This window comes from Lygodium microphyllum, unplaced genomic scaffold (genome assembly GCF_053477565.2).
Source record: "Lygodium microphyllum isolate KBCC unplaced genomic scaffold, Lygodium_microphyllum_v1.1.10 scaffold_31, whole genome shotgun sequence".
Classification (NCBI taxonomy): domain Eukaryota; kingdom Viridiplantae; phylum Streptophyta; class Polypodiopsida; order Schizaeales; family Lygodiaceae; genus Lygodium; species Lygodium microphyllum.
This window is the reverse complement of record NW_028229514.1, coordinates 13,102,098-13,174,186: the sequence shown is the minus strand read 5'-3', so window position 1 is coordinate 13,174,186 and position 72,089 is coordinate 13,102,098. Positions and strand designations below refer to the sequence as shown.

The following is a 72,089-nucleotide window of genomic DNA, read 5'->3' as shown; positions in this document are numbered from 1 at the left end:
TCATCCATTGGAGTGCTCCAACCAATTGGGCTTGCTTAATGGAGCAATTGGCATCATGGTCGATCATGCTCCAACTATCTTCCCCAAACACTAAAGAGGTATATCAATCTAATCTTAATCTCTCATCTTAATGCACTTGCTGAGCTTGATTCCTCTTGTTGGAGAGATTAAGGTTGCAAAGGTTTTATTAGTTCACTCCTTCCTTGTATGCATTTGCTTATTGAAATTAATATTCCGATTGCTTTTCGATGAATCATGATTAACCTTAGCTCAATTGCATTTGCTAACATTAACCCCCTCTTACTCTTGTGTGCTTGGATTAATCCCAAGTGAGTAATAAGCCTTTGTAAATGGGTAAGTAGTAGCCAGTGAGTCATTGGACTGCCAAGGTAATCCCTACCCTAGCTCTTGTTCATCCTTGCTGCATCTCATGAAAAGATCCAATGTCTCCTTATCAATGCATCTCATGCTGATTACTTAATAAAAATGTCTGGGGCTGAGGAAAAAGGTTGATGCCAAGCGAGGTGGTAAGCTAAAAGAGAGGTGACCCTCCCTTAACACTTAAGACCGTGAAGGGGTGTACAACTCGGGCTGCAGCGGAAACTTTCCCCATCTCCTGGGGTGATCTAGAGCCTGATACTTGTATGTAGGTGTAGATACTCTCCTATGGTCACCACCACTCCTGATGAAATAATCCCCTTTCGACACCCTTTCAATGCTTATAATACCCATGTATGACACTTGAGGTGTACGCGGTCAGAAGTGATATATGGCATTAAGCTCTACTTATGCAGTTGATGACAGAGCAAATGGACATGTAAATATGCTTGGTATTGTGATCAATATTTATGATCTTAGTGAGGCCCCTCAGCCTATGAACCATTCATGTAGCACATTTTCATCAAAGGGCAGACAATGTTTTTAGTCACAGTGAATCAGGACAATCATAAATATTGAATTACAAAAAAAAATTAATACAGTTGTTGGGAGTGAAACCCATAGCTTATCTCAAAGAGGACTTCATACCCTCCAACTTGAATAAAAAATCTCCCCAATAGGAGCTACGGTCTGAAAGTTATGGCCATTTTTGTGCACCGAGGTCAATGTGGACAGGGTGCATACCACTCTAGGTTAGACACAGAAATCCAATTGTATAACATTTTGATCATTTGCTATCACAAAGATTAATAGCTTATCTCAAAGAAGGCTTCATCCCCTTTGATTTGAATTAAAAAATCCCATCGATCGGAGTTTCCCACCAAAAGTTACACCCCATTTACTGACAATAGGTCCTATGGACTGCATCCAGATGACTGGCCACCAAAAAGGAAAAAGTAAGGCCCATGGAGAATTACAGAGGGAGATTAGAGTCTCCAGGACCTCCATGAATGATGAACCTATATTATCACAAGATTACCATGGTGATATACATGGTCACCAACCACTACCAAATAATGTCCAAGTTTGATGAAGAAATAAAAAAAATGGCCCTCTCGAATAGGGCTTAGCAAACCCTGGAGCAGCTCACCACTCTTGTAGCTTAGCTAACTACAACTTCATCCCAAAAGAAGGCAAATGAATCCAAGCGCAACTCTTGATGCCCTCCACCACTAGAGTCACTGCATAGTCTACATGGCATTCTTGGATCTAAGGGTATTCTCCCTTCTACATATGAAGTTGGTGAACCCTCTAATGCTCTTGACGAGCCTCTATTGAACTCCCTCGTCAACCATGTAGCCAACCCTCCAGTGAGGCCCTCTCCCACCATTGGTCGAAGCTCCCCCACTTTTCCTCAAACTCCCAATGGAACTTATATGAATCAGCCCCATCATGGACAGTATGGTATTAATGGCCACCATAGCAATCCAGCATGGGATAAATGAACAACACGGTATGTATGGGCAACAAGGTATGTATGGACATCATGGGATGTATGGACAATAAGGGTTTTCGGGGTAGCAAGGCCCTCGTGATCTACGTGACAAGATTCTTCTCACTAAGTACAATGGGCAATCTCTCTCACCATCAGACTTGGAGGAATGGACATCTAAGTTAGAGTCCGACTTCATTGATCTACCACGGCACTGATGATGAAAAAATTATCGTTGCTTCTCTCCACTTGGAAGGATTTTCCCACACATGGTGGCACTATATCAATCGAGAGAATCATCAGTTCATTGATTCGAAGGACTTTAAAATGCATATGGTTCAAGTATTTGTATCCCCCGTGGAAAAAGAGTGGTTGGCAAGATGATGGTACACTCTTGACCAATGTAATCTCATTATGTGCAAGTACACAAATCGGTTTATGAACTTGACTATGTATGTGGAGAGCATTAGCGATGATGCTGAATTGCATAAGTATATCTATGGGTTGGAACCGAGCCTATAAGCAAATGTCATGGCTCAAAAGCCTACCACACTACTTGATGCAATTGAATTGGCTGAAGGATATGTAAGGAAGTACCGTAAGAATGAAAATTTTTTGCAAGGTTATGGACAGCCTCGTATCCCTTTAAGATTAGCCTCGTGTGGAGGTGGTTTTAGAGGCAATTCCATGCTAAATGACAACCCCAAAATACCCACTTATCGCCCCTTCCATATTGAAAGAAAATAAGGCACTTTTGGAACAATATTTGGCTCTAATGCTGAGAGTAAGTATACTGAAAATAGACAATCCATTGGATCATCCTCCAAATGGCTCCAGTGGCCAACGGTTCCTCTCATTGAATGTTGTGAAGGAATGGAAGGGAAAAGACCTGTGTTTTAAATGTGGGATAAGTACACTGCCGACCATGCCTCCAAGTGCCCTTACAAGACAGCCAAGGTCAAGGTTCACAGCATGTATGTCATGGAAGATTGGCACAATGATGAGGATGACTTACCTGTTGAGCATGTTGAGGATGTGGATCACGAATAGCTCTATGATCTAGAGGATCCTTTTGACCCAAGTGGTTGTCCATCCCAGGCACTTGATCTAACATCCCAACCTGACTACCACCTCCCTTTGCTCCATCTCCTTGGATGCTTGGATGGGTTCTTGATGCCCCAACACCCTGCACATTCAAGGAAGTATTCATGGGAGGCATGTGTTTATCCTTGTGGACAGTGGTAGTACTCACAGTTTTATCAATAAATCAATCATTGAGCAATTGAAATGCACCACTACATAATTACAACACCCCCTGAAGGTTCAAGTAGCAAATGGAGAGGAAGAAATCAACACACATGTATGTCCCATAGTCCCCTATGCTTGGCTGAAAATTACATGGCATTGGTTGATCTAATTGCCTTAGATATGGGCCCCATTGATGTTGACTTGTGTTGTGATTGGCTGAAACAATTAGAAAAAATTGCTATGGACTTCTCTTAGCTTTACATGGAGTTTATGAATGCATAGATAGCTCATCCTCTTAGAGGAAATTCAAGATAATGCTGATTTTTAGCTCATTCCAACAAAGAAACTCAAATGGGAATTTAAGAAATGCTCACAAATCGTTGTCTTGTAATTGAATAAGGAAAATTTAGGTCAGCCCTCTAAAGTATTGAATGGTTCAGCCTTGCAAGCGCCCTACTAAAGGAGTATAGTGATTTATTCCAGATGCTTACAACCCTTCCCCCTAAGAGGCAAGTGGACCACCCACTTGATATAGAGCCCCATTCCAAGCTAGTGAACAAGCCACCTTATAGACTCTCCAAGTATAAATGTGAAGAGGTTGCAAAGTAAGTCAAGGAGTTGCTAGAGATGGGTTTCATTGAATCAAGTTCTTCCCCTTATGCATTCATTGTCATGTTAGTCAAAAAGAAAGATCGCTCTTTCAACATGTGCATCAACTACAGTGACTTGAACAAAATCACAGTGAAGAATTGCTACCCCATCCCACAGATTGATGACTTGCTGAATGAGTTAAAAGGGGCATGCTTTCACTAAGATTGATCTGTACTCTACTACCATCAGATCCGTATGAGGGAGGGTGATGAGGTCAAAACGGCTTTCAGAAGTGATCGTGGGCTTTATCATTTTCTAGTGATGTCTTTTGGGTTGACTAATGCCCCTACCACGTTTCAGAGCCTCATGAATAAAATTCGTCAACCCTTCCTATTCAAGTTTGTGCTCATTTTCTTTGATGGCATCCTCATTTACAGCAAGTCACAAGAGGAGCACTTGGCACATGTCAAAAGGGTGTTTGATATATTTAGAGAGCATCAACTCTTTGCTAAGGAAAGTAAATGCTTCTTCATGTAAACATTTGTGGAGTACTTGGGATACATTGTTAGCAAAAATGGCATATAGGCTGACCTTAAGAAGGTGCAATGTGTTAAAGGCTGGCCCACTTCATCCCACACTACTTCATTACGTGGTTTCCTTGGTCTCTCTTCATTTTATAAATGCTTCATTAAGCATTATGCCACCATTGCAATACCTTTGACCGATCGATAAAAAGGGAATAATTCCATTGTTAGCAAAAATGGCATATAGGCTGACCTTAAGAAGGTGCAATGTGTTAAAGGATGGCCCACTCCATCCAACACTACTTCATTACATGGTTTCCTTAGTCTCTCTTCATTTTATAAATGCTTCATTAAGCATTATGCCACCGTTGCAGTACCTTTGACTGATCGATAAAAAGGGAATAATTCTTTTGGGATGCCATTACTGATCATAGCTTCAAACAGTTGAAGGAAATGCTTACTTCTACCCCCATCCTCGTTTGCCTTGATTTCTCCAAGATGTTTACCATTCAATGTGATACCAATGGCAGGGGTACTAGTGCGGTATTGCTACAAGATCATGGTATGATTACATTTGAGAGCCACAAGTTTGATGACAAGAAGATGCAAATAAATGTGTATGACTAGGAGATATTGGCCATCCTCCATGCTATCAAGAAATGGCACCACTATTTGTATGGCAGCCACTTTCAAGTAAAAAGTGACCATCGAGTCCTCCAGTACTTCTTGACTTAGTCTATTTTGACTCCTAAGAAAAGGCGATAGCAGCATTGCAAAACTATGATTTTGACTCCTAAGAAAAGGCGATAGCAGCATTGCAAAACTATGATTTTGACATTTCTCACACTTGGGGCAAAGGTAATATAGTGGCCAATTCACTCTCTAAGAAATGGGCATGGAGAGCATCCTTCATTTCAAAGTTGCATAGTGACTGGATTGAAGATCTTCAAGAAACTTATTTGTTGGATGATGGCTTCAACCACAACTTCTAGAAATTACACCATGGGGTAGTGGCTTAAAACTCCAAATATAAGCTCAAGCATGGCCTCATTTGGTCCCATGGCAAGATTGTCATCTCACACACCTCTCCTTTCACACAAAAGATCATGGAAGAGATACATTCTTGCCCCACTATTGGTCATTTGAGTGTTTTCAAAACATATGATATGATTACCAAGAGCTTTTATTGGAAAGGCTTATGGAGGGATGTTAAGGATTTTGTGACCAAATGTATTCCATGCCAATAGAACAAGGACAACACACTTAGGCCCACTGGCCTCTTGCAGCCCCTTCCTATTCCTGAAGGGAAATGGACTCATATCATAATGGACTTCATCATGGGCCTCCCCGTTACCAAGAAAGGATGGAATAGTATATACGTGGTAGTTGACCATCTCACCAAAACTGCCCATTTTATCCCTACTAAGACACATTACACTGTATCTTAGGTGGCCACTCTGTTTATGGAATATGTCTTCAAGTTGCATGGCTTACCACAAGTCATAGTGCATGATCAAGATGCTAAGATTATAATCAACTTTTGGCAAAAAGTTTTTACATCTACCAAGCTTGCTCCGTCCATTGTATACCACCCCCAAACAAATGGCCAGACTGAAAGAGAACACAAATGGCTTGAGACATACTTGTGGCACTTTTGCCATGATGTACAACTTAGTTGGGATACATGGCTCCACTTGGCTAAGTTTTTCTATAATAACTCCACCCACTCTAGCATTGGGCTTTGCCCTTTTGATGCATTGTACAGGTGGGTATAAGGTTCCCCTTCCTACAGTCTTATTCAATGATAAGATCAATCCTCAAAGCAAAGCCGAGTTGGATCACATGCAGGCCCTGCTTGAGCAATGTAAAGTAAATCTTCAAAAGACAAAAACTCATATGAAACTCTATGTTGATGAGAAAAGAAGACATTTGGAATTCCAAAAAGAGGACTTGGTCCTCTTAAAAGTGCCTAAGTCCTATTACTCCACTCTCAAAGAGGCTAGTAGTAATAAGCTGGCCCATTATTTCTATGGCCCCTACTAGATCCTTAAGAGAGTTGATGACTTGGCCTACCAATTAGAGCTTTCCCCTACCACAAAGATTCACAATGTGTTTCATGTTAGCGAGCTAAAGCCCTTCATTGGCACCTCAGTGGACTATGTGAAAGAACTTCCCCCCATAGACGAAGAAGGTATCATTCAGTATATTCCTGAGGCAATCATTAGGCAATGAGATAAGCACTTAAGATCTCGATCCATCAAGGAGTATCTCATCAAATGAAAAGGCCTACCCCTAGAAGAAGCCTCCTAGTGCCTAGCCACTATTGTCAATGAATTTCTTCACCTCCAAGATGCCCAATAGTTTGAAGACTAGCCAATTATGCCCCCGTCTGACCACCTCTTGCCTACACACTGCACACTGTTTTAGAAAAAAAATATACTTTCCCAAATCTCAAGAATGTGCATCCTACATGGGCTGAAAGTACTGTCATAAGCTCCGTTTTGACATGTGGCGCACCCCATTTGGAGTAGCCTATCAAAAGATATGACAATTTTACCTCAGCAGGCCTGTCATGGACAACATATTGTCTTAGTCTTTATCCATTCATTTTCATTGTAATGTGGGTCAGAGTAGTACTGTGCACCCCACTCAAGGAGAATTGGCTAAAAGGAAGGAATTGGAAGGGGAAAGACAAAATTGCCGATACAGATCCACAGCTAGATAAAGCACAACTACTTATGGAAGAGTTGAAAGTGACAATTGTTGCTGACACAAGGCTTCTTCCTTGTCTTGGGCCCTTCAAAGTTCGGAAGAAGGGGCTTATCTCTATTGAAGGACTCTAAAAGCTACAGGTTTGGGTGAAATATTAACGTGCTATGCTGTATATGAAAAATCCCAGGCTTGTGGTATATGAATAGGGGATTTTGAAGACTTTGTACCCCAGTGCCCATACTACTTTTCTTCTTTTCTAATATTAGTATATTTTAGTGCAACCCCCCCCCCCCCCCCCCACTAAAACCGAATGAAAACAAAAGCACCATCAATTGACTCACATTGACACACTCTCTCTTGGTGTCGTCATCGTTTTTGAAGGGCTAGTCCATATTTTCTCTTCAAGGTCTCTCTATGATCTTGCCCTTCGACTTGAAGGTCACTTTTCAAAATATGGCCTTCAAATTATGTGTGCAATAAATATTGCCTTTCAAGATCTAAACTTTGAGCAAGGAAGCTTTTTAATCAAAATCACTTATCAACAATAAAATTATAATTCATGTGTAAGACAAATTTTCCATTTAATTTATATTATATATATTCGATTTAATCAACTATATTATGAATCATTGATATAGCCTTTACTATCTAGCCTTGATGAACTATATAATCAAACATATTTTCAAGTATCTTTGGCAAGAAACTTCAAAGTAATATATGAGACAAATCTTTGTATTCTTACATGCTTTAACAACAATGCTAATATCATTTTATTTGAATGTTATGCAAAATAACAATTTTCAAATCTCAAGTCAATAAAGAAAAGAAATTAGAATAGTCCATACAAGTGATAGCATAGTGAGAGGACAACTATCTAACTTGTGGTATGGATATCAACATCCCGATGAGCTTTCAAGCTATCCCAAGTAGCGTAGATCACATCCCAATCTACCTCTCTTGGATCTCGTGTGTCATTGTAAGAAAGAAACATAAGCTTGTTAACATTCTCCAAGCTCAATCGATTGCAGTCATTTGACTTGACACGGTTCATCTTGAAGAATCCACTTTCACAATTGATTGTGCTTGCAAGAATGACTAAGCAAGCATGCCAAAGCTTCTTCATCTCACCAAAAGATTAATCCCATTCAATATCATGTGCACCAAACTGCCATGCCATATGCATACTCTTTCTAGGACATGAACTCTTCATATTGCAATTTGCACATATTCACATTCAGTATATCACCAAACTTTTCCAACAAAAATGGCCTAATCCATATAGCACCCATATTGAAAATATCATGTACATCCTCTAGATAGTCTCTAGGGCTAAAGATTTTGGTAGCCTCAAAAAGCTCCAAGTCACGAAATCGAGCATGCAATGAAGTTATGACACTACAAAGAAACTATCTTCCAACATCAATACAAGCATCCCATGTGCTAAGATCCCTAGTTGTATCTTTATTTCCCAAGATATTGATATGCAATGCATGCTTATCTATCAATCGTGCACCATTTTGAAACACCATGTAACCATCTTTCACTTGCCGAAAAAACTGAGTAATATGCTTAGCACCTCTGCCAAACTCACCTGCAAGAAAACGAGCATGAAGAATATCCATCGTAGTCACAACCTTCGTGCCAATTGTGGTAATATCCACATGATCAACTTTGAACTTTTTGTTCAAAACATTCAAATGATAAAGTACATCTGTCAATAAATGAAGGAAAATTTGAACTTTAAAAGAGGTAAAGGAGGTATACAAATCACATTTCTCTCACTTCCAAATTCGCAAGAGCCTTGGCATCAAAGTTACCATCCTCTTTGTTACTTGCCCACGTGATAACCAACGAATGTCATGCATTCTCAAAGTCTCATGGGTTGAAAGATGAAACTCTAAAGTAAGGTCCTTTACCTCTTCATGTCTCTTATAAGAGCTATTCACCCATTTGTAAGCCTTCTTTACTACCATTTCCACAACATAAAAAATAGGAAACCCTCCCAATGCATCTTTTACTGCCAAAGCATCTCTATGTGCAATGCAATGAATTCCAACCAAATGAGCTATATCTCTAGCAAAACGTGCAACCAATCCATTCTCCATGCCCATCATAACACTGCATCCGTCAGTGGCAAACCCCATTAATTTTGATTTTGATAAACCATACATGCATAAGAACTCTGAAAGTGCATCATATAAAGCAGCTGTAGCTCCATTACTTGTATGAAGCAACCTAATGAAACGATTGCATACATAACCAGTTTTTGTCAAATATGTTATACACACAATCATATGATGGTCATTAGAGACATCTGTACTTTCATCTACCATCAAGGAGAAGAAAGGACTCTCAATAATTTCACTTTTAACCATCTCATAAAAGTGTGTATAACATGCCTCCAAGAAAAGCAAAGAAGATGTGTATGAAAGGTAGGATGCATAACAATTCTCAATAAGAACTTTTGGCATTCCAAGGAATGCCAATTCCTCGACATTCTTTTGAAAATCACACAAAGGCTTATCCCTAATGGAAATGAAATACAAAACTTTCAAAAGCAATTTTACACGAGACACCTTTTTATCTACTGCATTAGAGTCCATCTTATCAAGATGCAAGCTCATAGGTACCATAGATTTCCTTTCTTTTCAGTCCATAGAAATGCAACCTTCTCATGCTCCTTCGATTTCTCACGAGTATGTAATGATGGCCTTTGAAGTACTGTACTTCCAACAGTAGCAAAAGTATTACTCATTCGAAATTGTATGCAATAGCTACAAAAAATCCTTTCTTTACCATAAGCATTGTGCAATGAATAACTCCATGGATGATATGGTTTCCAATGCTCTTTGTAAGAGCATTGACCTTTCACTTTTTGAGGTGCACTACCCTCATAATCTAGGGTAGCATCTACATGAGCAACATATTTCTCTCTTACCCCATCAAGACTTCTCATAGCATCATCAAAAGAATCCACACTTTGACTTGCATCCCCTATAGGCATGTTAAGATCCAAAATCACATTTATGTGAGTAGATGCAGTAGGTGTGTTAGATGTGGATGGAGGTACAATTGATGAGGCACTTACAAGCATGGAATCTCCTTGAGCAACCCGTTTCTTTCGAGCAAGAGCTAGAGATAGAGTCAATTGACTCAAATCCCTCTGAGGACGACCCATATCTATAATATGGATGCAAAAAAGTTAAGGTATGCTAAAGTTAGACACTCCAAATGGTAGTGGCAAATACTAGCAATCTTTAAAACTTGAGCATTTAAAATGGTAGAATGTTGAACTCATACCTGCTCAAAGTTTCGATGAATAGGACTTGATTTAAAGTTAGATTGTATACTCTAATATCAATCTACCCTGCAAGGCAAAGATATATAAAAAAGTGAATCTCCATTTATGCTTGAAGACCACATGGATGATGGCACAACACTTCTTCCAAACTAATAATTACATTACTTTTGATTAGTTCTGACTCCTCAGAGTAAAAAAGAGAAATATCCATGGCAGTGTGGCACTCTAAGCATGCTCTCTTTCCAAAGAGAGACTCCACTTGGCCACCCTAGTTGAACATTGTTATATAACTACAAGTAGTTGGCCTATGTAAGATCATACATCTTTATGTGAAGGATTAAGAAAACAATCTAGCAAATGAATGGGTTATTGACATCATACATTTGGAAGGAGTAGGATATTAAAGGATTACTTATCTATCTAAGATTAATAGTCTTAGATTTTGAAAGTCTCTAAGCTCGTATCTACTCTAAAGTCTAGTCTCTTAGCTTCAAAAAAGAATTGGACAAATGACATAAGTTATAACTTATAACATGAATAGTAGTTACTAGTAACTTATAACTCTACAAGTACTCCTAATTGAGGCTAACTTGTATGCACTGCACAGCCTTGTAGGTCTACTATGTCTAAGCCTTGAGGTGAGTTGTGAGAGGACTTGGGACTCCGGAGTTAGGACTCGCGTGACTCTAGTCAAGCCTCTAGGTTCGTCCCAGAGGAGCCGTGGCTCGTGACTCATGAGGGGCCAGCCTGCCAAGGTGCTCGAGTTGCTACTCTCGCACTGTGTGGGCAATAGCTTTGAGGGGACAGGGCGGAATGATGAATCGTGCTGAGGGACCAGGGTGGAATCGTGCTGTGGCGGCAATTGAGAGGCCATGACGGAGGGTGGCTGCTATGTGCGGGTGGCAATTGGAGCGGCAAGCTTTAGGCGGTGACTCACGCCTCCACGGGAGACGGGGAGGACCAGTGGCAGTCACTGACGGTGACTCACGAGTCACGACTCACCAGTGACCACTGAGTCACCGACTCTTGCTGGAGCCTGGAACTTGGCAGCTACTCGTCGGCGATTGCGGTGCCACACTGCCACCGTGCCAATGGCCACTTACACTGACTCTTGACTCTCCAACGGCCAACCTTCAGCCTTCAAAGTTCAGATCCTAGGATGCCAATTCGTTGGTCAGCTACCACCTTGGGTTGGCGAGGGCTCATGCTCATAGGCAATGGTGAGTGGAGCAGTGAGTGAGGGCCGAGGCTGCAACGGCCAGTCGCGCAGGTCACGATTCATGAGTCACGAGTGCTGTTGCTTTCAAGAAGAAGATAAGGGCTCGAGAGGGTTTTGATTTTTGAGTTTAGAGCTTTAGAGCGTACTATAGATAATAGACTATAGTCTATACTTATTACTAACTTGATAGCAGTAAACTTCTGATTATAGTAAATTAGTAATCTCACTAATAAGTTGTAACTACTAAGTTCTAACTTAGTAACTAGGCATTGGGGCTTGCCGCCTGAGCAATTAGATTAATAAATTTATTTATAACATAATATATTAACCTTAAAAAAATGCCTTTCGAACGCAATGCTAAAAGAATTTTGCCATTCTCCAAGAAGGGCAAAATTTTTCTTTTGCCTTTCAGGTGCATTGCTTGCAATATTTTGGGATTCTCAAGCAGTTCAATAATGGCCTAGAAGGGCTGTGCAACCTTCAAAAATGAACACTCTTAGTTGGCGACGTTGTGAATTGGATGCACCGTCAGATGACTCACACTGACAGTCTCTCTCTTGGCGACGTTGTGAATTGGATGCATGGCCACGGTACTGGAATTAAGTGCATTTCTCAGACAGCGCCACCCTGACGAGCGGCAGAAGCATTCGAACGATCCCGCGCAGCAGCAAAGGGACAATCAGGTAAGGTAAGGACATCATTTCTTTTCACTACAGTCACGATCCCGTCTTGATGCATGCCTGTCGTTCTTCCATAACCACAGCCTCGGGTTAGAAAGGAGCTCCGTCAAGCAGGAGTGGTGACCTCAGCAGAAGTAAACAATGGAGTCAGGATCGACAAGGCGATCGTCAGGGTTGTGGCCTTGCTTAAGGCCTGTGTCAAGCACAAGGACCTCCGCAAAGGCGCTAGCCTACATTCCCGCATTAAGGGAAGTGGCCTGCTGGAAAGGAGCCTCTATGTAGCGAATGCCTTACTCAGTATGTATGCAAAGTGTGGTGCACTCCACAAAGCACAGCAAGTGCTTGATGAACTTCCTGTTCGTGATGTTGTGACCTGGTCTGCCCTCATTGCTGGGTATGTCCAGCATGAATGTGCAGCAGATGCACTCGACTGCTTCAAACAGATGCAGTGCGAGGGCTTTTTACCAGATGCAGTCACATTTGTTTGCATCTTGAAAGCATGTGCCCTTGCTGGAGCAGCTACCAAAGGTAGACAAATTCATGAGCAGATTGCCAGCCAAGGGTTGCTGGGATCAAGTCTCATGCTTGCCACTGCTTTGATAGATATGTATGCAAAATGTGGTGAGCTTCCAGAAGCACAACAAGTGCTCGATGAGCTTCCGGTTCGGAATGTGGTGACTTGGTCTGCATTAATTGCTGGATATACTCAACATGGGCATGGTGAGGAAGCACTCAAATGCTTTGAACGAATGCAATGTGAAGGATGTTTTCCAAATGTAGTCACCTTTAGTTGCAGCTTGAGAGCTTGTGCTATTGTTGGAGCTGTTACCAAAGGCAAACAAATTCATGATGAGATTGTTAGACGGGGATTGATGGGTACGAATCTTTTGCTTGACACTGCTTTAGTGGATATGTATGCAAAATGTGGTGCACTTCCAAAAGCACAAGAAGTGCTTGACGAGCTTCCCATTCATGATGTAGTATCTTGGAATGTACTAATAGCTGGATATGCCCAACACAGGCATGGTGAGGGAGCTCTCAACTGCTTTGAACGAATGCAACAGGAGGGCCTTTGCCCAGATTTGGTCACCTTTATTAGCATCTTGAAAGCTTGTGCTGTCTCAGGAGCAGTTGGCAAAGGCAAAGAAATTCATGATCAGATTGTCAGACAGGGAATGCTTGGAACAGACATCATGCTTGCCACTGCTTTGGTGGACATGTATGCCAAATGTGGTGAACTTCCAGAAGCACAACGAGTGTTTGATGAGCTACCAGATCGGAATGTAGCAACTTGGAATGCATTAATGACTGGATATGCCCAACACAGGCATAGTGAGGAAACACTCAACTGCTTCAAAGAAATGCAACGGGATGGCCTTTGCCCCAACGCAGTTACCATTAATTGTGTGCTTACTGCTTGCAGTCACTCAGGTCTTGTGGATCAGGCTCAGAAGTATTATGAAAGTATGAGCACAAATTATGGTATTATGCCAGACTTAGAGCACTATACTTGTATGGTTGACCTATTTGGTCGTGTAGGACAATTTGACAAGGCAATAGACATGTTGAAGAGGATGCCATATCCTGATTATCTTCCGGCCTGGGATTCTTTGTTAGGGGCTTGTCTCAAGTGGGGAAATGTAAAGCTTGGGAGGTTTGCCTTTGAACATGCAATCAGACTAGATAAAACTGATGAGTCGGCATATATCTGTATGCAAAACATTTATGCAGCTGCTGGTATGCAAGAGGAGGCAGACAAGATTGAAGCTTGGAGAGTGAAAAATGAAACATGGAAGAAGCCAGGATGATGCAAATGAAATATAAATTTGTTTGGTCTTGGGGATGCAAAGCATGCACAAAGCAAGTACATCGAATGTCTTTGCATGAACGTCACAAGAAGGATTCTCTCAATATTTGCAATGGGTTCACAAAGCATTTGCAATTATGTACATGTTGTGAAGAATGTGTGAACCTTTACTGATTGCCATGTGCCACTTGACATATTTAACATATGGAGAAGCGCAAACTTGTTGTCCTATCCCAGAAAAGGCACAAGCTTGAAAATGGGAGCCAGGAAGGTGTGGAGATGATGACAAAGTAGAGACGAGGTACTTTATTGTCTTCAGATGCTGAGAATACCAAGGATAGATACTTTTGAGAATATATGTAATGATTAACCAATATTACTTTGATGGAAGGATGCCTAGAGGACATAAACTAAGATGTTTGATTTGTAGAGCTTTCAATGCTCTTTCATGCACACTAGTTGTGATAGTCTACATAGAGCATCTGACCATTGCTCAAGAGATATGGTTGGAATAGGATCAATTGTACAAGGTATGGTATTGTTGGGTTTTCTCACTTATGCCTATGCTCACATGGGAGTGTCGGTGATCAGTAAGACATTGGGGCACTTTTTACTCTCGGTATAAGAGGTTTTCCCCCCAGACTTATTGTCTTATTTCGTATGTGTTTATGTCACACACTTACAGGTAGTTATCGTGTTCGGGTGTGAATACCCCCTACAACCCTAAGGTTTAAGGGTTGTACTTTGTACTTTCAGATTACACTCTTTCAATCTATTGCTTTGGGTGTCGTGCTTCGCTCTCATAGTGTCTATTGCACTCTAAGTTGAGCTTCGATCCTCTCTCCATCTCACATTTGATATCAGAGCATTGGCTCTGCTCAGCACAGCTCAGTTTCTGCCCAGGTTCAGCTCTGCTCCCAGCACCTGTAGAGTGCCACCCTGTGGTGCTTGTTTTGCAGTCTCCCAGCCAACGCCAGTCAGTAAGGGAGTCCGTCAGCCAGGTTATCTTGCACCCGCCGGCCACCGCCCACTACGTCAGCCCAGATTGTTTGCTCCGCCAGCAATAGCCAGCGCCAGTAGCAGCGCTGCCCGCAGCGTCCCTGCGTCAGCCTGGGAGCTCGCCTGACAGCCTACCTGTACCTGCAATGTGTCACCCTTGTAGCCACGCCTGCCCCTTGGCCCTGTCCCTATGCTCTGCCAGTTGTGATGCCTCTATAGCCTCTTGTTGTGTGCCATGCTGCCAGTTGCCTCCAGCGCCGCTAGCGCCTAAGCAAGCTCCCTCTAGGTCTCTGACACGTAGCCCGACACCCTTCTGACCCTGCGCTTATTTGGCCGACTACTTTCAGAGGTAAAATTTTTAAAATTTTTAATCTTTTTTATCATAGTGGCATATGGATACAATGATTGTAGATACAAAAAAGAGAGACCTATGAATCTATGATGAGGTATCACTATCATCATTATTAGAACTATCTGAGTGCTCATCAAGAGAATCTGAAGATGACTTCTCGGTATCGGATGATGAGACACTCTCATACTCATCCTCACTGATGAGGTTACCATTATCATCAAATGATGGCTTCCTAGGTGCCGGCTATGTAGGCAAGGGGGGAGTGTCATTATGAGGCATGGGATGTGAGTTACTAGAGCCTTGTCTTACGTATGTTTGCAAGCCGCTCAAACCGCCCCTCCTCGATGTCGGAGTGTGTCAAATGACCATGCCCTTATTACCACCTACTTGAACTCCTCTCTTACGAGTATGCCGATTGCAAGTGTCCTGAGTATCTGCTGCTATAAGCTCTCTATAGAGCTTCACAAAAATATCTCCTCCTCCTTGTCTACTTCTTGTAATTTGTAAAGTATAAACTTTAAAGTTTAAAATAACAATTTTAAATTTTATGGTTAAGTGTTTATCTGCTTTGGACTACCCATGCTTATCATAGCCCTCATCATGCGTAAGCTAGTGCAGCAATAGACTACCCGCTCTAACTGTCATGTGCTAAGCCGATTGCAAATCTTCGTGTGAATGAGAAAATAGGACTCCAATTTCTCTCGCATGCATCCGAAGAATAATTCTGAGCAAGGACTCTCATGGTTAAGGGTTAATGGGTCTGCAATGCGTATCCAAAGTTTTGCCATCAAAATTAAGTGACTCTCTCCTCTAAGAAGTGGGAGAAGCAAAAGCCACATTCCCTCTCTGATTCGCATAGGATTCTAGCTCCTCCAGCAGTGCATTGTGGTTATCCACAGGGATCACACAAGTCAAATAAGCAAGCTAGTTCAAACAAAGCTCTCTATTATTTATGACCACCGGCGACTTGTAGGTCGGATGTACCAATGCAATAAAACCATAGATGGGCTTATGCATCCATGTCCATCTCCTCTTTGCTATCTCTAGAACATGTGCATGTTGTGTCTCTGTGATCAACATGCAATCACGTGCCTTTACCAATGCCGCTCTAAAGAAGTGAATGAGAAGGTCCATGGTGGTGGACCCCTCGCAATCACTCATATGTAACACTCAAAAAAAGGGAGTCATGACAACGACAATGGCATGGACTTTTTGCCAAAATTGCTCATTAAGACATAAGAGCTTCATGGCTTTTGTCTCCTCTCTCATACTCATCCCACTCATTCCATAGAGTGGACACCACTATCAGTTGGTGCAAGGTAGACTGCATCTCATAAAGGCGCTTGAGCAACAACCACATGTAAGCAAACTGAGTTGAAGAAGGCTTCTTCAACTCGAGTGTGCTATACTCACGATACATCGCGAGCACCTTTACCTTTACCGTAAAGAAGGTGACAACTGATGTAGCTTTGTAGACCACCCTCTTTATCCACTTGAGCTTCCCAATGTCCTCCGTGAGTAGTAAGTCCAAACAATGACTTGCATATGGAGTTTACGCAATTGTGGGAAACTCGGTCTCAAGCAAATGGCCCATGCACCAACAATTCGATGCATTGTCTGTAACAACTTGTACCATATTCGAGAGACCCACCTACGACCACAAATTACAAGTAACAATACTTGGAGGTTAGAGAGAGAAAGAGAGAGTTGAGCCTTTCAAGTTTCAACTTTCAAGATTTAAAAATGAACAGAGATGGGGGTTGGGAGAAATAGAGAATTGAGATAGATATTAGAGAGAATAGTGAGATAGATAGTTATACATAAATTATAATGGAAGAAAGTGAAACAAATTTAAAAGGCAATGTATATCCGAATGATAGCTTGCCAAATGTGGTGGTAGATGAATGCCCCTATCGTTTTCCTTCTCCTCTTGCCAGTATCTACGGCTTGTAAAAAGTAAGTGTTGAGTGGACATGAGACGAGTATGTTGATTATGTCCCGTTTCTTATGATCATTCCATCCGTCAATGAGAATGGAGCAACTATATTTTATCCATGCGGCTTGACTAGGATTAAGGGCTCTATCAATCCTTTCATTCTCTTCATCAATCTTTTTCATCCTCGTATCATTGTATGTGACATTGGTCTATCCTTCACATGGACCCACATTAGCAATGGCTTTTACGGTCTTCTTCCATTGCTCTTGCTTTAGGACATTGAATGCAAGATTGCACTCAATCATCATGTGTGCAATTTCAATGTCCGCAAGTTATTGCCTTTCTCTAAGAAAGGCAACTAATCCACGCACATGATTGGGAGCTTGAGAGAGAGAGAGGATTGTCTCTTCAGTGCCACATAAGCCTCCACTCTTTGTCTTTTGCCAGAGTTGGATGCGGATGTGGAGCCCCCACCACCAATGGTAGAGGCCTCTCCCACATCGGTTAAAGATACGCCCACATTTGATGCTTCTTCATTAGTAGGCATAGGAGTTGGTGCCGATATGCCACTTTCTTCTCTTGTGGATCCCCCTCTCATCTTAGCAAGAATCTCATTCGTGATGTTTTGAGGGATTTCCTTGCATGCAGCAACTTGCCCCCCGTCTTGGAAAGATGTTGGAGAAACTAGATTGCATTACTTGTATAGTGCTTCCCACAATACTTGCATGTCCAATGGTGGGAGTTGGACTTCTTTGTGTCCCTCTCCACATGGATCGCGTGCAAATTGAAGGCCTCATGGCTCTCATGAGTATGGTGCCAATGACGGATGTAGAGGCCCAAGGGAGAGTGAGATGCTTGAGTCTTGACTCTTGAAACTTGAAAGAGAGGGAGAGGATTGGGGTAAAGTTGGAAGAGCAAGAAGAGAGGGCATGGGAGAGGCTTGAGCCTCGAGCCTTGATAGGGTGCGGGAAAGAGGAGAGAGTCAGAGGCTAGAGCTTCACGAATCACAAATCAATTCAAGATCCAAGAGAGGTAGATGAGAATGGCAAATGCCTGCTAAATTGGTGTGGAAGCATAGAGGAGAGGAGCACCTTTTTGTAGATGAGAGAAGGGTGAAATGGTCAAAGAGGGGTCAACAATCAAACAGGGCTGCTAGTTGGATGGAATCCAAGGGGGGCTGGGGGAGGAGTGCATAGCTGGAAAAGGGGGTGGGCTGAAGTATCCAAGGGTTCCCACCCCCCAAAAGTGTCACGTAGGAAGGCACGTGCAAGTGGAATGCACAGGCTGAATGTGTAGAATGCAAGGAGACATGGCACACACGGTGGCCAAGAAAGGCCCGTTCTTTCGTATGAAACTGTACGGATATGTACAGTACGGACAGTACTGTACAGCCCATGAGTGCAACTATGGTTGAACTCAATAAGGAATCTTTCTGAGTTCTTGATGGAGATTTGAGATAGGTTCTTTGTGCATGTCATGAGGAGAATGGAATCTACAATATGAGCACTTCACCGGCCTTTTTCTCACTTCTCTTCTTTCGTCACAGACATAGATTGAGCTATGGCATGTTCAATCTGGCCACCTCAACCATGAATATTTTAGGAAGGTGGCTCATGGTTAGCTTGTTCATGGATTGCTAAAGATCGGGGTGAGCCACCTGCTTTGCATGTCTTGCATTCGTGGCAAGCAACATAGATATGCAATTCGTAGCACAGCTTCATGAATGGCAAAGGAGCCCTTGGAGCTTGTTTCGATGGACTTATGTGGCCTAATGAAGAGGGAGTCCCTTTTTATGCTCATTGTTAATGATTTCAGTGGAATGACATGGGCATATTTCTTGGAGTTGAAGTCTAAAGCATTCTCAAATTTCAAGGATTGGTTGATCTTTCAGGAGAAGTGGTCTAGTTGGAAGCTAAAGACCTTGTGAGCCGATAAAGGAGGAGAGTTTGTCTCCAATGAGCTTGCTAAGTTTTGTGCAGATTGTGGCATTCACATAAGTTTGCCAACATGAACACATCTTAGAATGGTCTATTCGAGCAGAAGAATCGGAATGTGATCAAGATGGCATGGGCTACGAAGGAGCATCAAAGATACCATAGTGTCTATGGGCTTAGGTAGTGGCATTGTTGTCCATATCCTTAATGGGTCACCTGCCGTGGTTGGTATGACACCTTTGGAGGCTTACTTTGCAGTACCTTGGATGCATGCAGAATACATTCGAGATCCCACAACTGGCGGAGTGGAAGTGCTACCTTCCCCTTGAGCATCAGGCAATGCTCCAGACCCCTGCTTTGTTGAACTTGAATGAGCCTGAATTGAAGTTGGCTGTAACGGAAAGATTTCTAGGTAAAGTTGCAACAACAGAGGATGGTTTGCCAAGTTATCCTCTTCCATCCACTTTGCATCTATTGGTGAAACAATGTTGAAGCTTCACCAAGAAGCATATGGAAACTTTATCTCTAACTTTACTTGCCTCGAAACCTCCACTAGGTTGTAGGCCTTTCTTCCCCTTAAGCATTGAGATGCTTTATGCTTTCACATTGTTGCAATTCCAACTTTACTAGTATGCAACATTGCATCCAGTTGACTAGCCCCTCGTGTATCTGAGAAGCTAAGAGCATGAGTGCATTAAGAAATATTCTTGTTTGCATGCTTTGGACCATTGCAATGTGATTGTGCATGGGAATTTGCATACTACCAGCCATACCAAGATACATTTTCCCATACATTGCATGCATCACTAGCAGCATTTTTTCTCATGATCAACGCTATATGTAGCATTTGCATTAATACCATGAGTCCCAAACACAGTGGGCTGTATATATGTATTGCCAAACTTGCCACTTTGTGCCCCAACATCATGCCAATATTGCTATACATGGGGTTATGCATATTATCAACCATACTCGAATACACTAGGCCTTGCACACTACACATTGGTTGCTGCATACCATAAGGAGTTGTGCCATACATCCTTGTATGCAGTCCCAAGCCCACTATAGCATGGAAACTAGTGCCACTACCAAAATACCTTTGTTATCCCATCATAGTGTGCATGCCTTGCTATCCAAAAAACATTGGATTGGTACTTCCAAGTTGATCTTGCACATGCATCAATTGCTCCACTAGCATCATTTGCTTATGCTCACTACCCTCATTTAGAATATCATATTGCAGTATTGGCTCTTCCTTCGGTGCATCTTGCTGTCTTAAAGCTCTTGAAGACGATTTTCTCTTCTTGCCTTTACTACCCTCCTTTAAGGGATTCAAAAAGTGCATGAACTAAGGATAATTTGCCAATCATATAAATATTTTAGTTGCTGTCATCAGCTGATCTTTAAAATGATCATCAAATTCCTGTTGCTTTTGCTAGTCATCTTTCAGATTGAGAGGCATCATCCTTGCTTGATTCTATCTCACTATTTGAAGACATTCTTGGTGTAATGCTTAGCTGAATACAATTTCAGCACCAGAGCAAAGCTTCCGACCTTCAATCAAGTACCTTGGGCCCACCAAATTGAGGGAATTGATGGTATGTGGAGATGAAACCTTGAAACTAGTCTTCCTTATCGGATAGAGTGGTAAACAACCTGATTAAGCACTTTTACAGCAATTAACAAATTCATAAAACTGAAATGTACACTTTACCATACAATCTTGGAAAACCTTTGTAATGCAGTGCGGTAGTCTCCAAGAGTACTTATCGCCTTGTAAGGGTTTAGAGTCTCCGTATGCTTATGAGAACTTAGTACGTGTCAGATGCAGCTTATTGCCTTGAGTATAGAAATCTGAGAGCTAATGCAAAATGATCTCTGTGACCTAGAAAGGTGAGGTGCCACAAGGAGTGCGTGGTGGAAGATGCATGTGCTTTGGTGGGGTAGGCAGTGAAGGTCGAAGGCGATATCCTTTCAGTGGTATGATTGTTCTTGCCGTAGTAAGGGCACCCGGTGGATTGGCCATTAGGAGAAGCCATTGCACCACAGTGACAACTTGGAAAAAGGAGGGTGGGAGGGAGAAGAAGGATATCTCCCAATGATGTAGCCATAGTTGTCAGGTACGAAAAGTACGGTACAGTACGGTACGATAAAATATGGTACTAAATGGTATCTTAAGATTTTATAAGGTACAGTACGATATTAGTACGAAAAAAAAATTAACTTCATTATTTTGAACTATAGATGATAGAACAGATGTTTAAAGTCTAAATAGCAATGCTATTGGAGTATATAAGATGAATACTTGAGGGTAACACGCCAAAACCTCTATGGCATACGCCACATGCGCAACATGCGCTACAACTTACAAGTACATACATAGGAGTGGATACATCATATATGAATGATTATACAAATAAGAGGCATGTATGCGAGAGAGAGAGAGAGAGAGAGAGAGAGAGAGAGAGAGAGAGAGAGAGAGAACCCATTGCACCTTTCAAGCAATTTCTGGAGTGACTCCCTTTGCGTTTCAACTCGTCTTACTTGAAGCATGCAATCTTTCAGGGCTATATGTAGCAATTGATTGATAGATTCTTCTTGGACTTCTCTTCTCAGGGCACTGCGTCATTTGAAAGATTGCTCTCTAATGTGCAGCGGGTCGCTCGGCAACATGGGATCTATCATGCCTCTCTTTGTCGGCAGCGTCGCAAGGCAGCAGAGGACCTGCTGGCTTTGGTTCGTTCTCTGCTGGTGGACACTCCGGATGATGCATTTCTGCTCGCATTGGCCATGCGGGTGGCTGATCTTATTAAAGAATTCCAGTTGAAATCATATCAGCAGGCCAAATTGCAACATTTGACGGAGACTTTGCAAGATAGTGCATGTCAGACCCATAAGTTCTTTCGAGCTCTCCATGCCTCTCCTGCTCGAGAGAATATGACCAGACTCGAGGATGCAGAAGGCCACCTTATCCTGGATCCGTAGACTATTGTGCATATGTGCAGGAATTATTTCCGTGACCTTCTCGGTTCCACTTCTCCACCTTCGGCCCAAATTACTCAGGCCCGTTCGGTTTTTTATGACCTGGTCCGCAATCAGCTTCCGCAGGACATGCAAGCTACTATGGAGTCCGATATTTGTGAGGCAGAGGTTATGGACGTCTTGTTACACTTGCCCAAGGATAAAAGTCCAGGTTGGGATGGTCTCACCAATGAGTTCTTTGAAGCTTTTGCTACCCAACTGGCGACACCTTTGCAGGCTTTGTTTCAGCAGGTGTGGGAAACAGGGATCATGCCTTCCTCATGGAAAGAAGGCCTTATTAAACTGCTTCCAAAAGTCCCTTCGCCATCTAAGTTGACACAGTGGCGCCCAATTTCTTTGATGGGTTCAATGTACAAAATCTTTTCCAAAGTAATGGCGAATCGGCTCCATAAGCATCTCCCGGCCATTGTGCACCCTCTACAGTATGGTTTCATTAAGGGCTGAAATATTCTGCACAATGTATTGAATGCGCAACTGGCAATTGATTATGCAAGGCATTCTAATCAGGAGGTAGTACTGATTCAATTGGACCTGGAAAAGGCTTTTGACTATCTGGACTGGTCTTTCGTTGCTGAACTTATGTTTGCTATGGGCTTTGGTCCTCGGATGTCTCGTCTAATATACACCATTAGCGCTGCAGCGTCTTCACGAGTCATGCTGAACGGAGGTGTTACTGAGCCATTTGTCCTTGCCCACTCTGTCAGACAAGGGTGCCCTTTGAGCCCTCTATTCTTTGCCCTTGCGACACATCCAGTTCTTTCGATGTTATCTCATATGGCAGCCTCTTCTCAGTTGGCCGGACTGTTGCTTCCTACAGGACAACACTTCATTAGCAAATCCCTGGCGGATGATACTTTTATGATTTTGGGTGCGGACAAGGATAACCTTCGAAGAGCATTGGATGTTTGGGGCCTCTTTGGTCAGGCGTCCGGCCTTCGTATCAATGCGCTCAAATCAGCCATTCTCAGCTGCACGAAGTCGGATTTGCAGTCCTTGGACTGGCAGGGTCTGGTTGTTCCTCGTGGCTCCATTGTCAGGCACCTTGGGTACCCTTTGGGTGTTGATGTTCCCCCAAAGCAGCTTCTGCAGTGGATTTCTCAGAAAATGGTGACTAAGTTTATGTATTGGAAATCTCAAGCCTGGCCTTTCCATGTTCGCCTCAAAGTGGCCCAGACAATTATGTTGCCAATGCTCACATATTTCTTGCCATTGTTGCCCTGGACTACTACGACTCTGAATGCTCTTACTCAGTCTATTCGTTTCATGCTATGGAAGAAGGACTCATTGCATGCAGGTATTTCCTAAATCTCTTGGTCGCATGCGTGCACCCCCAAACGCATGGGTGGCGGAGCTATTTTAGATGCCCAAACTCACATGCAGGCACTCCGTTGGTCTCTTTTCCGCGCCATGTGCTCGGATCATCATCCATGGGTCGATATAGCCCGTTATTTCCTTGAGGGCCATGGGCTTCTGCATGGCAATACCCAAATCCGGAGTTCTTGGTGGCATGTTCTTAATGCTGATTTGTGGTTCTCCAGTTCTTCTTCGTCGTTGCTTACTCATTTGGTATGTTCCTGGAAACAAGTCCTTCAGAAGGCTCAGTGGCATCCAGCGGAGGATCGCTTAGCTACTAACTCTTTTCAATTGGAGTTGCTGGCAGTCTCGCGTTTACTTGCATGGGAAGGTAAACATGAGCTTAGACCACAATTCAACTGGATGGCCCGTTTGGGCTTGTCTTCAGTTGCGGATGCCACCCTTGCCAGTCGCAATGTGCTTATATCTTTTCGTATAGCTAGGAGGCTTTTCAGGATCCCTCGTGGATATAGGCCTTTATGGGAACAGCTTTTGAGGGTGCTCCAGAGCAGACAACCCTTTTCTGCCCTTGCTTCGGATCATCCCTGGCAGGATTGGAACCTACAAGGCCGGCTGACTTTAAGCAAAGCTTCTGCTAACCAAGTGTATCATATTCTGATTAAAGATCATCAATGGCTAGTTACCAAAGCGAATGCTTTATGGGGATTACGTAAATCCCGATCATGGTGGAGGGCAACTGTGATGGAGGGCTGGTTGAATAAGACATCCTTCAAATTCTTTGGAGAGTGATGATTGGTGGTCTTCCGCTTGCTTCTGCTCTTTCCAAGCGACGAATCTCCAATGGCAACTGTTTCTTTTGCACCACTGCTGTGGAATCCGCTCGCCACCGATTTATTTCTTGCCCCATTGCAAAGAAAGTCTGGTTATTTTTGTCGGCTGTTTGGCAAGGAGTGGTTGGTTTCACCCTACGCCCCTTTGATTGGGTTTTCGGGCAGCCCAAATACCCCACTCCTGCACAGCCACATATGAAGCTCGTGTATCATTTTCTTCGATATTGGGGCTGTTGGCATAACTGGACCATTCGGAATGAGAGAGATGAAATGACATGAGATGCTTTATTAACGTCTATAAGAGGCCAAAATGACGTGTGAGACCAACAGTTACCAAACAAACCATCAAAGGTTTTGGTAAAAGATTTATGAATTTTGTTATGGTTTTGTTTGGCATTGCTAAGGCTAAAGTAGCTACCGATGGTATATTCACTAATTCCTGTACTCTCAGAAGGTACATTAGGCCAAGCTATCCTCTGGCCTAGTTTTATTAGCAATGTGTACTAATGTTTTGGGTTGGGTGGTACAAAATGAGCTATGAACAAAGGTGAAATCAATAGGATTAAGCTACTTGATGATTCTCAAATGGTGCTGAATTTATTTATTGATGACACTAATATATTGTGAAAAATGATGGGACATCAATTAGAAACGTTTGGAACTGCTTGAATACCTTATGTATGGCTTTTGGCTCTAGGATAAATCATAACAAAACATGTATGAGGAGTCTAATCAAGCTTCCACCCCCTTTCTTGGTTGATCGATCAAGGCTACAAAATCACCACCACCACCAAAACAACAACAGTCAACAGTCCAAACCACCACCAACAACAACAACCACACAAAAAAAAAGAAAAAAGAAAAAGAAAAAAGTGTTTGTTTTTTGGTACGAATTCGTACAGTACGGTACGGTACGAACCGTATAGTACAAACCAGTTCGTACTACTTACGAGTGCAACTATGGATGTAGTAGAAGTAGAAGGATAATTCAGAAGTTGATGTTGATCTCGCAAGCTATCTCTAGCTCTGATACCATATCAAGAAATTGTGGAAGCAAACCAGAGAGATAGTAGGTTTTGCAAGGGGGGGACAGAGAGTGTGTACGGCAAACATTGAGAAGAGAAACTTAAGAAACACAAATAATGAAGCAATGAATCATATTAAGTGAAGTGAATCTGATACAATGGAACTGTAGCTCGAAAGATGCCTAGAGCAGGGAGAGTGTCGGAGGAGCCTATGAGTCTACAAACGTAGATTTGGGATTAACGCCAACTACTAGAGAGGGATGGTAGCTGATGTAGATGACGTCAGGTTTCCAAACACAAGGTTCAATGGCCACTAATGCTGATGCCAATTGGAGGTGGTCTCCAAATGCTAAAGAAGCCACCAAGATGCCAAATGCAAGATGTAGGGCTTGATGATGATGTCGGTGGATAAAGATGATCGCCTTGACATCCAAACACAAGAAGTTGAATGACGCTGGAGTAGGTGCACTGTCACTTGATGATAGAAGGGGCAGAAGCTGGCAAATGCAAGCTCCACCAGCCTCTAGAGATGATGATGCCAATTGAGGATGTGATGCCAGGTGGAGAAGCCGCTGCCTAGACAGTCAAACACAAGAAAGTGATGCTGCTTGGGGGTAGAGGAGCTGATGATAGGATGTGGATATTGATGTAAGGAGGTGGAGTGTTGTTGCTAAGTTGATGATGCCAGCTGGGAAGGAGGAGCTTGCTACCATAAACACAACTTTGTGGATGAAGGAGACTAGTGCAAGGTAGTAGGAGGGAAAGTAGATGATGGAAGGAGAGAAAAGAGACGAGCATCTCATGAATGAGTGAAAGAAGTGTATTGTGGTGTGGTGAATGAATGGGTGATGCCTTATATATAGGCACAAACAGTCTCGAGTCTGGCCCACTGAAGTCTCTTGAGTGGTGCTTTGACTCTCTTAGGAGATGCCTAGAAATCCCTTTTGGGGTTGGAAATGGAAACCAAAAATGGGAATGAAGAAGGGAACTAATTTGAATGATGTGGTTTCTCAACAAAGGCTCACCTGTGTGAAGGAGGCTTTGTAGTCAGAGCAATGGCAAAAGGCTATGAAGTAGGAGTTGGAGATTGTAGAGCAGAATGGCACTTGGGATCTTGTACTATGGCCTATTTATAAGAAGGCGATTAGAGTCAAGTGGGTCTTTAAGATTAAATACCACAGTGATGGCACTTTGGATAATCACAAGGCACAACTGGTTGCTAAGGATTCACGTAGCATCGAGGAGTGAATTTCCATGATACCTTTGTATCTGCAGCGCGAATGGCCACCATTAAAGCCGTTCTTACCTCAGCTAGCCATAGGAGATGTCGAGTTTGTTAGCTAGATGTAAAGTGTGCATTCCTTAATGGTAACTTGAAGGAGAAGATCAGTGTTCGGCAGCCTCTTGATTTTTCTTATCAAATTGCAAAGTTTATAGGTTGAAGAAGGTTTTCTACAGCCTTAAACATGCTCCAAATGCTTGGAGCGAGAAAATAGACTTGTTCCTCCAAGGGAAGCTAGGGTATCGGCATTCCACTGTTGATCCCTAGTTAATAGGGCGCGCTTTGTTCGTGCTTTACATGGATGATCTCATTCTGATAGGCTACCATGTTGAGAAGGTCAAGCTAACAAAGGAGGCATTACATGAGATGTTCGAGATGATGGACATGGGACTTCTCTAGTTATTTCTAGGTCATGAGATTTGGTAGACACGGAGGGGGACTTTCATCTCTCAGTAGTGGTATCTGCAAGAGCCTTTGACCATGTTTGAGATGGCGGGGCATCGGTCTATTTCTACTCCCATGGATTTGAATTGGAAGGCTATGGCCCATACAGATTCATCGGCGGCAAATGCTACCCGCTAGAGACAATTGATTGGATTGTTGATATGGCTCCTAAATACTTGGATTGATTTGTGCTTCGTTGTTGGTTTGCTTGTGTTGGATCTAACTAGCTAGGGAGGAGAGAGAAACATGAGACTGAGAGTAGATAGTGTGAGATGAAAGCAATAGATTGTACTTGCTGAATGAAAAGTAATACCCCTAACTTAACTCAAGTTAACTAACTCTAGAAGTGGTGACACTGCTTATAGATTGTACTTGCTGAATGAAAAGTAATACCCCTAACTTAACTCAAGTTAACTAACTCTAGAAGTGGTGACACTGCTTATTAACATGGTTGTGCTCATAGTGCAAACCAAGTAACTAAAACATTGGGCACTTCCCATAGAATTGGTAAATTCTAACACCCACGTGCAGTGCTAATGCGGTAGAAGTATAGGAAGATCAATCACTAAAGGGTAGCAAGTTCAAGGGCTTTCGGAAAGCCTCCAACTTCTCATGAGGAAGTGTTTTGGTGAAAATGTTTGCAACATTCTCCTATGTAGGGGCATACATTAAATTGATCTCTCCTACATAGCATCTCTCTTTGATATAATGGTAATGTACCTCAATATGTTTCATGCGAGCATAAAACATAGGATTTTGTGCGATTGCAATAGCACTTTGACTGTGAGAAAGAATGGGTGTAGAACCCTCCAAAGAAATCTATATATCAGCCAATAATCTACACAGCCATACACATTCCATTGTTATAGTGAAGGTTGCCCTATACGCAGTCTCAAAAGACAAGGTAGTCACTGTAGGTTTTTTCTTAGTAAGCCATGAAATGCATAAATGGCCTAGAAAGAAACAATGTCTACTAATAGACTGTCTAATGTCTGAATCACCAGCCTAATTTGAGATGATGTAAGTCTGTAAGTGCAAAGTTTCCCCCCTAGGAGATAATAAAGCATATGACTAAGTACCTTGCAAATAATTGAAGATTTGCTTGACAACTTGCCAGTGTACTGTCCATGGGCTGTGTATAAATCTACTCGCCTAAGATATGCATACTGTATGTCAAGAGGTGTGTTGCAAAGCTAAATAAGACAGCCAACAGCCTATAAATTGCAACATCAAACATTTGTTTACTATCATGTATGGACATGTTGAGTGTTGGCTCCATAGGAGTGCACATAGGCTTGCAATCTTGCATATTGAATCTATGTAAAAGCTTATCCATATATTGCGATTGAGATATGAGGATGCCATTTTGATTTTGAGTGAATCGAATCCCCAAATAGTAGTGTAAATAGCCCATATCTGACATAGCAAAAGTATGTTTTAGTTCAGCTTTGAAATCTGAAATTTTATGCTCTTTTGGTCTAGTGAGCAACGTAGCATCTACATATAGAATGACAATCAGTAGGTTCCCCCCTCCATTCTTAGTGTAGAGAGTAGGTGTAGTTCGATTATTTGTGAACCCAATGTTGGCCAAATAAACATCAATCTTAGCATACCATGCACAGGGAGCTTGTTTTAAGCCACAAAGAACCTTACGCATCTTACAAACCATGTGCTCTTTGCCTTTTACCAGAAACCTTGGAGGTTGTGACACAAATATATCCTCATGTAGGTCACCATTTAAGAATGTTGTCTTGATGTCCAATTGATGTACATTCCAACCATAATTTGTTGCCGTTGCAATAACACATTGAACCATACTCATATGGGATATTGGAGCAAATGTCTCCGCATAATCAATGGCCTTTTTTTGTGCATATCCCTTGGCTATCAAACATGTTTTGTACCTCTCTCTTCAGTTTGTAGACCCATTTGGTGCCAATGGCTTTCTTGCCATGGGACAACTCAACAAGATTCCATGTATGATTGCTAGCAGTAGAATCCAATTCTTCTTGCATGACCTACATCCAATGTATCTTACTGGGCTTCTTAAGCTCACAAGTGCATATTCATCACAAGAAGCTTCTACCTCTGAAACATTAGCCAAATGAGCCTGGGGCTGCATGATGTGCTGCATGTCTAGCAGCCTTTTAGTGTGTTGAGGTAAGGGAGCATCCATTTTACTTTCCTTGGGAGTCTGTAATAACCATCTTGGGACTGTTTTGGCTGCATTCACATCAGCCCTTTCTTCCTGTATTGCATGTTCCACTTTGAGAGGCAAACCATCATCAAAACCCTACTGTTTAGGAGCATATGGTGTAGCACTAGCTTGCTGTAATAAATCTGTCCAGCCATTTTCAGCATGCTCAATTGTATAAGCTTAATAACCATGGAAAATGTGTGGAAGGCATGCCATGTGTTTTTGGAGATTCGTAAACTATTTCAGATGCAAAACTTTGGCATATGTATTTTGGTGATTTGAATTTTACTAATTTGTTACGTTTGTGGAAATATAATATGGTGTTTTCATTCAGTATCTACTCTTGAGGCACTTGGAAAACACATTTGTGAAGGTTGCATGTTGGGTAAAATGCAACGTGCTTCATTTCCAAAAGATGGTTCATTGAGAGTTGTTTGCAAATTGTAGCTTGGATATAGTGATGTTTATGGTCCAATGCAAACATCTTTTGGCAACTACTTGTACTTTGTCACTTGCATTGATAACTACTCTAGGCATGTATGGATATATGGTTTAAAAGCAAAGTCCAAAGTGTTTTGTTGCTTTAAGTAGTTTGTTAGAATGACTGAAAATTTGTTAGGACTGGATTGGTTTGAGGCTATGATTGAGAAAGCAAATGCTATGGTGATGTTTGTATTGAACCACAAGTTTATGCGTGTTGAGTTTCACAAGAGATCCAAAGGTTCTCTTGAAGTACTCAGAAACAAGTTTTGCTTATAATTTTTTGATGCTTGGTCACTTAAGCACATGCACAATGGCCTTGAGACAGATCTTCATTAGTGATGAGTATCGTGCAAATGCATTGTCCTCCACTGTTGCAGGAATAAAATGTGTTGAATGTGTAGAAGATGCCTCATTTTGAGGTAATGCATGTCAGATTGATGCCATGGTGTAGCTAGTGATGCATTTGCTGAGACTTGTGGACAACATGCAACCATGTATTGAAAAAGTCTATGAGGCTATGGACAGAATGATTGAGAAGTTGCATACTTTATTTCCTTTTGATAATTATGATGAGGATTGTGAGATGACACAAATGTACGAGGAGTTATGTACATATGTGTCACACGGTGGAACAACTACTATTCTCCTCTACATGTAGCTGCATTTGTGTTGGATCGTGAGTTTCAAGAGAGTCATCAAAATAGGGATAATGGTATTGTAGTTGGTTGGATGATAGTCTTAAGGAAGATGGTCCCCAACTCTAATGACAGATGTAAAATTAGAGACAGTCTTGTAAGGTATAGATCTCGTTGTGGCATATATAGTAGCAAGGATGCACAGGATGACAGGCGTAGAGTTGGGCTTGCCTTATGGTGGGAGGACTATGGAGCCGAGGGGCCTAAGTTTGCAGGCATTGGCTATCCGTACTTTGAGTTTTGTTGTGAGCTCCTCTTGTTTGGAGTAGCTATGGAGCTCTTATTCACATATTGCTTCAAAGAAGTGGAATAGTTTAGGTGTGCAAAAGGAAAATGACTTGGTATTTGTGAGTGTCAATTTGCACGTGTTGGGAAAGAGTGTGATTGCACCTATAGACCCATTTGTGGTATGGGAGAAAGAACAGGAAGACAAGCAGGTGCAGCAAGTTGAGCATGCCTAACAAGGAGATCCCCATGAGGATGATTATGTTATACATGAGATGGAGCATTCTTCTTCTAATTGATGATTAGGATATAGATTTGTAGTTCTTAGTTCCTAATCATTTGAGTCTTGGCATTACTTAGTTTGTGTTGTTTCCACTTCCTTACAGTCTTTAGTGACTACTTTGAGCAGCGAGTACTCATAGCTGAGTGTCACTTCTAGTCATTATTGTTTCTTGTATTTGTTCAGAGTTTCAACTTCTCATGCTAAAGTCACCATTTGGCATTGGCACTTTCACACTTCAATTTGATTGTGATTATTTGAGTATTCATTGTTTATTTAATAATTGTTAAGTTTCAGCTTTCAAATCCTTGGAATTTAATATTTTGTGTTTTATGTGATATGTATGATTTTAAGAAGGTTCTTAGTTAAGGTATCATATTTGTTTAGTTTCATGATAAAGTGTCTCAATTATATCTAGAAAATATATAACTATTAGGTCTTTGTGCTAGTCTCTCATCCCTCATCCCCCGTCTCCTAGTTCCCTCATCCCCTTGTCCCGCCCCTCCTCATCCCTGTCCCGGTCCCCGGTCCCCGGTCCTTGGTGGCTATGGTATTTGATCATCGTGGTTTATGTTGATGACATGTTGCTTACTAGTCTTAATGAGACACATATTACAAAATTTAAGGTTGAGTTAGAATTCAACTCTTAACATGTCGGATTTGGGCATGTTGTATCATTATTTGGGCATTTGGTTTAAGTAGTGTGATAGAGGTATTGCTTTGTGTCAAACAAAGCATGTTGAGATATTATTGCAGAGATTTGGTCTTGAAGATTGCAAGCCTATTGCTACTCCTATGGAGACAGGTTTGAAGTTGAGCCTTAATGATGCTAGAGATAGTTTTGATATCTTTCTCTATCAATAGATTGTTGGATGCTTACTTTATGTATGCATTATAAGGCTTGACATTCAGTTTTTAGTATTATATATGAGCAAGTTTATGCATAGCCCAAGCGCTAAGCATTGGCAGGCAGGGCACAACTCTATGATTGGCTCCTTTTAACTGTGCATATTGGTATTGCGTAGATTGCAGAGGCGATATTGATGGGTCAAGGTATTTTCATATTATATCTCACTATGGCGAAGGTACCTTTGGAGCTTGTTGGTAGCTTCCCTCATACCTTCCACGAAGGGAGTCATCTACATGGTCCCATGGTACAATAACTTCATTGTTGATATCTTTGAGCTTCACAACAGAATCCCTCGGTATTTGGTCACCTTGCTTTTTCTTAGACTTGTAGTAGTCAAGTACCGACAGTTAGTAGAGGATTTTGGGTGCCTCTTTGACATGGTTAACCTCCTTTCTTTTGCTAATGCCATGATGGCCACAAGGGTATTGAAAGTATAAGTGGCAGTGGAAGATACCAAGAAAATATTGAAGTTTCTAGAGATTGAGGCTCGCACAGGCACACCTTTAGACAATAGGTCATTGTGACAAGGTAGCCTGGTGAGTGCTTGCAATGTCATGGCTTTGGATGCCAAGATGTGAAGTGTACTAGCTTTGATGTGAGGGCGACTCAACAAGTGGCTATGTAGGTGGACGATGAGGGTTTCCAGACAAGGGTTCAACGATGCTAGAGGGCAAGGCGACAAGATGAATTGTGAGACAGGTCCTTGCCAGAGGGCCACCCATTTGCCTTCCCACAAACCAAAACCCTTCCCCCTATAGAGAAACCAAGTCATTCAACAGATTTTCCCTCCATTCCTAGTTTTGATTTTCATTTATACCCCCAAGAAAACTTTCTGGGTGCCTTTTGAGAGAGTCAGGAAGCCACCCAAGAGACTTTAGTAAGCAACACTCTAGACAGTCTATGCCTATATATATAACACAGACTTCATTATATCCGTCCCACATTCATTCCTTTCAACATTCTGTCACTCTCTTCCTCTCCACTGTTGCTCATACCCCACTCGGAGGACATTGCACTTTGTGGTCTTCATCTCTCCCTAGACAAGGCGCTTTGTCTTCCACACCTTCTAGCCTACAATTTGGGTTGCAGATTCTCAATCTCCACCTGGTGACTATCTATACTATTTGGCATTAGAATGCATCTCCGTTTTGGGCTGTAGATTCTCTTCCTCTACCTGACAACCATCTCCACCATTTGGCATCAGATTGTACTTGCGTTTTGGGCTGCAGATTCTCTTCCTCCACTTGGCAACCATCTCCACCATTCGGCATTAGATTGTACCTGCGCTTCTCATTGTAGATTCTCTTCCTCCACGTGGTGACCATCATCTCTATTTGGCATCAGTAGGCACTTGCGTTTTTTTTGCCATATTGTCTCTCTACCTAGTGATAATACTCTCCACTTGGTGTCAGCCTCCCAAGCTATGTTTCATAGTTTGACACATCCTTGGCATTGGCGATGGCTTTGGCAGGCACCTGCTACCTCAGATACTTGTGTTTTTGCAGCTCTTGGTTCATCAAGGGCTGGATTGCCTCATCTAGCAGACCATTCTATTGATCCTCATGTTTTGGAGTACGCATTCGTAGTTGGTGATCTTCCTTGACTCGGATGGTATCTGAGGATTGCGTTCCTCTGCTCCCTTGGCAGCTGTCCTTCACCTTGAGCATACATCTTTGACATCCTACTACTGGAGGTCTGCGTTTCACTTCCTTTATTATGCCGATTCCCTACAAATGCTGCTGTTTGATTTAGACAGGACAATGCAGTTATCTTTAGAGATTTAGCTCCATTGTATTAGCTTTGTTCACTTAGCATGATTCAATGCTTTATCATCATCATCTTTTGTGTTTTGTGAGTTTCTCTTCTCTCTTAGTGTTTGCCATAGATACTGTGTTTCCCCGCAACAACCCTACCGTCTCTCTAGTTTTCTTTCACAGTAGTCATTTCTTGACATGGTACCAGAGTGTATCTCATTTCTTGACGTGGTATAAGATCTAGAGGATTCTTAGAGTGTCACAAAGATTCTCTACATTAGGGAAGGCAAAGAAAAGTTGCGGGAACAGCAACATCTTTTGATCACCCCCCCATTTCTGTTGCATCATTGGGAGTTATCTTCTTCTCCCTCCTACTGTCCCTTTTACAAGCTGACACTTTGGTGCTATGGCTTCTCTTGATAGATAGTCCACTGGGTGCTCCTATTGCAGCAAGGATGGTCATACCATAGAAGATTGTCGATTTCAGTCTTTGCTCTCCACACCACCGAAGCGTGTGCATCTACCATTGGGCACTCTTTGTGCCATATCCCCCTTTTGGGCCACAGAGATTGTCTTGCATTGGCTATCAAAGTATTACGCTCCCCATGCAATAAGATGCATCTGATGTACAGTAGTCCTTATGAACAAAAGGAGGACCATCAGGTGCCATGACCTTTTGGAGACCGCTGCAATGTGCTACGAAGGTTTTCCTTGCCTATTTTTATGTCCAATGGCTTCTACGACCATGGCTTATGGTTCTTTCTTGACATAGTATAAGATCAAGGGGTTCTCAGAGAGACTTAAAGATCCTCTGCATTCGAGAAGGCAAAGACATGTTGCGGGAGTAGCAACATCTTGTAATTACCCCCTCAGTTCGGCTGCATCATCGGGAGTTATGTTCTTTTGCCTCCCACCTTCCCTTTTATAGGTTGACACGCTGGTGCTATGGTTTCTCTTGACAGACAGTCCATTCAGTGCTTCTACTGTGGCATGAATGTCATACAACGAAAGATTGCCAATTTTAACCTATGCTCCCTACACCGACGCCAGGTGATGGAGGAGGAGCCAGGCTGCAAAAACGCAAGTCCCAATAGTCCCTGTGATAGAGGAGTGATGAAATCATTGATGCTCGATGATGTAGACTATCGCCAGAGGCTAGGATGCTGATGCCAAGCTGGAGATGATGATGCTAGGGAAGGAGAAGATCTCCACACTGAAAAATGCAAGTGAAGGTGGAGCTTGATAGAAAAGGATGCTAACACAATGCAGATGATGGTGATGTTGCCAGGTGGAAGATGCTCCAAATGCAAAACTTGATGATGGAATAGGGTACCTGAAGCAGAAGAGGAAGGGTGAAGGCGGCCACCACGAGCCACAAACCGCAATGTCCTCTTGAAGGGGTGTGAGGGTGTAAAGAAAAATACCCTAACATAGAAACATAAACAGAAACCGTACGACAAAGCACAGACTGATAAAAAGAACACAGTTAGGGTTAGGGTTAGAGTAACTCAGGACAATGAACACAGTAAATAAATAAAATGATATGACTACTAATAATACGATGCTCATGCAGCAAACACACTATGCAGTGAATGAATACTGAACCTTGAACTCCTGTATCTCTAGGATTAGGGCAGGGGTAATGAGCTGGAGAGTGTGTCGTACTCCGAACGGATCCCGAATTGCAGCAAGGTAGCCTCCGGATGTCGAACACTAGCAAACGCAGCAGTGAGAAGCTGGATTTGATGAGATAGCAGTGAGGAGAGAGAAATACTAAAAACGGAGCTTGCAGGAGAGAGAAAGACTGAAAACGGAGGTAGGACAGCTTGTAGGAGAGAGAAATACTAAAAACACAGGCAGGACAGCCTGCAGGAGAGAGAGAGACTGTAGGGACTGCAGACAGGAGAGAGAAAACTATCAGGGCGGCAGCTGGAGTTTGCAAACGCAGCAGTTTGCTGGCGTGGCAGGCTGTACGACAGCAGTGCAGATGAACAGTAGTCAATCGCTAGGCAGAAACAGCAGCAATCAGCATGTGGAGGGCTGAAAACAGGCGCTAGACTATAGGGAACAGTGATGGACAGCAAGGGCTGAGATGTCCTCGGTGACCGGGGTGTGGGCAGCAAGCTGGTAACACCTGAAACTTGCAAAAACGAGATTGTAAAAGAGTGCAGGGCTGGCTGCCAATTTATAGAAAATTAGGGTTCTAGATCCTCTCCCACTTAACTTTCTCGATCCGCTCCCGTTTTAGGGTTTTGGCTAAAATAAGCCTAAAATAAGCAAGTTTTGGGGCTGTTTAAGTGGCTAAGTGCATTTCTTAGCACAACACCCCCTCTTAGGCCCAAAATAGGGTGAGAAAAGTAGGCCAGCCTAAATTTTGATTTACCCCAAGGCATCCCACCCCAAAGCAGCCAAGGCATCGGACAAAGGTGCACGTCGGCTGCCGAGTAGCCTACCAAGACTGCAGAGGCAATGGATATCTTACCAAGGGAGCCCAAGTGATCACTCCAGAGAGGTCAGGGCATCGGACCAAGGGTGCTCGTCGGCTGCCCAAGGGCCTACCGAGGCCTACAAAGACGGATGGAATCAACAATGGACTTGTTTGTTTTTTTTTGTTTTTTTTTTAAAAAAGTGTTTTGAAAATACATAAGTAATATAGGGGCAGCGGCCGATTAAGTGACAGATAGGAAAAGATAAAGAGAGTTTTAAACCCAAGTTATTCACAAAACTAGTAAGCCAATCCCTCGCACTAACGAGGATAAGTGCCTAAGGATGATAAAAGTGAGTGTATATACCAATCATGTGTTGAATATGCAAGAGGCAAAAAAAATGGAGGGCTTAGCAAGACAAGCAAAGCAAGCAAGCAAGCAAGGGTAGGGAAACTGTCTTTAGGAGAATAAGTGAATGTAATGTCTAAAAAATTGTAAGCATCATCATTGTCACGATCAAGAGTAGGAGCCACCCCCTCTCAAACTGGAAGGGAAAGCAAGAGGGAAGCACCCTCTTCCCGTCAAGTTGAAGAAGTAGGGGACGGTATACCCAAGCCGATCCTGGGTAGGAGGTACTGAAGAACCAGCCGGTTGACCGCTTTGGTCAAGATATCTGTAAAATTATCTGATGAAGGCACAAACTCTAGGCGAATAGTGCCTAGCTCAACCTGCTCTCTGGAAAAGTGGAAGTGGACTCCCACATGCCATGTTCGTGGTGTGATGATCGGATTGCCTGCAAGGGCAATGGCACTCTGGTTGTCGTAGTAGACAACTATGGGAGAGTCACATGGAAAATGAAGCGCTGCCAGTAAACTCCTTAGATAGATAGCCTCGGTGGTGTCATCGAAGAAAGCCCGGTACTCAGCCTCGGCCGTGGAAGCTACCACCGTCTCTACGGCTAGACCAAGAAATGGGAGCCGTGCCCAAGGTAAAGAGGTAGCCGCCATGGGAACGCCGGGTGTTAGGATCTCCTGCCCAATCAGAATTAGTGTACCCCTGCAAACATAAACCGGAACCATATGTCAAGCCATAAGAAAAAGTACACTCCAAATAATGCAACACACGAAGATATGCAATCCAATGTGACATCCTAGGTGCTGTGAAATACTGACTGAGTATGCTAATTGAGTAAGCTAAATCTGGCCTAGTGTGAATTAACCAAAGAAGTTTTTCTACAACAGAACGATAGGTGTGTGCATCGAAGGGCTGTCCTAGGGTATCCTTCGACAAGTGGACAGTAGGATCAAGAGGCATGGCTATTGGCCGTGTTTGATCCGAAGTGGTAAGCTTACCTATCTGGTCATCAGGCGTGTATGTGTACGCACGACACCCGAAGACTCTGAAATGGGAAATAACAGGCCGAGAGCTAAAAATTGCCTCATACGGGATCTTCTGAGGAAGAGCCGCAGTCGGGCACCAGTTGAGAATATACATCGAAGTGTTAACAACCTTGACCTAAAGGCGCTCAGGAAGCTCTGCTGCGAACAATATAGAGTGTGCCATTTCCATGACTGTGCGGTTCCTACGCTCTACGACTCCATTTTGAGAGGGGGAGTTGGTAGAGGTGAGCTGGCGAGAAATGCCATGCTTCTGTAGAAACTTGAAAAACTCGTGGGAGATAAACTCACCACCGCTATCACTCCTCATGCACCCGACACGATGACCAGTCTGGTTATGAACTAGCAGCACCCAAGCAGAAAAATATGTGAAAGCATCTGACTTATGCTTGAGAAAGTACACCCACATGTATCGAGAATGATCATCCACTATCAAAAAGAAGTACAGCGTGCCGTTCAAAGCGGCAGTGGATGTCGGTCCACAAAGATCATCGGGAATCAATCTAAGAGGCTCCTCAGCTCTATGTGTAGACTGCTGAGGAAATGGGGTATGGTGCTGCTTCCCGAGCTGACAGGCTTTACAGGCATCTCGAGCTAGCTTCAGGCATGGAAGGCCCTCAACCAGCTCATGGCGTGACAACTCATAAAGTGAGTCATAACCAAGATGCCCTAAGCGAAAATGCCAAAGACGCTCATTGTGCGTAGGCTCATGAGATGTGGCTAAGGTCTGGAAGCTATGGACACGGAGCCTTCGGCGGTTTGCTCGGTCAAAAAGTGTGTCATGTGGTATAGGCCACTAGGCTGTGCCTCACCACGAGCAATCACTAAACCAGTCAGAGAGTCAAGGACCTCGACTGTGGTCGCTGTAAAGAAAACTGCTTGCCCCAACCGGCAAAGCTGCTGAACAGATAACAAGTTCACTCCAAGCTGAAGGACATGATATACATTGTCCAATGAAGCCAGATCCGGACCCTTGTTAGTGGCAAAATTGACGCAACCTTGAGCCTGAATCTTGACCGAGGAGTTGTTTCCTACACGGACCCGCTCGGCTGCAGGGACTCGGGTATGGAAAATGTCCTCTATAGGAGTCATGTGATGTGTAGCTCCATTGTCCACAATCCAAACTGGAGCTAAAGTACTCGACTGTGACGAGTGGGCCTCTGCAATAACCTCGTCGGGAGGCGACTCATAGATGTGGACGAGACTCGCATCTGATGTCTCTATGGAGACGATACGGGCCTCTGCAGACTAGTTAGACAAGCCCTCTGGAGTTGAGAACATTGTCGACTGAGATGACTGTGCGGTGGCAGTGTGAGTCTGACCTTTAAACTGCCCCTTGCCATCACCCTGCCTCTCGTGCTAGGGGTTGCTCGACTGAGGGGTGGGGGTCTGAGACTTAGGTTTCGGTGCTGTGCCTCGTACCTTTGATCGACACTCATCGTCAAAATGGCCAGGCTTTTGACAATGTTGACAATACCTATTCCTTTTAGGTACATTCTGCCACTGAGGTTTGAGTCGTGACGGGGAGTTTCCTTGAGAATCCCCAGATTGATTTAGCTTTTGAGTTTGATTTTGATTTTGAGTGGAGGTTTGGTTTGGTTTGCCCTTTTTCTTGTTGCCCTTTCTGAGAATGAGCAAGAAGAGCCCCCTCTGAAGAGGAATTCATATGAAATTGATCGAACAACCATGCGTAACGCAACAACTGACACTCAAATTCATAGAATGTAGGCATGGTAGGCTTTGAAACTATTCCTTCCACAAAATTGAAGTATTTCTTGGGGAGTTTATTTAGGAACAATGTGATCGTCAGAGGACTTGGGAGCCCCCGTAGTGGAGAATTCAGCGAGGAGACGCCGATACTCAGCCAACTTGACTTTCAAGTCATCCCGGTCAGTGATTTTGAAAAGCCGAAGATCATGGTCAAGATTAATACGACGGGTCCTATCTCGAGCCGCATAGCGGTTAGTTAAGCATGCCCATCGCTCTGACGCTAAGTCAAAATGTTGAAGCTGTGAATGAAACTTTGGCAATAAGCCCTGCATCAGCTCGACAATAGCGGAGGCATTCCTAGCCTTCCATGAGCGGACGACCTCGTATGGAACAAATGCGGGATCGGGTTGGGATTCCAACCCCTACACTAGATCCCATAGGTTTTGTGAATCAAGGATATGTCTCATCAAATTCGACTAAGTAGTAAAGTTTGACCCGTTAAAACGAGTCTTGTCATTAAATGCATTCTTGGCAGAAGATGAGCTAGAACCATGAGGTGTCGGGTGGGTGGAGTAAGATGATGGTGGGAAAGATGGTGGAGGTGAGAGTGTTTGACAAGAGTAAGAAGGAGGAGGAAGAGGTGGGTAGGCAGAAGTAGGCAGTGAGTGTCCAATGAGTACCAATTGATGTGGAGGCACTGGAACATGAATGTTTCCATAAGGTGCCGGTGTAGGTGGAGGCACTGGGACATAGTAGCCTTGTTCAAAGTAAGGCTGGGACACAATATTATGACTAGAAGGTCCACTAGGCAATGCCATGGAGGCAAACTGTGGAGGCAACTGATCCATACTCGAGAGAGACTGAGTGGGATACCCAGGCTGCAATGATCCCGAAAGTGTGTATGAGGTAGGTGGAACACCACCTGGCTGAGGGAAGGATGAGGTCCTAAAGGATGTGTCTATGTTTCCATAACCCCCCAGTGTGATGTGCGGTGCGACATGAGGTGTTTGAAATGGAAATGTAAATGGTGTAAATGGAAGTGGTGAAGCAGCGGAAGAATGTGGTGGGATGGGTGGGTTTTGAAAGTGAGGTGTATGAGGTGCAGATTCTTTTTGTTCATTTTTATCATTTAAAGACTGAAAATGAAACTGTAAAGATGATGATACACCATGTAATGAAGTGAAAGGAACACCAAATTCATTTTGATTATGTGAAGTAGACGGAAAAGAAGGAAGGACAGAAGAAGAGTTACTTGGCTTTTTCTATAACCCTCGCGACGTGTGTTAACATACAAGAGTTGGTCCTCTAGAGGACATTTTCTGTAGTCAACAGACTTGACTCTTTCTTTCACATGATCTCTACCAGTATATTGCAAAACAGAAGAGGTAAAAGAAGAAGGCACAAAAGACGAATCAAAAGTACCTTGCACTGGAGAGGACGGAAGAGTCTGAAAAAGTGGAACATACTCCGGATCTTGCTCTCCAAGAGGGGGGCCCATCCCTGATGGAGGTCTCGACGGCCCTGCAACATCATCAGACTTACGCGCAACATCTGAAGAGTGAAATCCATGCATACCTTCATTTAGAAGCTTTTCTTGAAGGGCAATCCTTCGGTCGAGCTCCTCAATTTTCTTTTGTCGATAGGCTATGATCAATTTATATTCCTCAGAGGTCAGCTTGCCTATCTTTTCTTCCATGTACTCAGATGTTTCTCCCACCATGTTGGAACTTTGTGGAGCAAGCTGATTGTCCCACTCTCGCTCGGTTCTCGGCATAGGCTGATCTGGAGACTGAATCGGTGTTGATATGTTCGAAGTCATTTGAACCTATTGTTGTTCTTGCTTCTTGCGAAGAGCTTTCAGATCAAAGGCCTAGGTTTCTCAAAGAGTACCAGGCTCTGATACCATGTAAAGAAAAATACCCTAACACAGAAACATAAACAGAAACCATACGACAAAGCACAGACTGATAAAAAGAACACAGTTAGGGTTAGGGTTAGAGTAACTCAGAGACAATGAATACAATGAATAAATGAAATAATATGATTACTAATAATACGATGCTCATGCAGCAAACACACTATGTAGTGAATGAATACTGAACCTCGAACTCCTGTATCTCTAGGATTAGGGCAAGGGTAATGAGCTGGAGAGTGTGTCGTACTCTGAACGGATCCCGAATCGTAGCAAGGCAGCCTCCAGATGTCGAACACCAGCAAACGCAGTAGTGAGAAGCTGGATCTGATGCAGACAGCAATGAGGAGAGAGAAAGACTAAAAACGGAGCCTGCAGGAGAGAAAAACTAAAAACGTAGGTAGGACAGCTTGCAGGAGAGAGAAAGACTAAAAACAGAGCCTGTAGGAGAGAGGAAGACTGAAAACGCAGGCAGGACAGCCTGTAGGAGAGAGAAAGACTGCAGCGACTGCAGACATGAGAGAGAAAACTGTCAGGGCTGCAGCTGGAGTCTGCAAATGCAGCAGTTTGCTGGCGTGGCAGGCTGTACGACAGCAGTGCAGATGAACAGCAGTCAGTCGCCAGGTAGAAACAGCAGCAATCAGCATGTGGAAGGCTGGAAACAGGCCCCAGACTGTAGGAAACAATAATGGACATCAAGGGCTGAGATGTCCTCGGTGACCGAGGTGTGGGCAGCAAGGTGGTAACATCTGAAACTTGCAATAACGAGATTGTAAAAGAGTGGAGGATTGGCTGCCAATTTATAGAAATTTAGGGTTCTAGATTCTCTCCCACTTAACTTTCTCGATCCGCTCCCGTTTTAGGGTTTTGGCTAAAATAAGCCTAAAATAAGCAAGTTTTGGGGCTGTTTAAGTGGCTAAGTGCATTTCTTAGCACAACAGAGGGCAATGGAAGGGACTGGTAAGAGAAGGGAAGTGGTGCTGGTGACGGAAGAAGGGCAAGAATGACTGAAGAGAGAGAGGTAGTAATGAATGAAGTGATTGTCTATTTATAGCTCAAGCTATTATCAAGCTCGAACTTGATGATAGCCACATTCATCATGTTGATGATTGTGAAACCTCTCAAGTAGTAGGCGCCCACTGAAAAAATGATCAAAATGGGGACACGGCCCTTTTTGGGGTTGTTAGTGCGAAACCCTAAATGAAGTGTATAAAATGAAAAAGTGGTTTCTCAACACCACTCCCTCCTCTACTTAGATTCAAGAGGCCACATCTGGGACTTGTCTAACCTCTATTCCATTGGAGCCCTAGACGCTAGTAGTGTTTCCTTCATCTCTCGATGTTTCGCAGGCCATGATCCATTTTCTCTCTCTCTTTGAGGGGGGTTTCATGGGGGATTTGGAGGGCGCTCATAGTTCTCCTTTAGAGGGGGATTCCATTCTTTTAGCTTTAGAGGGGTCCCTATTCATCTTGTGGTTCTTCACACATCCTTTACGCTCTTGGAGTGGTTGACATCTCCATCCATCTCTATTATGGGCATGGCAAGTGCTCTTCGAGAGTGAGGAAATTGCTCTCATAACTTACAAGAGAAGAACATGAAAGATAATTAAACTAAAACTTGATTGTGAGATAACTCAATTACAAGAGAGAACTCGATTACAAGAGAATGCTCACAAGAGCATGGCTTGATTATGAGACAAGACTCCATACAAGAAAAGACTAGAACAAGACAAGAATTGGAAGAGGACTTGTCTTGCAAGGGTCTCACAATTGGTATTAGCTAGATTGAAGGGCTTATAGCCTATGACCCCTATTTACACTATAGCCTAGGGAGGTTAAGGGAAACGCATGTCGCTACAAGAGGATGCTAAATGGCACGTCGACACATGTCATGACATATATACTGGCATGGTATGTTGACATTAGTGATGACATAATCGATGATGTAGATATCTTTTGGAATGTTCTAGATTCTCTAGAAACTTCATGGAACTAGGGGTTCTCCCAGCTTGCATACGAAAGAAGGGTTGTCCTTGCTTGAGCGCTTGTTACATTACCCTCCTAGCATAGAGTTCCACAAGGGATGGTGGTGTACTTTTAAATAGACCTTGGTTTGGTTGGGTGCTGAAAATGAACTTCACGAACCTTAATAGGAGCTCTTTGAATATGTGAAGTTGGTTCCCATGTTCATTCACTTGCATCATAGCCCTTCCAATGGATAAGATATTGTAATCTGTCTCTTGAAATTGTCGAATCTAAGATTTTGTCTACTTCATATTCTTGGTACCTTCAATTACGATTGGAGGCAATGGCTTTGGTATTCTTCCAAGGATATTGGATGTATAACATTACTCCAAGACCGAAGTATGGAATATAGGATGGATTTTCATGGATGGGGGAATCTGGAGACAATCGGTGATTGGATTTACTTGGCTAAGAATCTTAAAGGGCCCAAGTCATTGATAATCTAGTTTTTGGGAGGGGTGAGGAGTGTTAGCAGTCAGCTCCCCTGCCACGTCAGCAATGCTATGTGGCAGTTTTGCCACGTGGCAGCAGTTGGACTGCCCACCGACTGCAGTCGGCTGTTGACCTGCCTATTTTGGCATTTTTACGAGGCATTCTTTTCAGCCTTTTAAAGGCTTAGTTTCCAGCATTTTTGATTACTTGTATCTTACAGATTACAGCTTGGTGGTGACAAAGACAGCACTCAGGCTGAGAGAGATCGAGGTCCTCAAGGTAGAGACATATGTAGATATCCTCTTTGCACCGTGTATAATTCTGCATTCTTATACAACATTCTTCACTACAGATTTTTTGCGTTTCATTGTCTCTCTCTCTCTCTCTCTCTCTCTCTCTCTTCTCTCTCCGTTCACTCTTTGTCACGGTCATTCAGTTCCGCATTGCTTCACTCTGACATGGTATCAGAGCATTGAAGGATTTTGGACCTATCTGAAGATGAGTTTTCAGCGCGACACAAGGCTGCGTTTTCAACGTTCAAGTGTGAGCAGGTGGGCTGTGCATTAGAACAAGGCTGAGGCGAGCGTGGGCATGTGAGAAAAGAGAAGATTTGCTGAAGCTGCTACTGTTTTTCTGCTGTTAGAGAAGAAAGAAGGCTGTGTTTTTTGCCTTCAAGTGCAGATTTTACATTTTCATCGCCTTTGGTGGTTGAAGAAGGTTCATGCATCGGAGACAAGAGCCCTAGCAGGCTGCATTTTCACAGTTAGAGGGGGTTTCTTTTGCATTTGTGCAAGCATTGCAGGTGAAGATGTCTACAAAGATTGACTTGGAGCTCCATGCGATCATGGACCGGAAGGTGCCTGTTCTACTGGCTCTTCCATCAGATCAGAAGCTTGATGGCGACAATTACCGTATTTGGCATGTGATGATGTTGGCCATATTGGAGTTTTATGATTTGGCGGAGCTTGTGATGGAGGAGATCAATCGGCCCTGGATGAGAGATGAGTCCAAACTCTCTTCTAGTGCTTGTGCCGAGTTAACCAAAGCCTAGTCTCATTGGGACAAACCGAATGCCAGGATTCATTCTTTTCTTTTTTTGTCTTGTACAACAGCCGTGATAGTCCATATAGAGCACTTGATGGTGACTCGGCAAATATGACTGGAGCTTGACCAGATGTATAACCAGATGACGCTTATGAAGAGGGTTTCTTTGGAGGTGCAGATGCGGACCTTGTTCGTAAATAAGTCTTCTTTGCTTTGGGAACACATCAAAAAGCTTCGGCAACTTTGGATGAAGGTTCAAAATGCGGGGAAGCCCATTTCCTCTAAAGACATGGCGATCATCTTATTGTCCTAGTTGTTGCTACGATTCAGTGCTTTCTATTCCGCTCTTATTGCTTAAGGGCAGAAGTCGACTCTTCGCTGGGAAGAGTTGGTTCCTATGGTCTTGGACCAAGAGGAACAACTGAAGGGACATAATGCTTCCAAATTGGAGGCATTGGTTAGTGAAGCCCCTCAAAAGAAGGGGAAGGACCAAAAGAAAAAGAAGGAGGACAACAAATCCAAGAAGGACAAAGAGAAAGAATCGACATGCCATATTTGTGGTAAGACCGGCCATTGGAAGAAGGATTGCCTTGACAAGGACACCAAGAAGAAGGACACGAAGGATTCTGGAGCGGTGGTTGCACCCTCATCAGCTGCTTTTTCTGTGAGAAGAAGGTAGGATCGAAGCTCAGTATAGAAACTCAATAGACAGTGTAAGAGTGAAGCACGACACCCAATGCAATAGACTGAAGAGTGTCAATTGAAAGTACAAGATACAAACCTTAAATCTTAGGGTTGTAGGGGGTGTTCACACCTGAACACGATAAGTGCCTGTAAATGTGTGTCATATGCATATACAAAATAATACCATAAGCCTGGGGGAAAAAACCTCTCCTACTGAGAGTAAAAAGTGCCCCAATGTCCTACTGATCATTGACACTCCTATGTGAGCGTAGGCGTAAGTGAGGCGTGACTGAAATACCCAACAAACCCCTTGGAGTGAAGAGTGATGAAGAGTAGAAGGATCATCTGCCACTAAAGGAGATCAAATTTAAAGAATTGCGAAATGCTTCAAATTTTTCATGAGGAAGAGCTTTGGTGAAGATGTCTGCCACATTATTGGTGATAGGACAATAGACAAGGCTGATATCACCTACATGTAGCCTCTCTCTGACAAAGTGATAACGTATCTCAATGTGTTTCGTGTGTGCATGAAACATTGAGTTCCGTGCCATTGCAATGGCACTCTGACTGTCAATGAACAAAAGAGTAGGCCCCGTAACAGATACATCCAGATCAGCTAGTAAGTGTCTAATCCATACGCATTCAAATATGGTAGTGAAAGCTGCCTTGTATTCAGCTTCACATGACGATGTGGCAACAGTGGACCATTTCTTGCTAAGCCAAGATATGCAAGACGAGCCAAGAACGAAACAATTGCCACTAGTGGAGTGACGTGAATCATAATCACTAGCCCAATGAGAATCACTATAAGCATGTAACTGTAATGGTCCCCCCTTGGCATAAAGCAATCCAAGAGATCTAGTACCCTGCAAATAACGGAAGACACGCTTAACAGCTTGCCAATGTGATATGCATGGCTGATGCATATATCTGCTAAGGGCTGAAACTGCAAACTATATGTCCGGCCTAGTGTTGCATAAGTAAATAAGACAACCAATTGTTGGAGCATATGTGTGTATATCAAACAAATCACTATCATCATGTAATGTCAGCTTTAGTCCAGGTTCCATTTGTGTACAGATTGGCTTGCAATCTTGTAAGCCAAACTTCTCAAGAAGTTTACCAATGTATCTTGATTGTGATAACCCAATACCTCTAGCATCATGTATGAACTAAATGCCCAAGTAATAATGCAAAGACCCGAAGTTTGACATGTCAAAAGTTTGCTGCAAATTTTGTTTAAATGCTGAAATTTGATCAGCATGTGTCCCTGTAAGCAAGAGATCATCAACATAAACACAAATGATCAGCATGGATCCCCCCTCTTTACATACGTAAAGGGTAGACTCAGATGAGCTGTTTATGAACCCTTGGTTAAGCAAGAAAGCATCTATCTTTGCATACCAAGCTCTAGGAGCTTGTGTCAAACCATATAAGGCTTTTTTCAGCTTGCAAACCAAATGTTCCAAGCCCTCAACTGCAAAACCAATGGGCTGCTGTACATATACTTCCTCATGAAGTTCCCCATGTAAAAATGTAGTTTTAATATCCAACTGATGCACAGTCCATCCATAATGAGCAACCAAAGCAACCAAAGACGTGATGGTCGTCATGCGGGAAGTAGGAGCAAATGTCTCCTCGTAGTCAATGCCTTTCTTCTGTGCATAGCCTTTAGATACAAGTCTTGCCTTGTATTTGTCAATGGATCCATCTGCATTCCGTTTCAGCTTGTAGACCCATTTTGTTTCAATGGCTTTCTTCCCAAATGGCAGAGACACCAAATCCCATGTTTGATTCTTAGTGATAGAATCCAATTCAGCTTGCATTGCTGCCATCCAATGCACACTTTGTTGTGCATCCTCAAAACATTCAGGCTCATCATCAAGGGTGCTTGTTGCCATAACAAACTCCATGGTATGTGCAGTATCATGCATACGAGCTTGCCTTCTAGTACGACCAGCCATGAGTGCATCTAGATGACTATCTTTCATAGTCTGTAAATACCATCTAGGCATTTGTTTTGCCTCTTGACTGTGCATAAGCTCTTGCTGAATTTCAGTTTCAGCACTTTGCTGAACATTCAGATCAGCCAATGGCTGATTTTCTGCATTTTCCAAAGGAGCAGCTGACTGAACATTGAGTTCACTTGCTGAAACTCCAGCTGAATCACCAAATGTAATGGACAGTAGCCCTTCGCATACATCAGGGGCAGCTTAATGTGTCTAAACCAACCAGGGACAATTTTGATTTTTCATCAAATAGTACATCCCTACTGACAAACACCTTTTTCGAAACAGGATCATAGAGTTTGTAGCCTTTGCCCTGTTAGACTTTAAGCTCATCTATCTATCTTTAGTTATGACAGTATCCGACACTTATGATGTCCAGCTGTACCACACTATGCGGACATTGAATAAATCGGTGTTTTAGGACTTAGCAGTCTTTGGTGTGAATGGTTCTTGAGACCTTAGGTTGTACTATTCACTTTAGTTATGTGTGAGAATGGATAATGGAAGTGAGTAAGAGCACACTGCTCTACACTGTTACTCCAACTCTCTGTCTCTGACTTTGAACATGCTATTAGAGCACCCATGATTGGGCTTTGTGAAGTGAAGCATTGGGGAGTGAAGACACAGGTTCTTGAAGTGAAGAGGGCTTACTGCCATTGACTATCATTGTCTGTGCAACAAGGTATGCATTTTGATCAGACGGAGTCTATGCTTCATGTTAGTGTTTGAGGCTTTTGTGGGAGCTTTGGGGAGCACCCTTGAGCACATCCAAGTGCTCATCTTTATCATCATCATCAACATATGCTGCTGCCATCAGATCACTAACTGCAACCTGGCTGTTGCTCTAAAAGCAACATCATGGGGAAACAAAAAACGATGCATTTTCCCCAAAATACATCCTTCGTACAAGTGCTCAGGAGGTCTCTCCAGTAGAGGTAATCCATCTAGCATCTGCGTACACTGCAAGAGCATCAAGCTACCAAATTTTACATGCCCCATCCTAGCATGCCATAACTCTGCCTGTATCATAGCAGGAGTAAGAGTGGATGCCAAGTACGCTGAGTGATCAACTAAAAGAGCATCCAACTTGTATAATCCATGACATAAAGTGCCTGTCAAGACTAAAGTCATGTATTCTTTGTCTCTCAGCATGCATCTGTCATCATCAAATATGACCTGCAATCCACAACGTGCCAAAGAAGAAATAGAGAGCAGATTCTTCTTTATGCTTGATACGAACAAAGCATCCTGTAGGCGGAGAATAGAGCCTTCAATGGCTGTGAGCACACAATCTCCCCAATACCTCTAACAGGGTATGATGCATTGTTGGCACATTGTACAGATTTAGCAACTGGAGGTACACCAACAAAAGCAAATAAATCTCTGCGAGATGTAATATGCCTTGAAGCACCACTGTCAAAAACCCAAGTGCCTGCATCCTCAGTAGAGCTAAATGCTCGATTAGCCCAAGAAGTGCCATAACTGCATGTGTAAAAGCAATAGTCCTTGTCTGCAACAAAGGACACGGACTCAGTATAAGTGGAAGGAGCATCAGAAACAAACATTCGTGACTCCTCCTTGGCAATGTGCTTTCTGCGCTCAATAATGTAGTGTCCTGATTTCTTGCAATAATGGCATTTGCTCTTTTTGACTTGTGTGCTCCCTTGTTTTTTACTTGCTTGTGATATACCAGAAGTCCCAGAACTTTGCGGAGCATTCTTCACTTGGTTGCTTTTGCCCTTCTGTCTAGCCATAAAAGCTTGCTTAGAGGCTATAGCATCCACACCACTATTTCTTCTTGTTTGCTCCTCCTCTAGAAGCAAATTGATTAACTAAAGAAAAGTAATTGGCTATACGGCAATCCTCATGGTGAGGTTTAAGGCCGTATGAAAAGCCAAGTACAAAGGAGGTAACGAGTTCAAAGTGGTAGATATCATCTATGCATCCGAATAGTACTCATTAACATTCATGAGTTGCTCACGCAAGTCTTGAATTTTATTCAAATGATCGTGAATAGAATCACCCTCATCCATTTTCAATGTCTCTAGCTCTTTCTTTAAGAAAGAGATGCGAGTCTCATTCTTGCTTGCAAACATCTGCTCCAAAGTTAGCAAGCTTCTCATGAAGAAGCTACTGAACGAATGTGGGGGACAATTGATCGTTGAATTGCCAATGCAATCAGTGACAAAGCCTGTGCATCCCGTGTATCCCATGCTTTTTGAGTTGCTGTTCTTTGGGGAAGTGGCTGAAGTGGAGCAGGCTGAGGTGCCCGTTGTGTACGTCCTCCTGGAGGAGTAGCTGGAGCCACAACTCCAAGTCTAGCTTCTTCTCCACTGACATAATCCCAAAGATTTTGGGCCACAAGTACATTCTTCATCATGAAGGACCAAAGTGAATAGTTATTTCCATCCAATCTGTCCTCCTTGGATACATAGGTGAAGACATCTCCTCCCTGATTTGCCATGATTATCAATTACCAAAAAAGACAAAAGAGCAATGTCGAGGATGGACCAAACTAGAAATTCGAAAATTCCTAGAAATTGCAGGAAGTAACTTTCTGCAATTAGTGTACAAAGGTGCACTCTGTCAAAACTGTCTATAATGCATGCAATCCAAGATGTAACCAGTGTTCAGCAACATTGTACCAGCAAAATCCCCAAAATTTCTTGCTTCAAATTTGTTCAAAACAGTGTTTCAGTGATTGTAACTGCAGTACGTATGCCAATGTCCTCAAAAAACATAAAAGCCCCAAAATTTTTTATGAATGTGTCCAAGAAGTTGCATCCAATTGTTACGAGACATGTTTCTTGAATTCTGTGCCTGCTGTGTAGGAACCCCTCCTTCCAGAAATTTATTCTAGAATAAAAGGATAATTTTTTTAAAAAAGAATACATTTGTGATGACGGGCTGTCGCTGACGACAGGCGGGTACAGGCGGCGCTTCAGACGGGCTGAGCTGGTGACTGTTGACGCGTGTAGCGACTGCCGTGTGGCACAAAGGACGCGATTGATGGGATGTCTGGCAGGGCACGGTAGGCATAGGGACGTAAGGCTGCGCTCAGCAGGCGCAGGCAGCGCTGCTGGCGGGTGTGGGACAGGGCGGCAGAGCCCAGGTAGAAGGATGTAGGCAAGGGCTGCGTAGACAGGCTGGGTTGTTGCAGGTGGAGCTGGCGCTGGTGAACTTGGCGCAGCTGTGGCAGACCTGTTGGACAGGGGGCACTATTGATGAGCTGTTGCAGGATATGGGCAGCACTGGCCATCTTCCACTAAATGGAGCTGCATTGAGCAGGGAGCTCCCACCAGCTGAGCGGAGCTGAGCTGAACGAAACGTGGGCTTCAGCTGAACAGAGCCAGTGCTGCTTTGATACTGAATGTGAGAAGACGGCAGGATCGAAGCTCAGCACAGAACCTCAGTAGACAATGTGAGAGTGAAGCATGACACCCAATGCAATAGACTGAAGAGTGTCAATTAAAAGTACAAGGTACAACCCTTAAACCTTAGGGTTGTAGCCGGGACACCCGAACACGATAAGTGCCCGTAAATGTGTGTCATAAGCACATACAAAATAATACCATAAGTCTGGGGGAAAAAACCTCTCTTACCGAGAGTAAAAAGTGCCCCAATGTCCTATTGATCACTGACATTCTAATGTGAGCGTAGGCGTAAGTGAGGCGTGAGTGAAATACCCAACATTTTCTACACTTAGCGGTCATTGAGGACCCCACACCAAAGATTTCTGATGCTACGATGATAGCTCCCCACCAGGCTCGAGAGTGGATCGTGGACAGTGGTGCCTCACGGCAATGACTCCTTCGACTTATGATAGGGTCGACTGGGGCTTCTTGGAAGGTACCATGGCACGATTGGGTTTTCCCTAGGAGTGGACTAGTGGGATATTTGCCCTGTACAGTTTAGCCACTAGTCGGGTACTTGTAGGAGGCAAGAGGTTAGCCCTATACTCATAGGAGTGGACCAATGGGATATTTGCCCTGTAGAGGTTAGCCACTAGTCGGATACTCATAGGAGGCAAGAGGGGGGAGGAGTTTCACTTGTAGAGGTTAGTTTGGCAGGGCTGCCCTCTAGTCCCCTACCTCTTTCTACTCTTTGCTAAGGCAATGTCCTACTTTCTCTGCTTGAGGGTGAGCGGCGAGCATGGCCTCAGGCTTCCAATGAGAGAGAAGGCTGAGCTGGTGGATTTTGAGTATGCAAATGACACGATCCTTTATGTGGAGAATGATGAGGTGATGCTGGAAAGGCTGACTAGCACTGGAGGTATTCTGCATAGCTGTGGGGTTGAGAATAAACTGGTGAAAGTCCATTGGGTTTCTTATAGATCCAGAGTCTCGCAGTGAGTGGAGCATCCACTTGGGTTTCAAATAGATGAGTAGGGGATAGATGGTTCGTTACCTTGGTTTCGAGGTGGGTCTCATTGACATTACCCAAGCCTAGTAGTTTCTCCTAGTACTTGACTCCATCAAAAGGAAGTTGACCTATTGGAGCATGATCGACCTCTTCCTAGCCGGCATGGAATGCTTTTTGTTGGTGTTTGGAGGATTTGGGTAGGGTAATTTGTGTTGATGTGAACATTTGTGAAGATCCATCTCAAGGTTGGCCTTGACTCCTTGTCGAGTGGCTTGCACTCTTGAAGGCCTCTTGTAGAAGGATCTTCCATGTCTGCCTGCTTGGCATGAGCCCACGAGCCACTAGCTTGCCCAAGAGGGCTAGACTTTGGTACTCTAGGTCAATGATCCCCAACCCCTCTCAGAGCGATGCCCGAAAATAGTTCCCCATGCCACTTGGGTATGGGAGTCGTTAGACCCATCCAAACCATCCCAAAGAAAATTCGGCATGAGGCGGCGAAGCTAAGCCACACAATGCGTAGGGCTTGCATAAGGCCTTGATTTAGAGGCCTCTAACTTGTTAGGAGGAGATAGATTGGCAGTCGGTGGTTTGGAAGGCCTAGGTTCAAGATCGTGATAGGATCTAGATCTGTGAGCGCCCTCATGTCTAGTGGGCTTGTATTGTTATCGTGGGGAGGGAGGTTTACAGGTTGGTTGATCGGACGATCTTACAATAGGCATGTGGTTGCCAACGCAGTGATCCCTCAAGCTTGGTTGGACCCTCCCATTCGGGAGTTGATGCTGCTTGGTGAGCTGTGGGCAGCTTAGTTCTTAGTAGCAGACATCCCCTTACGAGTTGCAAGTTGAGCGGGTGGTGCCCCCCATGAGGTATTGTTGATGGTCTAGACCACCGGAAGCCTTCGACAAAGGTCACTAAGAGGAGGAGCTACTAGCTTTACCTTGGAGGAGGATCCGAGTCATCAGACTTTAGGGGAAGACTTGGTTGTTGGACCCCTATGTGCCTTGGAGTGAGTTCCAGGAATGGTGCCTATGGATTTGTGAGAGCTAGCCCCTTGATGAGGTGGAGTGCGACCCCAAAGGCTGGCCACTGTGGTTTCCAAGGGTAGGGAAGAGCACATGGATTGGGCACCCTCGCATTGCAGGCATTTGGTAGAACACAACATTATTGAGGCAATTGAGGCTTTTCGTCGGACCTTTTGGCGATGCTTGTAGGACAGCTGGAGGCTGCAGAGGCTGCCTTATTTCCTATGGCTACTGGCAGATGGAGGCTTGGTAGTTGGGAGTTGGTTGGCTCAGACACAGTAGGAGATGGAGTTTGCAACCAAGCGCTGTCCACACTGCAGTGCTTCGAAACCCCAAAGCATTGCCTCTGGTCTTGTGAGGCAGCACAGTTGGAGTGGAGCATGTGGCATTCTTCATTGTGTGGCGCCTAGCCTGGGTTTTATATCATGGTGGGCCATTTATTGGCAGGTAGTTAGCTAGGGTCGAGACCTATTGTATGAGGTGGAGATGCATGATAACATTCTTTTTATTAAGGCAATTTCCTATGCTGTGGTCGGTTTGGAGACATTGCCCATCCGGCAAGTAGTAGAACTGATAGCTGAGTGGCTGGAGGTATGGGAGATTGTTGGGAGCGTCACAGTTTGGCACATCTAGAAGGCACCTTGTTAGTTGGTTTTGGCCGGTGAGTGTTTGTCCACATATGAGACTTTGGTAGAGCTCTAGACTTGGATCATCCACTCCCTTTGTGGCCAGTGGGATCAGGTGCAGGGTGACTCTTGAGCTCGTGAGTAGCTCTGACACCACTTCTCACATACCTGGGGTGGCCATGATCTGTTCTTCATGATGCAGGCAGGCAACCCCAGGTGGGGCTACTCTCCTCCTCCTTGGCTTCTATCTCGCATTCCCCCGAGTCCGCCCTGAGAGGCTTGTATATGTAATCCCAGCTTGACTTTGTATCAGCTCCAGCCAGGCTGTTGAGCACATGTACTTTGTTGTAAAGTCTTCTGAGTAATATAATTAGCCACTTTTTGCTTGGGAAATTTTTTTAATCTGATGATCATGTTAATCTTTTGCTTCTGTTGTGTGCTATTCTGACTGGGTATCAGATGTTCAAGTCTCTGTGCTTGTGTTTGATGCTACAATGGTTGCACTCTAAGGCTCAAGGCCGCTACTGTGTGTGGCTGCTTACATTTCTACATGTGACAGGGTGCTTTGCTGTGTGTTGACTGACCCTAGACAAAGTGCATCACTGCATTTGTGCTTGATGTTGCAGTGGTTGTGCTCTAATGCTCAAGGCTGCTACTTATGTGGCTGCTTGCGTTTCTTGGTGTGATGGGGTGCATACTGTGTGTTTGACTGACCCTGGACAGAGTGCTTTGCTGCGTTCTGATAATTTTGCATCTGTTTGTTGGTACAGCTGTCAGTGTGTTTATGTTTATTGCTGCGTTTTTCGACCCTCCCTTTGCATGCTGCCTTGGATGTTGTCTTTGCATTGATTGATTCATGCTAAATTTCCCATGATTGCTGCCATAGTTGTTTGTAGGTCAAATGTGGGCTGATATGGCTACTGGTATGTGTTTCTTTGCAGGTGTGCTCCCTGGCAGTTGGCTGCCACTTCTCACAGGTATGGTTACAGCTTTCGATTCTATCTGTTCTGAGTGTGAGGCCATAACAGATTTCAGAAAAGTGAATTGAGGGTGTGCAGGTGCAGTGAAGAATAGGATGAGCCAAGAAGAAGACAAGTAAAGGCAGGCAGGAAACTATGTATTTTTCTTGAGGAAAGCATTAAGAACTATGTTAAAAGGAATGAAAAATATCTACTGATTGAGAGTGTATGGGATTAAGAGGGGAACATGCCCTCACAGTTTGACTTCTTTGCTTCAAAAAACAAGCAGAAGAAAGATAGTGTCTCATGCATTTCAAGATTATGATGGCTCTTTAATCCTTGACGATGCTGGTACTCAATACCCATCACCTTTTGCAGATTCATCTCCTAGCAAGTATGCTGGCTACAAGGAGAGCCTGTGGTCATTCCTGGGAACTATCGACAGCACTCTTCCTAAGGAGGCAGCTCTTTGCTTGATAAGCCCTTGGCTGGAGGAGGTCAAATTTGTGATATTGAGGATGGCCAGGGGTTCCAAAACCTTAATGGCTCTCCTATTGAGTCTTATTAGTCACAATGGGATGCCATTGGCAGTGTTCTTTTGTCTTTCGAAATGATTAGGTGGGATGGTCCAACATCCCACCAATGGTCAATAGGGGTCTTATGAAGGTTATTCCTAAGAGTCCAGAAAGGAGAAAGGCCAGCCAATGGCATTTACTATGCACAATCCATGTTACAAAGTTTTAGTCAAGCTCTTGCTTTGAGAAGCAAGCATATCCTCCCTCAAATAGTGCAGAGGCAGTCATACGGGTTCATTGCTGGTCCAAAAGTACATGATGCTATTTTCAATCTTGTGCTGGCTCTTGATTGTGCCCTCTCAATTGGCTAAAAGTTTATGGCAGGAGCAGCCAAATTATGGACAAGGCATATGATAATGCGAGTTGGGATTTTATCAAGGAGGTTTTTGTATGGTTTGGCTTTGGACCCATCTTCTAAAGGCAGTTGATGCATGTCCACTACTGCTACGGTGAAGGTTCGATGAATGGTACTCTCTCTTCTGGACTTCACCTTAGCAGAAGGGCTGCACACTTTCCCCTCTCTTGTTTGTCCTGATCACAGACCCTCTACTAGGGCACTAGAAAGAGGTGTTTGAAGTTGTACTCCCAATTTAAAGATCTCTCTCTCCTTGACGGTGATGCCTTTGTGGGACAAACATTTGCTGACAACAGTGCTAATATCCTGAGGAGGAAGCTTCTCCTGATGTGTTGACAAAGGGATATGATGGGTGTGCCCAACTCTTTGGCTCTGTGGTGAGCCAGCACAAAATTGAGGTATTGCTAGGCAATGAGAAATAGAGGAGATTTCCCGGTTTGAAAGGTTTGTTTCAATCTTATCCAGGAGGGCTAGGTATTTACCTAAGGTGCCTACTTGGAGTCAATCTCTTGAGGTCTCAGAGATTTCAATGGCTCAATTACAAGAGAGAACTCGATTACAAGAGAATGCTCACAAGAGCATGGCTTGATTATGAGACAAGACTCCATACAAGAAAAGACTAGAACAAGACTCAAGAGGACTCGTCTTGCAAGGGTCTCACAATTGGTATTAGCTAGATTGAAGGGCTTATAGCCTATGACCCCTATTTACACTATAGCCTAGGGAGGTTAAGGGAAACACATGTCGTTACAAGAGGATGCTAAATGGCACGTCGACACATGTCATGACATATATACTGGCATGGTATGTTGACATTAGTGATGACATAATCGATGATGTAGATATCTTTTGGAATGTTCTAGATTCTCTAGAAACTTCATGGAACTAGGGGTTCTCCCAGCTTGCATACGAAAGAAGGGTTGTCCTTGCTTGAGCGTCTGCTACATTACCCTCCTAGCATAGAGTTCCACAAGGGATGGTGGTGTGCTTTTAAATAGACCTTGGCTTGGTTGGGTGCTGAAGATGAATTTCGCGAACCTTCCAATGGATAAGATATTGTAATTTGTCTCTTGAAATTGTCGAATCTAAGATTTTGTCTACTTCATATTCTTGGTATCTTCAATTATGATTGGAGGCAATGGCTTTGGTATTCTTCCAAGGATATTGGATGTATGACATTGCTCCAAGATTGAAGTATGGAATTTAGGATGGATTTTCATGGATGGGGAAATCTGGAGACGATTGGTGATTGGATTTACTTGGCTGAGAATCGTAAAGGGCCCAAGTCATTGATAATCTAGTTTTTGGGAGGGGTGAGGAGTGTTAGCAGTTAGCTCCCCTGCCACGTCAGCAATGCTATGTGGCAGTTTTGCCACGTGGCAGCAGTCGGACTGTCCGCCGACTGCAGTCAGCTGCCGACCTGCCTATTTTGGCATTTTTAGGAGGCATTCTTTTCAGCCTTTTAAACACTGAGTTTCCAGCAGTTTTGATCACTTGTATCTGATAGATTACAGCTTGTTGGTGACAAAGACAGCACTCGGGCTGAGAGAGATCAAGTCCTCAAGGCGGAGACATACGCAGATATCCTCTCTGCACGTGTGTATAATTCTGCATTCTTATATAGCATTCTTTACTGCAAATTTTATGTGTTTCAGTATCTCTTTCTCTCTCTCTCTTCTCTCTCCGTTCACTCTTTGTCAAGGTCATTCGCTTCCGCATTGCTTCACTTTGACATGGTATCAAAGCATTGAAGGACTTTGGACCTATTTGAAGAGGAGTTTTCAGCGCGACACAAGGCTACGTTTTCAGCGTTTAAGTGCGAGTAGGTGGGCTGCGCATTAGAACAAGGCTGAGGCGAGCGTGGGCATGTGAGAAGAGAAGATTTGCTGAAGCTACTGCTGTTAGAGAAGGAAGAGGGCTGTGTTTTTGCCTTCAAGTGCAGATTTTACCTTTTCATTGCCTCCGACGGTTGAAGAAGGTTCAAGCATCAGAGACAAAAGCCCTAGTAGGCTGTGTTTTCACAGTCAGAGGGGGTTTCTTTTGCGTTTGTGCAGGCATTGCAGGTGAAGATGTCTACAGAGACTGTCGTGGAGTTCCAGGCGATCATGGACCGGAAGGTGCTTGTTCTATCGACTCTTCCATCAGATCAGAAGCTTGATGGTGATGATTACCGTATTTGGCGTGTGATGATGTTGGCCATATTGGAGTCTTATGATTTGACGGAGCTTGTGATGGAAGAGATCAACCGGCCCTCTATGAGAGATGAGTCCAAACTCTCTTCTAGTGCTCGTGCCGAGTTAACCAAAGCCTAGTCTCATTGGGACAAATTGAATGCCAGGATTCATTCTTTTTTTTTTTTGTCTTGTACAACAGCCGTGATAGCCCATATAGAGCACTTGACGGTGGCTCACTAAATATGGCTGGAACTTAACCATATGTACAACCGGATGACCCTTATGAGGAGGGTTTCCTTGGAGGTGCAGATGCGGATCTTGTCCGTAAATAAGTCTTCTTTGCTTCGGGAACACATCAACAAGCGTCAGCAACTTCAGATGCAGGTTCAAAATGCGGGGAAGTCCATTTCCTCTAAAGACATGGCGATCACCTTATTGTCCTAGTTGCCGCCATGATTCGGTGCTTTTTATTCCGCTCTTATTGCTTTAGGGCGGGATTCGACTCTTTGCTGGGAAGAGTTGGTTCCTATGGTCTTGGACCAAGAAGAACAATTGAAGGGACAGAATGCTTCCAAATTGGAGGCATTGGTTGGTCAAGCCTCTCAGAAGAAGGGGAAGGACCAAAAGAAGGAGGACAACAAATCCAAGAAGGACAAAGAGAAAGAATCGACACGCCATAGTTGTGGTAAGACTGGCCATTTGAAGAAGGATTGCCCCAACAAGGACAAGAAGGACACCAAGAAGAAGGACACGAAGGATTTTGGAGCGGTGGCTGAACCCTCATCAGCTGCTTTTCTACACTTAGAGGTCATTGAGAACCCCACACTGAAGACTTCTGATGCTGTGATGATAGCTCCCTAGCCTCGAGAGTGGATCGTAGACAGTGGTTCCTCACGGCACATGAATCCTTCGACAGTAGGTGTTGCCCATTTGCGACCCTTGTGTGGTTAGATTCTCATAGGAGATAGCTCTTTTGTGTCTATTGTTGCTCGGGGTGAGATGCAGCTGATTTCAGATGGACGTGGTGGTACCCACACTTCCGAGGCGTTGCAGGTGCCAGGTTTAGGGTATCATTTGCTTTCGGTCCATAAGATTTGTTCTCTTGGTCCCTTGGTGGAGTTTGAGAGTAATGCTGTTTGAGTTCTTGATTGTGGATTGAGAAAGGTTCTCTCTTTAGGGTACGAGGAGAATGGTGTCTACAAATTGAAGTCTTCTTCCTCTCTTACCTCTCTTCTTCTTACCTCTTAGACACTGTCCAAGCTATGGCATGCTTGGTTTAGCCACTTGAAATATGAATACCTTTGGAAGACGTCGTGAGGATCGCTTGTTTGAGGTTTGTTGGACATAGTGGTGAGCCAGCAGCCATGTGTCTCTTGCATTTGTGGGAAACAACATCGGGATGCGATTCCCAACAAAGCTTCGAGGCGGTCTACTTCATCTATGGAGCTTGTATCTATGGATCTTTGTGGCTCAATGAGGACCGAGTCCCTGAAGGGGAGCTTGTACTTCATGTTGATCGTAGATGACTACAGCAGGATTACATGGGCCTATTTCTTGACGTTGGAGTCGGAGGCTTTCTCTCACTTTAAGGAGGATTGGCTTATCTTTGAGGAGAACCAATCAGGCCGGAGATTGAAGACCTTTCGATCAGACAAGTGTGATGAATTTGATTCTAATGAGTTTGCTCGTTTTTGTGCAGATAGAGTTTGCTAATACCAACACTCCTCAAGAGAGTGTCATTTTGGAGCGGAAGAACCGAAGTGTGATCGAGATGGCATGCACCATGATGGAGCATCGACAGATAACTCAGTTTCTGTAGGCCGTGGCTACGACAGTCCACATCCTAAATCGATCTTCCACTTCGGCCGTTGACAGGATGACACCGTTTGAGGCTTACTTTGGGACTAAGCCTGATGTCTCTTATTTCAGGATCTTTGGGTGTGATGCCTATGTGCACATCCCGAATACGCAGCGTGACAAGTTTGAGACATAGTTGCACTCGTACGTAGTACGAACTGGTTCGTATTATACGGTTCATACCGTACCGTACCGTACTGTACAAATTCGTACAAAAAACAAGCTTTTTTTTTTTGGTGTGGTTGTTGTTGTTGGTGGTGGTTTGGGTTGTTGACTGTTGTTGTGATGGTGGTGGTGATTTTGTAGCCTTGATCGATCAGCCAAGAAAGGGGGCGGAAGCTTGATTAGACTCCTCATACATGTTTTGTTATGATTTATCCTAGAGCCAAAGGCCATATGTAAGGTATTCAAGCAGTTCCAAACGTTTCTAATTGATGTCCCATCATTTTTCACAATATATTAGTGTCATCAACAAATAAATTCAGCACCATTTGAGAATCATCAAGTAGCTTAATCCTATCGATTTTACCTTTGTTCACAGCTCATTTTGCACCACCCAACCCAAAGCATTAGTACACATTGCTAATAAAACTAGGCCAGAGGATAGCTTGGCCTAATGTACCTTCTGAGAGTACATGAATTAGTGAATGTACCATCGGTAGCTACTTTAGCCTTAGCAATGCCAAACAAAACCATAACAAAATTCATAAATCTTTTACCAAAACCTTTGGTGGTTTGTTTGGTAACTGTTGGTCTCACAGGTCATTTTGGCCTCTTGTAGACGTTAATAAAGCATCTCATGTCGTTTCATCTCTCTCTCTCTCTCTCAACCTTCTCTCTCTCAAGCATACATGCCTCTTATTTGTATGATCATTCATGTATGATGTATCCACTCCTATGTATGTACTTATAAGTTGTAGCGCATGTTGTGCATGTGGTGTATGCCATAGAGGTTTTGGTGTGTGACCCTCAAGTATTCATCTTATATACTCCAATAGCATTGCTATTTAGACTTTAAACATCTGTTCTATCATCTATAGTTCAAAATAATGAAGTTAATTTTTTTTTCGTACTAATATCGTACCGTACCTTATAAAATCTTAAGGTACCATTTAGTATCGTATTTTATCGTACCGTACCGTACTTTTTGTACTTGACAACTATGGTTTGAGACGGCTTTCAGACGACAGGTCTTTGTTGGCTACACCTCCCAGTCCCAATGTTATTGCTTGTATGATCCCGTGAAGCGGGATGTCTTCATGAGCCGAGATGTAGGGTTCGTGGAAGTTCCGACCATAGAGGGGGGTGAGGAGCACCCCATACTTGGAGATCCAGGGGAGAGTTGGGCTTCCGCGACAGTTCCTTTGAGCTAGAGCCTCTTGATGGAGATTTTTCTTTAGATTCCGAGTCTTCTCTTCCATTGGCCACCCCAGTTGAGATCCTGCCGGTGGATGTACCCGAGTCTTTAGTAGATGGAGAGCGTTGAGGAGAGATCCGAACTCCTTCTCGTTGGGCCCCTAACACCCTCCGAGATTTAGGGATCGAGGGGTCCCTGAGGAGTGGTAACCGTAGGATGGACCGTGGAGGTCATGGAGGCACCAGACACATACTACAGAGCTTGTTTGCTCTAACTACTGTTTGATGTCCCGTGTTATGCAGGATAGAGAGCCTACATCAATGAAGGAGGCTTTGTAGTCTGATCATTGGCGGAAGGCGATGGAAGCCGAGTTGGAGGCTATTGAGCGAAATGGCACTTGGTTCCTTGTGCCTCGTCCCTCTCATAAGAAGGTGATTGGTGTCAAATGGGTCTTCAAGGCCAAGTACCATAGTGATTGCTCCTTGGACAAGCACAAGGCTCGCCTTGTTGCTAAAGGTTTTGCACAGAGCCCAGGTGTTGACTTCCATGATACTTTTGCCTCTATAGCTCGTATGGCGACTATTCGTGCTGTTCTTGCCTTGGCTGGTCTGTTTTTCAGTTGGATGTGAAGTCGGCCTTCTTGAATGGTGATTTGAAGGAGGAGATCTATGTAGAGCAGCCTCTTGGATTTGGTTTTTCAGATGGGCAAGTTTACAGGTTAAAGAAGGCCTTGTATGGCCTCAAGTAGGCTCCGCATGCCTGGAATGAGAAGATTGACTCGTTTCTCCAGGCTCAATTGGGATATCGGCGTTCTAGGGCCGATCTGCAGCTTTATGTGCACACTTCTGCGGGTGGTCGTGTGTTGTTTGTTTTGTATGTTGATGACTTGATTATTGTAGGTGCTCATACCTAGAAGGTCGAAGAGACGAAGGCAGCCCTACACCAGAAGTTCAGGATGACGGATTTAGGACTTCTCCATTTCTTTTTAGGCCATGAGATTTATCAGTCTCAGAGGGGGATTTTCATCTCTCAGCAGAGATATGTACACGAGCTCTTGGTGACTTTTGAGATGGAGGATTGTCAGTCCATTTCTACTTCTATGGATCCGAATTGGAAGGCCACTTCACATGCAGATTCTCCTTTGGCGGATGCTACTCGCTACCATCAGCTGATTGGCTCATTGATTTGGCTCCTCAACACACGTGTTGATCTATGCTTTGCTGTAGGTCTCTTGGCTGGGTTCATAAGTTCACCTCAGCAGGTGCATTGGGGCAGGCTTCTCAGAGGATCCTACAGTATGTGAGGGGGACCTCCGACTTAGGGATTCATTATCCAGCAGGTACAGGTGCTTCTGATCTTGTTTTTGTAGGTTGGAGTGATTCAGATTGGGCTGGCGATGTGGATCACAGGCGGTCTACTACAGGTTATTGTTTTACCTTGGGTGCTGGTGCTATCTTTTGGAGTAGCAAGAAGTAGTCCACGGTAGTCCTATCTTCGACTGAGGCAGAGTATCGGGTTGCGTCTTCTACCACATGTAAGATTGTGTGGCTTTGGTAATTGTTGGAGGAGCTTAGATGCCCCTAGACTTGTCCTACTATCTTACGGTGCGACAATGAGAGTTGCATTGCCTTGGCAAGGAATCCCGTATTTCATGCCTAGACGAAGCACATAGAGATCCAGTATCACTTCATTAGGGAGAAGCTTTTGGATGCAACCATTGATGTGGAGTACTGTAAGATTGAAGGTAATCTTGCAGATTTGTTTACGAAGTCACTTCCTTAGGCTTTGCTTCATTGACATTCCAGATCCCTACATCTGCTGCCTTGTCTAAGATCTGAGAGGGGGTGTTAGCAGTCAGCTCCCCTGCCACGTCAGCAGTGCCACATGGCAGTTTTGCCACCTGGCAGCAGTCGGACTGTTCGCAGTCAGACAGCCGACTGCAGTCCGAGTCCGATTGCATTTAATGAAGTCGGCTGCACTGAATGCAGTCGACCTGCCTATTTTGGCATTTTTACGAGGCATTCTTTTCAGCCTTTTAAAGGCTGAGTTTCCAGCAGTTTTGATCACTTGTATTTGACGGGTTACAGCCTGTTGGTGATAGAGACAGCACTCGGGTTGACAGAGATCGAGGTCCTCAAGGTGGAGACATACGCAGATATTCTCTCTGCACCCGTGTATAATTCTGCATTCTTATACAACATTTTTCACTGCAGATTTTCTGCGTTTCACTCTCTTTCTCTCTTTTTTTTTTTTTTTTTCGTAAACACTCTCTTTCTCTCTCTCTCTTCTCTCTCTGTTCACTCTTTGTCACGGTCATTCGCTTCCGCATTGCTTCACTCTGACAAGGAGAACACAGATCACGTCAAAGAATGGTGCACAGATCGGATGCTGTATGCTCGCGTAGTGAGCGCCGGAAGGTCCCTAAGAACAAAAGAACTCTACTTTTTTGCACAAAACTCAAGGTAGAAAGTATGCACGACATGAACAAGAGACCAATTGGGTGCAATCTCCCCCCATGCCTTGTGTGAGCGCTCCACAAAGCATGTATTTTATGTATTAATTATCTTCAAGCTCAAATAATGGCCCAAATTACAAAACAGCATGCTTTTGGCTTTTGAGTTTGCTTTAGTACAAAATAGAAATAAAGCTAATGGGCGGGCACCCAAAGAGTCAAGCATACCCAATATAATGTCCAAATACAAATATCATAATTGTGCGCCCATGTGCATACAAAATAATAAATAAATATCCAACGCCTTAATAAATAGGCGTGACAAAATATAGGCGCCATGCCTAAGATATGCACCTATCAAAATATAAGTGATAACTCGAATACACGCTATCCTCCAATGCTTTCCTCCGCCACTGCTGCTATCTCTACACATCAACTGAAGCATTCACAATCGTTAGTAAAATAATACAATTAAACCGACAAAAGTGAATACCTAGCAGTCTTCAGCTACATAAATAAATCAATTGGTTAGAAATCAATTCTAACCTTAATTTATCACGAGTGTGCACTCTAAACTCATAAACGTTTATTAATTTAATATGTATTTTGCGGAATCACCCGCTATGGAATCACCCATGTACACACTAAATTAATGAAACGCCCAAAAAGGATAGGCATCCCTATTAACTTCTCGCACAAAGAATCCACTTTGTGTATAAGCCCCGGTCAACAAAGTTTACAGAATCCACCGTAAAACCTCACGGAATCTACCGTGGCACGGAATCCACCGTGAAATATGCCTCCTGGTATCATACCTCCGGGATGGGATAGCAATTGTCCTCAATTGCTATTAGCTCAATGTGGAGCTAACAGAGTGGGGAAAGCATTTAAGTCTCTAGCATGCATCCATTGGGCCTCTTCAACAGGATGGTTTTTAAACTTGACCAAATATCTAGAATATCTACGGCCAGTTCTAGTGGTTATAAAGTCACTATATATGATAGCTTCAGGCTCAAGGATTTCAGTTTGTTCATCTAACAAAGGTGGGTTTTCATAAACAGGGTGTACAGGTAATTGGTCTCTAAAGGGTCGTAATAAACTAATGTGAAAGGTATTGTGAATTTTCCAGTGTGGTGGTAGTTCTAACTTAAATGCATTGTCATTGATTTTATGAATGATCTTGAATGGTCCATAAAATCTAGGTGCTAATTTCACAACTGGGTGTTTATCCACACTTTGTAATCTACGTTTCTCTATTCTTAACCAAACATAGTCATCAACTTTGAAATTCATGGCCTGTCTTTTCTTATTGGCTTGTTTTGTATATGATTGCTGGGCTTTGGCAATCATGTCTTTAACCTCATAAAAAATAGTAGCGTGCATGTTAGCAATATCATCAGCACTCTGAATTCTATTTAATAAAGATGCAAACATATGTAGACAATCTATAACCATAAATCACTTCAAACGGTGCTTTCTTTGTGGCTGTGTGTGGTGTATTGCTATATGCAAACTGCAGTAAATACAAATGTGTATCCCATGTCTGTGATTTAGAAATAGTGTAAGCACGTAAAATATCTAAAATAGTACTGTTAGTGGCTTCTGTTTGACCATTAGTTTCAAGATGAAATACAGATGAAAAATCAATCTTTGTTCCTAGGTTAGCAAACAAAGTAATCCAAAAGTTATCACAAAATCTAGAATCACGGTAAGAAATAATAACTTTTGGTAATCCATGATTAGTGAAAACAGTTTTAAAAAACAATTGTGCTACATGAGATGCTGTTAAAGTTTTCTTGCATGGAATGAAATATGCTTGTTTACTAAATCTGTCTACAACAGTCCAAATCATATCATGGTTAGCTTTAATATTAGGTAAACTAGTAATAAAGTCCATAGAAATCTGTTCCCATGGTCTTGATGGAATAGATAAAGACATTAGTAAACCATACTGTTTACCATGATGTCTCTTAACTGTTTGACAAACCAAACATTGAGAAACAAAGTTAGATACATCTGTGTCCATATATGGCCAATAAAAATCTTCAGTCAATGTACGCAAAGTAGATATGATACCTCTATGACCTTGATATGGAGGACAATGAATCTCATTCAAAAGAAAAAATCTAAATGGGACTATAAAACATAATCTCTTTTCGTAAAACATGAATCCATCATTGTAAGACAGTGAATCAATAGGAATCTAGTTATTTTCAACTAATTTATTCTAATCAGCATGAAAAGTAATGTCTTGATGATAAGTATCTTTCATAGGAGTTAGAGAATCAAATGATATGACAGAAATATTATGAATAGTCGGTCTTTTACTTAAAGCATCAGCTACTACATTTTCTTTTCCTGGTTGATATTGGATGAGGGGATGAAAACTTTGAATAAAGGCTGTCCATTTGATATGTCGGTCAGATATTTAGGGTTGACTAAGGAGATGTCTAATGCTTTGTTGGTCAGTCTTAATCATAAACTCAGAACCCATTAAGTAATGTTTCCATTGTCTTAAAGCTTGTACAACAGCTAACAATTCTTTATCATATGTGGAATATTTAAGTTTGGATGGTTTCAGTTTAGAGTTAGAATAAGCTATGGGATGATTATGTTGCATAAGTACGGCTCCTGTTCCAGATCCGCTAGCATCAGTAACTACTAAAAAGAATGGTCTATTGAAATCAGGTAGTTATAATACAGGAGCATGGGTTAATGCATGTTTCAATAAATCAGAAGATTTCTGTTGATTATCAGAATAATGATAAATAATATTTTTCTTTAAAAGTTTAGTCAAAGGCAAAGCAAATAATGAAAAATTTCGCATAAACTTCCTGTAAAAACTAGCAAGACCTAAAAAAAAACGTAACTCATGTACATTTTTGGGTATAGGCTAGTTCAATATTGCTTCTATTTTCTTAGGATCAATCTTAATACCTTCTGATGATACAATATGACCTAGATATTCAATTTCCGTTTGAAAGAACTCTCTTTTTCGGATTAGCATACAATTGATTATCTTTCAACAACTTGAAAACCAAAGACAAATGTTCATAATGTTCTTTCTCATTTTTACTAAATACCAAGATATCATCAAAGAATTTTATAACACAATGTTGATATTTCAAAAATATGCGATTCATAATTGTACTAAATGTAGCAGGTGCATTAGTCAATTCAAAAGGTATCACTAAAAATTCATAATGACCAAATTGTGTTTTAAATACAGTCTTAAATATATCAGATTTATCTAATCTCACATGATGATAATCAAATTTAAGATCTATTTTACTAAATATGATAGAACCTTGTAGTTTATCCATAAGATCATCTACCCTAGGAATTTGATATCTATTCTTTACAGTAATCTTATTTAGGGTACGATAATCAATGCACATACGATAAGTATTATTCTTTTTCTTTACCAACAAAACATGTGCGCCAAATGGAGAACTACTAGGTCTGATTAATTCTCTGTTTAATAATTCCTCAACTTGATTTTGAATTTCTTTCTCTTCAATCTGGTTATACCTATATGGTGCTTTACAGGGTGGTTGTGTACTAGGAATTAAATCTATTTTGTGGTCTTCAGGACGTGAAGAAGGTAGCCCAGGTGGTAAATCTTCAGCAAAACAATCTTTAAATTGTGCAAGGAATTCTTTATGCTTAGGATGCATATGTTTTTCTTTAGCTTGAAGTTCATTCACCCAAATTAGATAAGATTTACTACTTTTACGTAATGCACGTTTAGCTTGAGTATGAGTAAGCAGTGGAAAATTATTAGATGCGTGCATACCATACAATGTAATGTGTTTTCCTTGAAAATGAATTTTAATTGAATGTGTAGAATAATCTATGTCAGGATTATGACGATAACGCCAAGGCATACCTAGGATAATATCACTGGACTGTAATGGTACAACTAGAAAATTCATTCTTTCAATGTATTCACCAATTTGAATTTCTAAATCATTCACCTCTTGTGTTCCATTATACCTTGTGTCTAAAAATGTTGCTTTAATGCGATAATGCGCAGGAACAGTTTGTAATTTCAATTCTTTCACTAACTTTGCAGAAATAAAATTGTGTACTACCATCATCATACAAAATAATATTTTTTTTTTCATGCACTAAACATTTCATTGTCAACAAAGAATGTGGAGTTGATATACCTGGTAAAGTATCCGAAGGAGTAATGTCATCCTCATCTTCCGTAAAGTCAAGCATTTCCTCATGTTCTTCATCTTTCATTGCTTCAAGATAGTTGATATGGACATGTGACTTCTTCAATTGGCAATTGACTGCTAGATGTCTAGGTTGATGGCATTTGTAACATACTATAGGTTTGGCTTTAGACACATTGTTTGTAATGGCAGGAAGTCTAGGAATATTAGGATTTGGCTGTGATGATGGCTTAGGGTTTTGATTGGTATTTGATGGCAAAGGAGGTGGTTTTGTCCAAGACTTACGGAAAGATGATGAAGGAAATCGACTTTGATTGAATCTTCTAAAATTTAAATTGAATTGCTTAGAACCATAATTACCATTTGCTTGAAATTGTTGTGGACGCTTGTCTCTTCCTCGAATCTTGTCTTCAGTATCATGAGCTAAAGAAATTGCATATTCAAGAGTTGCAGGCTTGAACATATTGACTTCAGCGTAGTAATGCCCAAGTAATCCAAACATAAACTTGCGCTTGTGAGTCGCTTTAGGTATGTCTTCAAGCATGCGTAGTTGGAGTAAAGCATTCCAAAAGCGTTCGGTGTAGTGGGAAATAGGCTCACGATCTCTTTGCTGAAGAAGGTCCAATTGCTTTATGGTTTTTTCATGGAATTGTGGAGGAAGGAAATTCTGCATAAACTTCTTTTTGAAACTCTCCCAGGTAGTGGGACAATCTATGCTCTTACGAACCACGGTCCACCAAAGAGATGCTCGATCCACTAAATGATTAGTGGCACACTTAATTTTATCTTTTTCAGCGTATGTCTCTTCATGAAAGTAATCATCAAACTGACTGATGAATGCAAGAATAGTCTTTCCATCTCGAGTTTCATTGAAAGTACGGAATTTGAAATTTCTTTTACTTATCTTTGTTTCTTTGCGGATGGATTGAGCTTCAAGAGTCGCATTGATGGTTCGTCGGATAAGATCTTTAGGTTGTGGTCCATCTTTATCGGTAGTCGATCGTTGTAAATTGGCCAATTGAACTTGCAAAGCTTGCTGGGCTCTTCGTTCTTCATCCAGTTGCATCATAATTAAATCCAACTTTTGTTCCATCGTAGATTCATGAAGATCGCCTTCAGCCATTAAATCATCCAGATTTTGTTCCGTCATCCTGTAAAAATTCAAAAGACCTCACACTCTCAAAATCCAATTAGCGGGATGAGCGTAGCTCAAAGTTGGATATACAAGGGTTATAGATTTTTGTTTGGCTTTCACGGTCTTCGACTTTTGCGGTTGCGGGATTTAAAGTCTTCGTAAAATCTGCGTATGACCTTCTGTTTGCGTATGCGAACAGAGTCTTCCAGGGAATAACTTTGCAGTTCAGTGCTTCTATGCAGGAACAGTCATTATGGGAGTTTTTGAAATAAGTCAGTTTTGACCTCTGCTGATTTGCAGAACTTGCAGAGTTACAAAACTTAAAGTACTTGACAAACTTTGGAGATTCTTGACTTGTGACTTAGTGGATTAAGCTTGTAACTTAATCTGCTGCTCACGACGAATTTTTAGGGAGGGGGTCATTTTTCAGTGCCGAAAATCACGAGGAACCCATCCTGATACCGCCGATTTTGAAATTGGTGATGCTAAGCTTTTAAAAAGCTTAGTTTTTAAGCTTTTAAGCTTTATGAAGGAGATGAAGCTTATCTGTTTTGTCTGAGAAAAACGACTTGAGTAGGGAGATATTGACGTGGTCCTCTACTTCCTCAGGCCGGTCCTTCGCAATCAGAGGCTGTAGAGAGATGTTCTTGACCGCCAGGAATCCACCCGTATTGACCGTTCGTGATGAAACTGACTGTAGAGCTCGATCGTTCCAGGAGCTCCGCCTTCGCGCAAGATAGATAGCAATTGGAAGCTCTCGATCTCAGCTTTGCTCTGATACCACTGGTGCACAAATCGGATGTTGTATGCTCGCGTAATGAGCGCCGGAAGGTCCCCAAGAACAAAAGAACTCTACTTTTTTGCACAAAACTCAAGGTAGAAAGCATGCACGACATGAACAAGAGACCAATTGGATGCAATCTCTCCCCATGCCTTGTGTGAGCGCTCCACAAAGCATGCATTTTATGTATTAATCATCTTCAAGCTCAAATAATAGCCCAAATTACAAAATAGCATGCTTTTGGCTTTTGAGTTTGCTTTAGCACAAAATAGAAATAAAGCTAATGGGCGGGCGCCCAAAGAGTCACGCATACCCAATACAATGTCCAAATACAAATATCATAATCGTGCGCCCATGCGCATACAAAATAATAAATAAATATCCAACGCCTTAATAAATAGGCGTGACAAAATATAGGCGCCATGTTTAAGGTATGCGCCCATCAAAATATAAGTGATAACTCGAATACACGCTATCTTCCAATGCTTTCCTCTGCCACTGCTGCTATCTCTACACATCAACTGAAGCATTCACAATCGTTAGTAAAATAATATAATTAAACCGATAAAAGTGAATACCTAGCAGTCTTCAGCTACATAAATAAATCAACTGGTTAGAAATCAATCCTAACCTTAATTTATCACGAATGCGCACTCTAAACTCATAAACGTTTATTAATTTAATATGTATTTTGCGGAATTACCCGCTATGGAATCACCCATGTACACACTAAATTAATGAAACGCCCGAAAAGGATAGGCGTCCCGATTAACTTCTCGCACAAAGAATCCACTTTGTGTATGAGCCCTGGTCAACAAAGTTTACGGAATTCACCGTAAAACCTCACGAAATCCACTGTGGCACGGAATCCACCGTGAAATATACCTCCTGGCATCAAAGAAACCAAAATCTCCAATTTTGTATGATGGATGTTGCATGTGAACTTTATTTGCATTTCTCTTATATGTCTCTTGAGCTTGTTTGATATGTGTTTGCAACTCTTTATGAATATTAAAGAGGTGTTGAGCTAAGTCTGTAGCAGCTTGATTCTTTTCGTGTGATCTTACACGATTGTCTATCCTTGGGTATTGGCCATAATTAGCAAAGAATGGTGTGAATTGAGTGGAGGCATGGGATGGATTATTGTGTGCAAACTTAGCAAGGAATAATAGATCGACCTAGTTGTCTTGATCATAGTTGATTGTGCATCTAAGGTATTGCACCAAGACTTGATTCACTCTTTTTGTTTGTCTATCACTGTGTGGTTGGTTAGCTAATGAAAGATTCACTTGTACTCCTAGAAGTTTAAAGAGACTTCTCCAAAACCCCGATATAAATTGGGGGCCATGATCACAGACAATATCATTAGGTAACCCATGGTGCCGATAGACCTATTCCAAGAAAAGCCTTGTTGTCCCTTCTCCATTGTTGCTCTTGGTTGTTGGGATAAAGTGTGCCATTTTTGTGAATTGATCAACCACCACCAAGATAGAATCATACCCTTTGGAAGAAGGTAGTTCAACAATGAAGTCTATGGATAAGGATGACCATGTCTTACTTGGATTAGGAAATGGTTGAAAAAGGTTATGAGGTTGATGATGAGGGACTTTAGCTCGATTGCGTGTGTCATAAGAGCACATAAAGTCCTTGACTAGTTTCCACATCTGTGGCCACCAAAAATCCCTTGAAACCAGCTCGATTATCTTGTTAATCCCAAAATGCCCTGTTGCAGGGAGATAATGTCTTCTCTTGAGTATATCCACTTGCAAGGGACCTGAAAGAATGTAGAACAGTCCCTTAAAATAGAGCAGCCAATCAATGTCCTAAACATTCCTTTGAGTTTATTCTTGGCCTTGATGTAGTTGGGAAAGAGTGCGATTGCACCTATAGACCCATTTGTGGTATGGGAGAAAACATGAAGACAAGCAGCTGCAGTAAGTTGAGCATGCCTAACAAGGAGATTCCCATGAGGATGATTATGTTATACATGAGATGCAACATTCTTCTTCTAATTGATGATTAGGATATAGATTTGTAGTTTTTAGTTCCTAGTCATTTGAGTCTTGACATTACTTAGTTTGTGTTGTTTCCACTTCCTTATAGTCTTTAGCGATTACTTTGAGCAAACATAATCCCAAAGATTTTTGGCCACAAGTACATTCTTCATCATGAAGAACCAAAGTGAATAGTTATTTCCATCCAATCTGTCCTCCTTGGATACATAGGTGAAGACATCTCCTTTCTGATTTGCCATGATTATCAATTACCAAAAAAGGCAAAAGAGCAATGTCGAAGCGGGACCAAATTGGAAATATGAAAATTCCCAGAAATTGTAGGAAGTAACTTTCTGCAATTAGTGTACAGAGGTGCACTCTGTCAAAACTGTTTGTAATGCACGCAATCCAAGGTGCAACCAGTGTTCAGCAACATTGTACTAGCAAAATCCCCAAAATTTCTTGCTTCAAATTTATTCAAAACAATGTTTCAATGAGTGTAACTGTAGTACGTTTGCCAATGTCCTCAAAAAACATAAAAGCCCCAAAATTTTTTATGAATGTTCCCAAAAAATTTGCATCCAATTGTTCCCAGACATGTTTCCTGAATTCTTTGCCTGGTGCGTAGGAACCCCTCCTTCCAAAAATTCCCTGACATGTTTACCTTTTTTTAGGCCATTGAGCGGGCTTAGGATAGCGGCCAGAAGATATTGGTACTTGTACTCGATTTTGAGAAGGCCTATGATAGGGTCGACTGGGGCTTCTTGGAAGGTACCATGGCACGATTGGGTTTTCCCTAGGAGTGGACTAGTGGGATATTTGCCCTGTACAGTTTAGCTACTAGTCGGGTACTCGTAGGAGGCAAGAGGTTAGCCCTATACTCATAGGAGTGGACCAGTGGGATATTTGCCCTGTAGAGGTTAGCCACTAGTTGGATACTCATAGGAGGCAAGAGGGGGGAGGA

At 42.8% G+C, this 72,089-nt stretch overlaps 2 protein-coding genes across 5 annotated transcripts; one reads left to right on the top strand and one right to left on the bottom strand.

Annotated features, from left to right (window-relative positions):
* Positions 1-8,351: 8,351 nt before the first annotated feature.
* LOC148009327 (uncharacterized) lies at positions 8,352-9,548 on the bottom strand. The gene is made up of 2 exons (XM_087673536.1): positions 8,763-9,548; positions 8,352-8,621 (listed from the first exon to the last, which is right to left on the bottom strand). The coding sequence occupies exons 1-2, from the start codon at positions 9,546-9,548 to the stop codon at positions 8,352-8,354; spliced, it is 1,056 nt and encodes a 351-aa protein (XP_087529662.1).
* Positions 9,549-11,884: 2,336 nt separating this feature from the next.
* Positions 11,885-55,152, top strand: LOC148009326 (pentatricopeptide repeat-containing protein At2g13600-like). Of its 4 annotated transcripts, XR_015689855.1 has the most exons (4): positions 11,885-12,148; positions 12,229-14,253; positions 54,244-54,279; positions 54,361-55,152. XR_015689855.1 is itself a non-coding variant. In XM_087673621.1 (2 exons), exons 1-2 carry the CDS (start codon positions 12,047-12,049, stop codon positions 13,951-13,953), a joined length of 1,827 nt encoding a protein of 608 aa, XP_087529747.1. In that variant the 5' UTR covers positions 11,885-12,046; the 3' UTR covers positions 13,954-14,965. The 4 variants fall into 4 exon arrangements, 2 of the variants coding, with proteins under 2 accessions (XP_087529747.1, XP_087529748.1); XR_015689854.1 differs by having other exon boundaries at positions 54,244-55,152; XM_087673621.1 differs by lacking the exons at positions 54,244-54,279; positions 54,361-55,152 and having other exon boundaries at positions 12,229-14,965.
* The last annotated feature ends 16,937 nt before the right edge of the window (positions 55,153-72,089 follow it).

What these genes read in the sequence shown, in the direction of transcription:
- LOC148009327 (XM_087673536.1), bottom strand. Translation starts at nt 9,548, where the DNA reads ATGGACTCTAATGCAGTAGATAAAAAGGTGTCTCGTGTAAAATTGCTT. An exon ending in GGCAAGTAACAAAGAGGATG is followed by an intron (nt 8,622 to 8,762) that starts GTAACTTTGATG and finishes TTGAACAAAAAG; the next exon opens with TTCAAAGTTGATCATGTGGA.
- LOC148009326 (XM_087673621.1), top strand. Translation starts at nt 12,047, where the DNA reads ATGGCCACGGTACTGGAATTAAGTGCATTTCTCAGACAGCGCCACCCT. An exon ending in AGCAGCAAAGGGACAATCAG is followed by an intron (nt 12,149 to 12,228) that starts GTAAGGTAAGGA and finishes CCATAACCACAG; the next exon opens with CCTCGGGTTAGAAAGGAGCT.